Source organism: Gobio gobio (assembly GCF_949357685.1).
Source record: "Gobio gobio genome assembly, chromosome: 17".
In the NCBI taxonomy this organism is placed as follows: domain Eukaryota; kingdom Metazoa; phylum Chordata; class Actinopteri; order Cypriniformes; family Gobionidae; genus Gobio; species Gobio gobio.
This window is the reverse complement of record NC_137110.1, coordinates 5,305,416-5,377,504: the sequence shown is the minus strand read 5'-3', so window position 1 is coordinate 5,377,504 and position 72,089 is coordinate 5,305,416. Positions and strand designations below refer to the sequence as shown.

General features: G+C 37.6%; 2 protein-coding genes across 2 annotated transcripts; one reads left to right on the top strand and one right to left on the bottom strand.

Moving 5' to 3' along the window:
- The first annotated feature begins 1,634 nt into the window (after positions 1-1,634).
- On the top strand, positions 1,635-7,944 carry abraa (actin binding Rho activating protein a). The gene is made up of 2 exons (XM_079840964.1): positions 1,635-2,601; positions 5,689-7,944. The coding sequence occupies exons 1-2, from the start codon at positions 2,005-2,007 to the stop codon at positions 6,124-6,126; spliced, it is 1,035 nt and encodes a 344-aa protein (XP_079697090.1). The 5' UTR covers positions 1,635-2,004; the 3' UTR covers positions 6,127-7,944.
- Positions 7,945-13,097: 5,153 nt separating this feature from the next.
- On the bottom strand, positions 13,098-69,622 carry rims4 (regulating synaptic membrane exocytosis 4). Its single transcript, XM_079841647.1, has 6 exons — positions 68,950-69,622; positions 38,572-38,710; positions 22,891-23,003; positions 19,301-19,402; positions 18,842-18,981; positions 13,098-13,716 (listed from the first exon to the last, which is right to left on the bottom strand). The coding sequence occupies exons 1-6, from the start codon at positions 69,044-69,046 to the stop codon at positions 13,498-13,500; spliced, it is 810 nt and encodes a 269-aa protein (XP_079697773.1). The 5' UTR covers positions 69,047-69,622; the 3' UTR covers positions 13,098-13,497.
- Positions 69,623-72,089: the final 2,467 nt, after the last annotated feature.

The following is a 72,089-nucleotide window of genomic DNA, read 5'->3' as shown; positions in this document are numbered from 1 at the left end:
AACAGTTTTAAGATTGAAGGTTTTAAGTTTTGGATGGATGGATGGATGGATGGATGGATGGATGGATGGATGGATGGATGGATGGATGGATGGATGGATGGATGGATGGATGGATGGATGGATGGATGGATGGATGGATGGATGGATGGATGGATGGATGGATGGATGGATGGATAGATAGATAGATAGATAGATAGATAGATAGATAGATAGATAGATAGATAGATAGATAGATAGATAGATAGATAGATAGATAGATAGATAGATAGATAGATATCGAAGTGCTGATTGGCTCACAAATAGAACCAAGTTGGACTTTGTAGATAGAACCTTTTTTTCTAAATAAAAAGTCCCAAAATGCATCCATCCATCTTTTTCACACTGAGGACAATTGAGGGACTCAAACACAACTATTACAAAAGGATGAAACATTGACTGATGCTCCAGAAGGAAACACAACGCATTAAGAGCCGGGAGTGAAAACTTTGAACAGGATGAAAATGTCCACATTGTTCTTATTTTGTTTAAATATTTTTTTTTTTAAATGATTTAGTACTGCCCTTCAGAAGCAACAGAAGATACTTACATGTTTCCCGGAAGACAAATTATTACAATTTATCTTGATCTTCAAATTCAAAAAGTTTTCACCCCCGGCTCTTAATGCATCGTGTTTCCTTCTGGAGCATCAGTCAATGTTTCATCCTTTTGTAATAGTTGTGTTTGAGTCCCTCAATCGTCCTCGGTGTGACAAGATGGATCTCCAAATCATACAGTCACTGCTGGAAAGGATTCAATTATGCAAAAGATGCTGAAAAACTGAAGGATTTGCAGGACCTGGAGGATTTTTCTGAAGAACGTTGGGCAGTTTAACTGCTCAGGACAAACAAGAGACTCAACCATCACAAAACACCAAAAACAGCCGTGGATCATCCAGAGAACGACACACAGTATTAAGAATCAAGGGTTTATACACTTTTGAACGGGGTCATTTGTATAAATTCAGCTATTTTATTGTCTTGTAGACTATGTTAACATATTTTATGTAAAATATATAATTCAGGCCATTACTAAATAAAAAAAAACATGCATTTTGTATGATCCCTCTTTTGTTAAAATCACATTTTCTCAGATTCTGCAAGAGGTGTGGAAACTTTTAAGCAAGACTTGGAAGTGTTTCTCCTCCCATTTAAACAATTGAGAAGCTTGTTTATTTTACTATCCTAACTATATGATTATATGTGTGTTATTATTTAAAATGAGCTCTCCGTGACCTTATCAGAACAGATCTGCGGTCCATTTTTTTGGGTCGGAGCACAGCAGTTATGAGCCACTATTATTCCTGCAGTAATCTAGTTGTTTAATGGTTAACCTTATGAAAATGTCCCGCAGATGAATACTCCTAATCACCATTTTATCAGCCAAGCAGTATAAATGAAACAGAGGATGTGCAAATCCAAGGCTCATCCTAAGTTTTCCCTCAGCACGACTCCTGCTTAAAATAGCTTGGCTTGCGGTTTGAGAACAGGCCTGTGTATCAATCAACAGAAGCGCGCACATGCACAATTCAACACCCGGTCTGCAAAAATAGATCATCACACCGAGTGCTGGCACGTTGTACAAAAATATTCCATGGCAGTGGAGAAGAGCATGCATTTGAAGCCGTTTCATCAGGATCTATAGATGTCTTTGAGCAGTTTTAGTGTTTGGGGTGCTTCTAAAACAAGAGACACACTCATGTGGGATGTCATGAGTGATTTTTGCATGGTTGCACGGTTGGACAGAAGTGTTTTTAGTTGGTCATAACCTGGCCACCTGTTATTCCACTGGGGAAATTCCACTAGCATGTTTGGGGTCATGGTGATCACCATGTGTATGTCACACCTCCCACCTCAGACTTCCTCTTCCCATTCATATAAAAGACCCTGGCGACCGGCAGCAGTGCCCAAACGGATTATAAACCTTGAGATTTGAACTTCGACAGCTTGCCAAGTCAGTCAAACAACCATGAGTACGGCTGCCGTTCAGCAAAACCAGCCTTTCAGCAGAGCCGTCAGAAAGATCAAGGTGGCTTCGACGGTGAACAGCCTGGCCAAAAGCTGGCAAAGCTGGGCGAATAAAAACACCGACAAGCAGGACACGATCCCAAGCGGCTGGATGCCCGACACCATCATTGAGGACGAGAAAGAAAAGCAGAAGAAGAAGAGTGAGATGAAACTCTTGGTCACACCTCGTGTGGTATCGGTGAATAGCGAAGACGGTGGGGACGACCAGATCAAGACCGTAACCGTGACTAAAGGCATCACGCCAAATTGTAACGAATACGAAAAAGACCTAGTGAACAGCCTCAAGGAGAAGATCAACACCAATCAGCTGACCTCAGAGGACACCAAAAACTTCCTTGGCAATGAATCTCCCACCAGGAGACGTTACTGTGGCTGGAAAGCTGGAACTAAGGCGTCCGGACGGAAAGAGGAAAAGACAATGGGATCCCGAAGTAGCAGTTTAGACACAGAGGACAGTGGTCTTGGGGAGGAAGCGTCTCTGAGCGACAACAGTGATCAGAATGAGAACGAACCCAAGAAACACTACAACAGACACAAGGTACGGTTATCTGTTTGGTTTATGGCATATGTTGACTGATTTGTTATTGGCAAGCAAAGTCTATTTTCACTAACTCCGCCCACAAGTGGTTAGATATTTTAGTTTTAGCACAAATAACATATTACTTGATACTTGATATTGTTATACTTAGAGCATCTACCTGTAACAATCGCATGACAAAGAGAATGAACTACAATAATCTTTAATCAAGAATACATTGAAAACGCAACCACATACAAACAATAACCGACATAGGACTAAACTGAACCAAGAGTATATAAGGGAGAATCAGGAAATAAATAAGATATGGCTGATGATAATTAATTGCAGAAACAAAACCAAGGAAACCGAAACAGAACAAAATGTAAAAATAAGGGTCGATAACCGTAACACTACCGTATTTTCAAGAAAATAAGTCACAGCTAAAGTTGCACTGGTTCAAAATTGCATTTTTTAGAGAAAAATCTGTCACATTTTATTATTACATTCGAAAATAATGTAAAATACCGTACAAACATTTTAAATGCTTTAAGCATGTATTTTAGTTGCCCTTACATTATATTTGATTCCATATTGAGATTCATATAAAAAAATGAAGTTCGTTCACAATTAGGTCAATAGCATGCATTTAGGAATCATTTTATAACAGTCCCAATGAAGTTCCTTGAAACGTGCAGCATTATTTAATGTGTTGACGTAATTTCCACTGAAACAGGAAGACAGGGTGGGACATATCAAGCAGCTCCTCCCCTTTTTTTCGGTTCGCGTCCCACTAACGTGAAACCAGACTTAATTCGCCCCAATGGAAAGCATATTTACACTGTCTGGATCGTTCCCTATCCCCTATATAGTGCACTATGTGCCATTCACCATGTAGAAAATAGTAAATGTGTGAATAAATGAGCTATTTTAGCCGCAGCTTCAGCATCTATTTATAATGTAGGGGGCGGGGCTTCAGATTCTAGAACGCATTTGATTGAACAGAAAATCAGTCATCAAAATCACTGATCCATATTAGTGGAAGTGAGAGACTGTGCTTATATCTTCTAAATACGAATTTTGTCATTGTTTTGGGGAGCACACTAGCTTATAGATAACAGTCAGTAAGGCTAACATATTCATACTTAAAGCAAAAAAAAAATTCAATTTTGATTTCATGGCGACTTTAAGTATAAGTGTGTACTGAACCAAACTAAAGTACTAGTTGTAATATTCTTTTGGACAGCCACAAGACACCAAAACATTACTTTGGTTATCACTTAAAAGTTTGATTTCACTAAAATTAAAACAATCATTTAAATGCGGTTGACGCAATTTTCCATTTTGTCAAATAAGATTTTCTTGGTTAAAAAGATATGAATCACTGAAAAAGTGTTAACATTATTTGAAACTACAGATTTATCCTGTAAATAATATTCACAGTCTATATATACTGTCATTGCAGCACAATGTTCCATCATAAACTCAAAAGCTGCAATGGAATATATGTAAATAAAAACAGTGATGGATCTTTTACATCTGACCTTCAAAACACAGCATGCTTACCCCCAACTTGATGAGTGAGATCCATCACAGCTGTGTCACCGTGGTATTTGATTCACCATCTTGCGTTTCACAAGACGCATTTGCACCGGTTCAAATGGCGCCCTTGTGAAATAAGTGGCCCTTGAAGATATCATGGCAAATATGTAGCAGTAATGCTCAGGCATGTCACACTGCAGTGTTATGTGACTGTCTGGTGACAAGCCAGGTGTCTACACCTCAAACAAGACCTGAATAATAGATTATTGTCAACAGATGAGTTTTAAAGGCAACAAGAAATCAGTATGTACTAGGGGTGGGTGATCTTCCCAAAATTTCACATCACGATCTTATAACAAACAATCACAATCCACGATCTGAATCACAATCTTCCCAATTTTGAGATGTACTATGGAGAAGATCCAGACTGGAACACACAGACTTCTCTATTTCCACAATTTAGAACAATCTTGCATTAAAGGCACAATATGTAAGATTTTTAGATTAAAATATCCAAAAAAACAGAACAATGTTATTTATTGTGTTGACTTGTGTACTTGCATTCTCGCAAATGTTTCCAAGAATATTTAAATCCAGAGAAATAACCAATTTTAACCAGGATACGGACCGTGTGTCTCATTAGCAATCGCTCCAGTGCCTCGTTCAGCTCCACCTGCTTCATACTACAGTAACGCTAATAAATCTTTAAAAGATGAGCTCATTGATGAATATGATTTCTGCCCGAGTCCGGTCGGATTCTTTTCCACCGGCTGTAGAGGTGAAGACAACAACTCCCTTGATTCCACAAGGCTTCATCAAGCTACGCCTTTGTTTTGAATAAGTGACCTCTAGTGGTGAAAATTACACATTGTGCCTTTAAACAGTAAACTTTAATACACTGCATAGTCTTCTCTGTATGAATTAAATATACATTGATTCTTAATAAAACTACTAAAGTTATTCAGTCAAGAGCAGTGAGTGATTTTGTCTTTTTTAACATTAATGACACAGACAGCATTAGGCTTTAAGACCGAATGCATGGATCTAATACAATGACACACATCTGATTTCTTTCCCAACTGTTTATTTGCTTAATAACTGACTGTCTTTATGTAAATACTCGCCTGAAACCCCAAGTGTTCGTCTGTGTTCTGCTCCATTTGGCATATTTATATAATGAAAAAAGTTTGGGATTCTGCTTTGAATTAATAACTTAAAATAATCTCTGCGTTTGCGTTCCCCGAGAAACTTTTGTGTACCCCCATTGAGAAACTTTGCACATTTTTAAAAGTTTAAAAGTAAAAACTTTCTCGGGGGAACGCAAAACATTTGTGAGAGAACGCAAAGGCATTGACATAATTTTCCCGCTCATCTCATGAATTGTTTTCTCCATAAAAATCTGTTTATTAAAGATTAGAAGCTTTTATTATTTATCATTTAATTTTCAGTGTTGACTTTTATTATCCAAACTCGTCCATTTTTTTTATTTTGCAGCACCTCTTTTTTTTGTATATAACATAAAATTGATGTGGTTCTCAATAACATTGCCATTTCTGCTGTTTTCAGATTAAAATATCCACGATGAATGACCTGAAGAGCAGATGGCAGCAGTTCGCTCAAGAACACATCGCGGGTCAGAAGCTCAACCCTTTCAGTGAGGAGTTTGACTTTGAGCACGCCATGGCTATTCGACTCCAAAAGGGCGACGCAGGATATGGCCGGCCCAAAGAGGGATCCAAAACAGCCCAGCGTGCCGATCGAGCCCAGAAACACATCCATCGTGAGATGGACGAGATGTGCTTTATCATTCGCGACATGGGCCAACGCGATGAAGAGGGGCGTATCTGCATCTCCTTCGGCCGCCTGTTTGACCGCTACGTTAAAATCTCTGATAAAGTCGTGGGGATTTTGTTGCGCTGTCGCAAACACAAGATGGTGGACTTTGAGGGCGAGATGCTCTGGAAGGGCCAGGATGATGACATCATAATCACGTTACTGGTTTAATGTTCTGGAAAGCTGCTATGCTAAAATAGATCTAACCATAGCAGTGTCAGGGGTGTAACTTATTTTTTTCAGTAGCTAAGTTTTCAAAATAATGTAGATTTTCCACTAAAAACAAGTAATGGTTCCACTTAAACAAAAGGTTACATTGCTGCTTTTTATGTATTGCAAAAGCTGCGCAAATCCCCCCCAAAAAAGGTTTTAATGCTATTTATTTTTGCCAGAAACATTTTTAAAGGATAGCTTGAGTTGAGTGTATTGAACTACATTAAGGGCACTTTCACACCTGAAAGTCCACACCAAGGTCCGAACTGTTCATGTTCATGTTTTGATACATTTTATACATTCGGTTAGTTTTGGTTTGGTTTCACATTGCAATTATGTGAGCGCACTAAAGAACTTTACATGACACACTTGCGTCCTGTCGTCTTCATCTATGTGGGCGGCATCTGGACATTGATTGGTTTGTAAACAAACGGCGTCTGACGTCAGCGTCTTTGACAAGATGAATGAACGGACGCATATCGTTGTCACTAGTGAACAGTGCACATTGCTTGACTATTTCTTTTCGAATTCTTTCATTTAAAAGTGGACATTTCAAGCTTTCTATACACATATTTCTCATGTCTGTGAGGCTGAGTTTGGGTTTATTTATGAGACGTGTTCAAGAGCAATGCAATTGATCGCTAACGGCGCCTCCATGTCACGATTACTGTCTGCTATAGACTATTTGCTTCTTATTTATTAAATCCAGGCAATTGGCTGATGAAACATTGATTAAAATTAAGATACAATTTATACAAAACTAAATTCACTTTAAAGAAAGGCTTTCTACAAAACTTAATGAAGTGGTTAAAATCATTTCTGACCTTCTGTCTTCTGACATACTGCACATCTTTGCACTTTTCATAATCAATATAGCCGAGATGAAATTTAAAAATAACATTATAATATTTAAACATAAGCAGGAACTTCCTGTAAATGGTCTGAAAGTCCGAACCATACAGAAAATGCTTTCACGCTAAATAAACGAACAGAACCTTTGTTCAGTTTGATCCGGAGCGAGACTACCTCTTATCGTCGGACCAAATTTGGTCTGGACCGTGGTCCGGGGGAGGTTTCACACCTCTAATTTTGACTCGGATCAAACTGAAAAGTCCGAAAATCCGGACCAAACAAGGTAGGTGTGAAAGGGCCCTTAGAAGCTATCTGATTTCAAATTAGCCTCTATTACACTATTTATAATTTTATTTGGCAGGATGAAATAGTAGAACCTTGAGAGCGTGTCTGATGAACTCTCTGAGAGGAACATGTGCTCTTCTGGTTTAGTTTTAGTGGTGAGGAGCATGAGCGTCATTTTTGAGATGGTGAAAGGGCGACTCCTCGCTCACAGTTTACACGAGGGAGCGGATGCTTCTCATGTCTGTCTCCTCACGCATCAAACATCAGGCGTCCTCTGAATGCTGAATCATGCCTTGATATCATGTTTTGGAAATAATCTCATGTTTCAGACTTTTACTTCAAAGACAAATCATGCTGGCCCTGTGAGAGCAGAGTTAGGGTTTCTTTTATGTTTTTGCACAATTATTGATTCCTCGGAATAATTTGTTCGTTTGCGTCTATTTTCAAGCATTAGCTGTTGTTTTGTTTGTCACTTATTTTAATAACCTCTTTCAAAATGAAAGCATGATTGTCTTCTTACAGAAGGATTTGTTATAAATATTTGAATGTGTAGTATAAAAAATTATTTATTTGATGTTGAAATTATTCTTCTGTCAATTAAGGATGAAATAAAACCACAAAAATACAACATTGCCTTATAAGAGGATGTCTCACTTTTTTCATTATTTGTAGGTTGTATAGGCTTAATAGATTAATATATTAATAGATTGTAAATACATTATATGTTAATATATTAATATGCTATATTAATAAATAAATATTATATTAATAAATAAGATTTTTATTTGATATATATTTAAATAAAAAATCTTATTTATTAATATGTTACATTAATAAATAGGATATATAATGTAAATTATATATATATACACATTATATATCCTATTTATTAAACTAATATATTAATAAATAATATATAATATAATATATAATAACAATAATAATCATTGTTATAATAATAATTGTATACAATACAATAATAATGATTATTATTTTTATTATAAAATTGCAAAAACATATTTTAGGTTTAGGGTTGAGTTGAGATGTGCGTGCGTGTGTGTGTGCGTGTGCATGTGTGTGTTTCAGGTAAACCCTACATTATGGGGACCCCCTTATATTATGTCCCCACAATGATGGCAATTTCCAAAATATTTGTCTGGACATTTTTGAGGAAAACGGCTTATAAATCATATAAGTAATGTTTTTTGAAAATGTAAAAATGCATAGTTTTCTGTGATGGGTATAGGTTTAGGGTTAGGGGATAGAATATACAGTTTGTACGGTTTAACAATCTATATTTTGATGGAAAGTCCCCATAAAACATGAAAACCCATGTGTGTGTGTGTGTGTGGGATGTGTTTAAACGGACCTGAATCCTTTGTAATTACATCAAACAGGGACAAGATTATTCATCTGTCCCTTTGTTAGTGACAAACAGTGGCTGTACACACACACACACACACACACACACACACACACACACACACACACACACACACACACACACACACACACACACACACACACACACACACACACACACACACACACACACACACACACACACACACACACAGAGAGAGAGAGATAGAATGAAACTCAGCTGTATCCCCTAAATACCAACATCCAGCTCAATTCTCAAATCAAGAGTGCTTGATCTCATTTCCCTTGATCTAACTCTTAAAAAGCCATTTCTTCTCCTGATAAAGACTTGAGTGAAACAGACAGACTGAGTAACTATAACACTCCGGCAGTCAGAAATATCTGATTCTCTCTGACGTGCTCAATAAGCTCCTCTTATATGTCAGTTGTCAAAGGTTATCAGATGTGTGAGCTTCAGTCATCAGCCGCACACATGTTTTGTAAATCAGAGTGAGCTATTTATTCTTTATAACCATTTGCAACAGAACAATACACTAAATTGTGCATTAATGAACAGTGACATTATTTTACGAATTCAAATTCATTATTTTACATATAATAAATAATAAGGAATTAAACAAGTATCTCCACAAAGAAAAAAATATCACAGCATCCAATTTAGGAGTATGTCGATTATTTTGCCATATCAACTTCAAGTAGGCTATATTTGATATGGGGAATCGTTAATTAGTAACAAAAATGTGAGGTGAAAAATGCGATGACGAAAGGCCATGACTATTTACCAGATTGAAATCAAATTAATTACAAAAAGAAAGAGAAAGACAGAAAATTAGAATGACATTCTTGCATGCTCGTTCCTCCGCCGTACAATTGGACTGTGTTAAGACCTCTGGTTTACAAGTTAAGGCTTTACAAAAACTATTCCTATGAAATGGAGATAATTCATTTTTTATACTCTATAAATCACATTATTTTAAACATCTGGAGTGTATTTGCAGTTTAAAAGCTATTATGTAAATATATCCAATCCATTTGACAGTATCAGCAAGACCGTCATGCTGATACACACTGTGTTGCTTAGCCAAGGTATTACAGCCTAAAAAACTAAATTTCAATATTGACATCCTTTGATGATTTATTTGTTGTTTTGCCCACTAAATCCAAGGTGTCTATTTACAATAAACAGACCAATAAAATGGAACATGTAGTTTTTTTAGACATTGACTTCTATGACCAATGAACGTATGCTATATTAAATGGATGTATATCGATATATATGGTATGTTTTATATTAAAAGGTACACTGTGTAACTTTTTTGTTGTTCAAAAATGACCAAATTTGAACAATGAGTCATCATGAATGTGTCTTCCAGACAAGTCCTGAAAAAGTGAAGCCAAAGCGTCTCAATCGCCCCCAGGTGGCCGGATGCAGTATAGCTCATAAACCACGCCCTCTCCATGCAATCGCCAAACTAAACAATCACATTACACCTCACTCCAAAGATGTTTCTGTCATTTTAGGTAGTTTTTATCACGTTGATGTAAGTTCAAGTGTTCGTTTGTTTTAAAAAAATAAGTTTTAGTTAGTTATTTCATGTTATAAAAACGGGGGTGTGACGTCATGATTGACAGCTGAGATTGACGGCTTCTCTGAGGGAAATGGTCACGGAGGCACCAACGGACATTTTTCGGGATCTTTGGCTGGAGATTTGATCTTTAACTTTAATATCTACATTTCCAAAACTGATTATTTACACAGACATAACAGTTCTGCAGTAAACGAGAGTGTGGGCGGGGCCTTGATAACGGCTAGATGTCTCGTCCGCGCTGCTGGCCAAAGGAAGTCGACGTCCGCACCTGGCGGCCATCTTGTCACAGTCACCTCGCTCACTCATAACATTGTGTTTTAATGGTGCATGTACTTTTTAAATAACCATAACTTGCTCAATTTTCTACCGATTTGCAAACAGTTTGGTTTGTTATAAACGTCAGAGATGTAGTTATGACACTGTATACTAATTATTCATAATTTGTTCAAGCATCCAGAATTTTAGCCACGTTAATAATGTTGGTAAGAATCCAAACCATTTGTAAATCCGTCAAGATTTCAGCGAGATAAGCGTATTTGTGTTCAGGTCACTCACCTTTCATCGGGTAAGTTACCACAGAGCCGCCAGAAAAGATTGACTGTGACAAGATGGCCGCCGGTGATGACGTTAGAGACTACGCCGTAAGACATCTAACCTGTATGTATATCCAAAACTGGCTTGGCTTTTCGGAGATGGCGAGAACTGAGGGGTTTGAAATGTTGTAAAAGCGACGCTGAGATGGCGTTTTTATTACTCAACAGGTGAGTATGGTATTTTAATGCCATATGTGAGGGTGACCATATTTTGCTTACCGAAAACCAGGACACTCGGCCCGGCAATGAGACACTCAAATGATACTCTAAGTTTACTCAACGATTCCTTTTTAATTTTAATACATTTAAAGTATGCCCCCTCTGTATGGATAGAAAATTGTTATATTAGGGCCAGGACAGGACTTGAAAACAGGACATGTCCTGGGAAAACAGGACGTTTGGTCACCCTACCATATATAGCTCGAGTCTCTAGCAGAGTTCATAAAGAATTATATATTGTGAAAGGTAATTTCATTATGGTTTTTGTAGTGCTGTGCTGGAAGTACCATGTCTATATTAATGGGTAAAGCTATAGTAACATCTTCAGCTAGTCAGATTTTCCATCTAAAATGGTTATATATCTCTTAAATCTAGAACATTATATGAACAGTAGGATTAACATATTCATCCGCGCAGAGCCGAAGCACAACCAAAACAATGTTCTTCCACAAAATGCATGCATGCCGCCCAAAAGTAACATAGTGTACCTTTTAATATACAGTGCTAATCACTACATTGCTCATTCATTTCTTTTAGCCCATCAACACATCTGAAATGCACATATTTTTGGCACTAAATTCTTGAGGATCTGAGACATTCAGTGCTTCGTCTAAAACTGAGTATCTACTACATTGCTACATGGATACAGAAGTTTCTAATGCAATGCAGAGACTATCTGGCTTTACTCCCTGTAACAAATAAAGTGAGCAAAAATTGATTTAGTTATTGCTTTTTAAAGACAATGAACATTTAATTCTTCAAAAAGAATGTGGCAGTGCTTTTATATGGCCTTAACAACATGATTATGTTGAGGGTGTTTGAGGTATGTTTTTTCAGCGTTAATTGAAATAATCACTCCCGAGATTCAATCTTTTTAAAAAATCCTTTTGTCAAGGGGTGATAAATCGCGTTTTCTCTTCTCAAAAAGCATATTTTTTTATGCTGGACATAAAAAATCGACTGTTTTCTTCCATTTAGTTGTCTGTGCTAGCATCTAGGCCTATCATTTCAGGACATATGAAAAGAAGCTATCAGTATTATTTATTAATAAAGATGGCACACAGTATATCTGTGCAGTGTAACAGTATTTGTTTGATCATTCGCTGCTACATGTTTGCTCGACTGCCAGCGAAAACACTCTATAATCCAATTCCATGCAAAATCTCATTAGATCGTGGCAAACTAAGATGCCTTTCATGCGTATGCTACTATCTAATGCTACAACCTTATCATTGCTACTAAAGATTCTGCATCCTGAAGTCACAAATAATATAACGAAGAAAATTAACTTTGGCTTATGCCAAATCAGTGGTTGCTTGTAAGACATTTAAGAGTCTAAAGTGCAAAAATGAAAGTATATTTTTATAATTGGTGATAGACTGATAAATATCTATTGATGCCCTGCGTCCGATCAGCCGATTTACAGAAGTGGTCATTCCACATAGTGTCAGTTTTACTTTGTTGATATATAGCATACATGTTCTTTTTCACATATTAGTAATTTTGTGTATTGTCATTATGTATCTGCTTTCTATCTCTCTGCTCTCTAGATATCAGCCATAAAAACCTCTTGGCCACTACCGGAGTTATAACTGTAAGTATATAATTTTGATTCCATAAGCACTCTAGAATCCTATTTTACTCAAGTGTCTCACACCTATAAAAATTTACAGTGACATGTCACTGTTACCTCAATTGTGGAAAATTAGCATCTCTCTTTTTAATTTTGTGTCTGCCTAGATTATTGATTTCATAAAGCATCTAGTCACTGAATATAGACACAAATAAAGCCACTTGCTGGCAACATTGGCACTGTTGAGTAATGAGAAAGACGAAAAAGAAGAGGTACGGACAGAAAAAGGTCCGTGTGCGAACCAAATCATGAAGCACAAACATTGACTCTTTTCAAACTACACACTAAGACGTGTATCTATTCCTGTATTGTTAATTACGCAAGATAGTGAATGCAAACCCGCACTTTTTTTTTTTTACCGATACATTCTTCTTTCTATTGGATGTCATATTGCACAAACCCATCCGTTTATAGAAATCAATCCGTTGCAGCGCCCACAAACATTGGCCTGTTTTCTGGAAATCAATTCTAATTCGAGGACATTTCCTCTGAAAGACATACGGACCATCACAAGCTAATGTGTTGAAAGCTAAAGTAAAGCCCAGACGCTTGGTCTGCGTTCTTTGTCTGTCCTGAAGTCTTTTTCTCGGAGGCTGGAAAAGAGCATTTCCTCTGTGGTCGATTCTGGAATATTCCAGAAGGTCTATTTGTTCGGGAGAAAATTCTAGAACATTCCAGAGGGTTCCAGTGCCGCAGTCATGCATAACCAGCACTCGTGGGACGGGGGCCGTGAGGGCCCTTCCAGAGAAAAATAAATCTAGTTGAGGTGTTAGTCTTAGGAGCGTTCACAGCACGGCCCCACGGTGCTCTCCAGAGAGAGCTGTGACGAGTGTCGAATCAGCGGCGCCATTGTGGGATCCACCATAGAAGAGGTGGGGAAAAGCTTGTACCAGCCAATCACCATGTTTGTCAAATCCAGCTCCTCCAATAGGATGCGTGCCACGCCCATGAAGCATTTGCGATCCATCCGGCCGTAGTTTCCCCAAACAATGACCTGTTCATGAGAGATGGAAGTATTAGTTATCATATGGAACAATCAACCGTACAGTACTTATATAAGTTTCATAATTCTAGATTTTTAATTGATCATACTTCATAATGATGTTTTGTTTGTTCCATTTAATCTGGGTAAATATCACAATTTGAACTGTATTTAATCCTCAACTCATTAATTAATAATTCTCCATTTTGATAATTTCATGTTCCATTAATCTAGGTGAATAATATCACTATTTAAAATGTATTTAATCCTCATAATTCATAAATTCATAATTCTCCATTTTGAATTATTCATGATTCATAATAATTTCTTGTTCCATTAATAAGGGTGAATAATATCACTATTTGAAATGTATTTAATCCTCATAATTCATAAATTCATAATTCTCCATTTTCAATTAATCATGATTCATAATTAATTTCTTGTTCCATTAATCTGGGTGAATAATATCACTATTTGAAATGTATTTAATCCTCAATTCATAAATTCATAATTATCCATTTTCAATGAATCATGATTCATAATAATTTCTTGTTCCATTAATAAGGGTGAATAATATCACTATTTGAAATGTATTTAATCCTCATAATTCATAAATTCATAATTCTCCATTTTGAATTATTCATGATTCATAATAATTTATTGTTAGTTCCATTAATCTGGGTGAATAATCTCCCAATTTGAAAAGGATTTAATCCTCATAATTAATAAATTCATAATTCTCAATTTTGAATTAATCATGATTCATGATGTGTTTTGTTTTGTTACATTAATCTGGGTGAATCTCACCATTTGAAAAATAAGGATTATATACAAATGCATACGTCTGTTTTGAATTTATCATGATTCATAATGATAATGATGACTATCACTATTTGAAATGTATTTAATCCTCAATTCATTAATTCATAATGATTTTTTCATATTTTAATTCATAAACATTAATCCGGCGTGAATCTCACAATTGGAAATGTATATAATCTTTGTAGTTCATAAATCTGAAATGTGTATATAATCCTCATCATTCATAATTCTCAATTTAAAATGTAATCATAATGAAATTCGTTAGTTCCATATATCACTATTTGAAATGTATTTAATCCTCATAATTCATAAATTCATAATTCTCCATTTTGAATTATGCATGATTCATAATAATTTCTTGTTAGTTCCATTCAACTGAGTAAATCTCACAATTTGAAATGTATAATATCCTTATAATTCATAAATTCATAATTCTCAATTTTGAATTAATCAGGATTCATAAAGGTTTTTTTTTAGTTTGTTCCATTAATCTGAGTACATCTCACAATTTGAAAAATGAGGATTATATACAAATTCATACGTGATTCATAATGAAAATGGTGACTAATACTATCACTATTTGAAATGTATTTAATCCTCAATTCATTAATTCATGAGTTTTTGTTTGTTCCATTAATCTGGGCGATAATATATAATCTTTGTAATTCATAAATCTGAAATGTGTATATAATCCTCATAATTCATAATTATCCATTTTGAATGAATCATGATTCATGATTTTGTTGTTTATTTCATTAGTCTGACTGAATCTCACAATTTGAAATGTACATTATCTTTGTCATTCCTAAATTCATCATATTTTGTTAGTTTCATTAATCTTATGTCCAGATCACCCCAAAATTAAAAGTAATTATACTTAGCATATTTTAGGAGCATTAAGATTTTTATGAAAATGTTAATAACTAAATCTAATGTGAATTCTCATCACATTCTCATTACTGTATTTTATACCACATTACCTAAGAATTACTGTAATACAATGTTTTTACATTTAAATCAGCCTTTACCACTTAAATAGTACATCATGTTTATTACAGTGATGAGAAATTGCTTTATTTTCATGAAAATAATGCCACATTGCAAACGTTTCTTAAAATAGGCTACATTTTCTTTAAGCAAAACACGATTTCTTTGTTATTTCTTGTGATTTTTGTGATGTAATGTAATATAATGCGGACATGTTTTTGATTCATCCATCTTCAGTAGCACAAAACCGAATAATTGAATTCCCAAATATGATAATGAATGTGTGAACATTTTTGAAGAATAATCTCAAAAAAAGGAAGCAAGTGGCCTCCATCAATCTGAATGTTCCCTTAGATTAATGACATAATAATGGAGGACGCTGCACATCAGTGAATAAACACATGCAAAGATGTTTTTCCCTCCCTGAACATCCCGCGGTCTGTTCTAACCTTTAGTGTTTGCTGTGGCAGGCTTTCATAATTGTTGTCCTTAGATAAATGTATAATTAGGAGAGATATGAAATGTTTTCCCCTGTTCCTTCTCCACTGCTAAGAATAAAGCATTCACTTCATAGCTTTTTCTTTGCCAGTTCACAAGAGATGGAGAGAATGTATAAGAAATGATCGTTCATCACATCACCAACAGAGAAATTATACCAAATTGGAAAAGACGTGGGTAAACTTTGCTGTTAATTAAAGCCTATAATCACGGTTTTCTTTGACATTTAAAAAAAAACAATCAGACAGATGCATTTAAAGTGCTTGACAGCCCAATGTTCAATGCATTAAGAAAATCAAGTATTCTAGGGTTAGTTTGCTGGTTTAATGCTGCAGTTCTTTAAGGTACTGTAAGTAGCAATTCTTAGGGCCCTATTTGAATGATCTGAGCTCATGGGGGCACTTGGGGCGTGTCTTAATCCACTTTTTCTAGTTTAATGATGAAAAAACTGCCTGCATGCCAGGTGCATGATCCAAAAGGGTTGTCCCTAGTCTCTTAATGAGTCATGGGTGTGTTTTTGGCATAACGTGCAATAAACCAATCAGAGTCTCATCTCCCATTCCTTTAAAAGCCATAGCGCTTGCACCATGACTAGGGATGGGTGTCGAGAACCGGTTCCATGTTAGAACCGGTTCCAAATTCCCCAGAACCGGCAATTCGATAAGAAATGCGCATTTCGATTCTGCTTATCGGTTACTGTGTGCGCATTTTATTGTGATTTTTAACTGCTGCACACACATGTGCGCTGTTTCCTGTGCTGCAGACACACACACACACACACATGCGCGCAGAACGGCTTCTCATAGTGAATGAATAGTGCGTGATAATGAACCGAGTTCTCTTCCTCGTCTTTTTGCAAAGCAAGTGAATGGACAAATACACACAACAATGTCAAAAAACACAGTCGGTTATGTGGTTGACGGGAGATTTTCTTGATGCCGTCTCTATGATAACGTTAAGCAAACAACAAAAGATGCGAAAATTCACTTACTGTTCTAGACAGAATAACTTTTAACTAAATTTGTAATGTATAGCCTATATTTTATCAATAAAGTGCTGTGTTATTTTACTTTAGATTAGATTCTGTACCTATGTTTATTCCTGTGTTCAATTGTATTTATTTGTTGCGATTTGCTAATTTGTTTATTTGTTCTTTTTTAATTACTGAGTGTTTACTTGTCTTTTAATAATGCTTGACATTTATATTGGGCTTTTTTTTTTCTTTTTCTTTTTTGCTATGGTATTTTTAAACCATAGGCAAAAGTTGCTAGCCTGTTGATTTTTGTTCATGGTATTCAGCTACAATTAAATGTTTTGCAATATTGGCCAAAATATAAAAGATAATAATAAATGTGTTTTTTACTCTTTTGGAATCAAAATTAGGAATCTATAAGAATCGGAATCGATAAGCAGAATTGGAATCGGTAAAATTCAAACGATACCCAACCCTAACCATGACGGATTCACTCTTTATATGGACGAATTTGCAAGTGGAAAGACTGAACGCTTCTCCAGAGAGGAATCCTTTTATTTTTAATGTTTGAAAATGTGTGTGTGCTGCTGCGCGTCCCTGTGTGTGTAATAAGCTGAGTGTATGTGCGCTGTGCATATTACTAACCAGTGTTGTGAGTAACGCATTACAAAAGTAATGCATTACAGTAACATATTACTTTTTGCTCTAACGCAGTAGTGTAAGGCATTACTAATCAATTTTCAGTAATATTTTACTCGGTACATGAAGATGGCAGAAGAAGACTGTACATTCGCGAGATGGATTACTTCGAGTTTGTCAGAGATAAGGACAAGAAGAACGTAATAGTCCAATGCAACCTTTGTCTAAAACTACAGACAAACTATCGACTTCGCGAAATAGCACTAGCAATTAAAAAAAACATCTCTTGCACTTTGTGCATGACGGTTTTGTGTTGAGAACCTCTCGAATTTAAAGAGAATAAAATAATGACAACAATATAAAGAACAGATGTGCATCTTGTCATGGCATTCGAGTTTAGTTCTGTTGTGTCTAATATGAATAGACCCAAGCTATTCCCAGATATTGCCAGATAATCACTTTACCTCTACCATACTTTTAACAGACTTGGATCGTTTGGGATTCATCCTTTCTTGCATTGTCTTGAGCCTTCACTTTGCCAATTATATGCTATATTGTTAGTAGGATAGCCCACAGTCATTATTATATCACCTTCTACTGGATTTAAAATGCTCTAGTAACCTACATTTTGTCATTTTTAAAATGTTAAGTTCTACTTCTGTAGTTATTTTGGTGAAAGTAACTCAAAAGTAATACAGTAATAATGTAACACATTACAATTCTGAGACAGTAATATTGTAAGGTAACAAATTACTTTTAAATAACCGTAACAAGTAATCTATAATGTATTACAGTTTGGAAGTAACTTGCACAACACTGTTACTAACGCCCTTTAAATAACACCATAAATACAGCGCTATTGACTTTAGAGCAGGTTTGTGTTGGTCAATGGCGCAGTCGTTTTCAGTTCCTCAAACTAGCAACGTGCCAACAATGCACCTGAACACACCTGGTTTTCAGACCATCGCCCATGGGTGAACAGATGGGCACGAGTGCATTTGCTCTTTAAACAACGTGGCACTGGATGTGAAAATGATAACTGTGTTGGGCTGAAACTAGCAAAAACCCCTTACGTCGCGTCTGGTGTATGATAGGGCCCTTAGAGTTTGAGATTTGAACATCCTTTAAATGTTAGCACTTTTGTAAAAACCCCTATGTGGTCAGTTTTGCACAAGCAACCCTAATTCATCCTTCAGAAAAGGTAGAAATCTAGTTTACCTGTGCAACCTTTCCCTGCGGGCTCTCTGAAAAAACCAGGACTTGATTGTAAAGGGGATCTAGCGATTTCCGAACAGACTTTGTCTTCTTTTTGGCAATGCAGATGCCATTTTCCAGAAGGTACACTTTAATGTAGGCCGCTGAAAAGGAGGAAGGAAACAAAAAATATAAGAGTTCAGACTGTATCCTTGAAAATGACAATCAATTTGAATAGCCAGAAGAGCCACCAATTTAGACTCTCTTCAATTTCCCTTCATTTTTCAAAGCACACACTCGCCTCTGGATAATGAAAGCCCACATAAGGAGAGAACAATCACAGATTGGATCTAAGAGAAGCTTGTGTATTTGTGAACCAATCTATAAACATTTTCAGTGAGTTCTGTCCTCTGGCTAAATGAATCTAATCGTTCTATCAGGCTCATCCCTCAGTACGTCAGGTTCTATCTGATGAAGAATCACCTGGAGGGCCCTTAGATCCCGGCTTCATGATGAGTCCTCGAGCCTGAATGATCTCCACCTCCAGCTGCCCGTTCCTCTCCATCAGACCGATCTCAACATCTCCTGCAAAACATCAAGACGCACATTAAAGAGTGTGACGTGGGTGAATACAAGTGACTATTACTTCCTTTTTCAATAGCATTGTGTTGATCTTAGCCATTTTTTAAAATATATTTTACTTACAAATTACAAAAAAATGGTAATTTTTGTATTTTTTTTTTAAAGCTATTTCATTGATTATAAACGTATAGTTCCAGTCCTGAATGCTGACTGGTCGATACAGCAGTTTGGCTTATTGGCTGCTATAGAGTAACATAGATGCAAACGCACACCCACCCAAAGAACAAGTGTTGTTTTTATTTACACTACTTGGTAATCATAATTATTTGATTTCTATCGTTTTATTTCACATTTGAGAATGAATAAGCACTGGTTAGCATTCAATCTTGAAATTACATTCTGCACCGGTGAAATAACTTTTCAATTACCTAATTTCAGATTTTGCTTCTTTACTTATATAAAGGTTTTGTCCGAGGTTTATTGAATTTTTTTTTTACAATAGAATTTTTTTTAGAAGCATCAAGTTGGAAAAACATGTTTATTTTGATACATACTGATTTCCAATTATTTAATGGAATATTTTGTTAAACAGCCTTTTAACAAGCAGCTCTGACAATTACCAGCTACTTGAGCTTTTAAAAAGATGTACTAGCCACTCAGCATTTTCACTGGCCACAATTTTGACATCGATACCATGGGGAAAAACTGCCATGTGAATATTTTTTATATTATCTCATAATTTGTCAGCAGGAATATTAGGCTGCTGTCACTTTAAGACCTGACGCACGGATCCATTACACTGTTACACATGCGTTTTCTTTCTCAACTGTTTACATTCACTTACAACAGAACTGACTGTGTTTACGTGAATACTCGACCCATTCTCACTCCCACGGCGTCAAAAATGTGAAGCATGGCCAAGTGCCTTTCGTGTCACAATGAAGACGCTAAAGGCACCCCTAGGCGTCACTATATCGACGCGCACTGGGTACTCCATAGATTTCAGTTGTTTGCCCAATGCGTCAGATCAAGACACGTTTAATTCTTTGCATTTGTAAAAGCAGACATGATTTTATGTTACTTTGTAGGCTACTTTTATATTTTGGATCAACTAACCCCACTCCTACCCACTCCTCAACAATATAAAACACGTAACAGGCAAATAAAAGTACAGTCACAGCCACAGGTATTTATTGTAAAAACTGACCAAAACAGTATAAAAGTATTAACTCATGTTGCATTCCAGTCTTCTGAAGTCATACGATATCTTTATGTAAAGAACAGAGTTGATCTTAATGTTTTAATCGCTGAAATGATGAGCCCGCCACTCATGAACGCAACGCTCTCATTCAAATAATGCACCGACTATTTAACATGACATGATCGGTCACAAGACACACGAGAGCCAATGACATTTTACAATCAAAGCTGACGTAATGACGCAATTGGTCACGAGACATACAAGAGCCAATGCAATTTCTCTATGAAATCTGACGTAACATTTCTTTGGGCGCAATTTTTGTGCATGGTCTTCGGCAAACGGAGACGCTGATCGCTTTTGGGGATTTTCTTCACACCAATCAATCGTCTGGCCTCGGAACACTTGGAATATTTGTACTTTTTGAATAAATTGTGCATAAGGTCGTATCTGCCTGTTATATCCTGTGTTTTATATCATATAACACACAAATGGGTAGGTTTTGGGATGGGATGGGGTTGGGTTACATGTTCAAATGTGTCTAACATCTCATTAGGGGTGTCGAAATTAATCGTTTCTTCGATGTATTGCGATGCAGGCGAGGACAATTCGGTATCGGTTCAGTAATAGACCATAACCGATTCTAATGTACTGATTCTTTTCTGCCGTCATTTGTCACGTACGTGTGTTGTCGCGGTGGCATACAATGGCAGAGGGAGGCGAGACGTGAGTGAGAGTAATTAAAATGCTCCAACAACTTTAAAAGACGACATCTGGGCACATTTCGACTTTTATGAACAACCTGGTAAGCATGACCTGGAGAACACACGAGTAAATCATTGTGTGTAAATCAAAGCTATCTGATTTATCAAAACGATTTCATTTACATTTGGTCACATAAATGTATCTCCGCAAAACATATATAAATCCAATATTCAATTCCCGCACTATATGCAGATCTATTGGAGTTCACGTCACCGAAAACAACAGATATGAGTTGAAATTATTGATCATCATTTGATATCAAAGACCGCAATAGGAGAGCGCGCGGCAAAAGCACTGGTCAGATCATTGAGTTTCTTTACTTTTAATGAATATGATTATATGTTGAGCACCTGCAATTTTAATTTCGGTAGTTTGTGTGTTTGATTGATGAAGAGATACAGCTGCTCGTCTGCAGCAATGTGCTTCAGTAGCGCTGTCATATCTGGTCAATAGCCCATAACACGCTCACACGTTCATTTTTTTTAGCATTGTTGCGAGGAGTCAAATTTACGTATGTGGTTTCAACAACCAGATGCATTTAGACTTTAGTTTTGACTGTATTGAGCGCAGACCACCTCCTGAAGTGGCTTTTTAGTATTTTCTATTTGTTCCTAACGCTCCTGTTGTCTTCTGTGCCCAGACATGAGTTTTGTTTGATACATTCAAGAAGCGTGTTTTCTTTGAGCAGGTAAAATTAAAGGTTCAGTTCATATAACTGACTGACAAAATTGTATGAGGATGCAGTGCATTGTGATATCGAATTGAACCGAATCGATGGCATGATAATCGTAATTGAACCGAACCGTGAGACCAGTGTAGGTTCACATCCCTATACATGTCATAATGGCAAAATCATGACCCGCATTTTGACATTATTTTGTGTGTATTTGACTGTTTAAACGCAATAATCAGCGATAAAGAACTCCATTTAGCACTGAGAGGCGGCTTTATGTGCGCGCGCTTTGAGTGTGAACTCAAAATCTGGGGGATTGAGTAAAATAATGCGTAATATACAGCAAAATTCAAGCCCTGTAACTAGCATTGTAAGCAGTAATAACTATTCATCCGGAGCAAATGAAACGAGTGAGTGAGGGGAGGCGGGTTTGTGTGTAACACACTGTCGGAGAGATGAGAGAGCGAGTGTCTATTCTGTGGAAAAGGAGTATTGGAAGCGTTTCAGATATTTCTGTATCAATTATGATTTGAAAAAATCTATGTTTTTTACAACACTATATTGCACTTATTATTTCAGATGTTTTTTTAAAAGACTACAATTGAAAAATGTATATATTGTATATAAAATTCAACAAGCCATAGTGTCTAGAAGGAGTGACTGTGTTACACACCACTGCTGAAATACACACACATTTGGCAGGTGTTAATGTCAAGTAATATATGTCTGTGTGTGTATTAGGATAATACATCAGTTTTATTATCATCTTAACAAAAGAACACATTTTAGCCTATTCACCTGTAGTACATTAAGATGTGAGGTAGCATCAGTTGTCTGATGTATAAGTGCACTCACCCAATGAAGTTGTAGCTAGCGTCTGTCTCCCCACAAACTGAGCCGGTCCCATGCCATCCAGAAAGTCACTAAACTGAGCATCTGATGCCAAACACATTCCACTGTAGTTCAGACTAAAGGAAGAAAACAGGGCAGTGTTACTGTGAGCGTTTGCATTCGCTGTGTTTTGTCAGCCACATATTTTGCTGGACAGAATATATTTACACCGATCATAACATTATGACCACCTTCCTAATACTGTGTTGGTCCCCCTTTTGCTGCTAAAACAGCCCTGACTCATCGAGGCATGGCCTCCACTAGACCCCTGAAGGTGTGCTGTGGTATCTGGCACCAAGATGTTAGCAGCAGATCATTTAAGTCCTGTAAGTTGCGAGGTGGATTGGTCCTGTTTGTTCAGCACATCCCACAGATGCTCAATTGGATTGAGATCTGGGGAATTAGGAGGCCAAGTCAACACCTTGCTCAAATCCTTACGCTTGCCCTTTTTTCCTGCTTCTAACACATCAACTTTGAGGACAAAATGTTCACTTGCGGCCTAATATATCCCACCCACCTAACAGGTGAAGAGATAATCAGTGTAATTCACTTCAACTGTCATAATGTTATGCCTGATCAGTGTGTGTGTATTTAATATATAGTTCAGTGCAGACGTTTTTCAGTGCTTTGAGTACATATATTTCACTTTATTGACAGCCTAAATTAAGCATGTAGAACTACTTTCTGTCATTTGGTTAATTAACACGAGTTCATTTCCAGTCAATTTGTTCATTTTATATTCCGCTTGCACTCTCTTTTTAAAGTCAAAAATATCTGGCTTTCAGAATTTAACAAATTGTTCCATTTTACAGATTGATGCTGTCCGCCATCTGTGTTGCTTGTGATGGCTTTGAAGATGCTAATGAAATTTTCACATTAGATGAACATGTATGTCGGACATTAAGAGTTTTGATTTTATTCTGTGATGGCTGGACCGATAATGGCATGGCTCTGTGATTGGACGGGATCGGTGTATGGAAGGCACTTCTCTTTTATGTAATGAAGATGGACAGCCTTTAAGCCTGATGGTGAAGCTCTGTTTTGATAGTGCAGAGTGCTCCACTGGAGCAAAGCCAACACAGACACACATAATCACACTGCTTTCCTGCTCCTATTTGAGATGTATGCGGCCAAAGATTCATTATTAACAGTATATGTGTTTCTCGGAGATGAGCCCGATGCTCCATGTCATATTCACCCCTGTGACCCCTTGAAATAGGAGGCCTGGCCTTTATCTAATAGCACAAGAGTGACTGGCCACTTTTTCATCAGCGTTGGTTTCCGGAAATGTTTTTCTGATTACTTTTACCCCCCCAATATTCTTCAATAAATAATTCTAGGCCTTAAAAAAACCAACAAGCTCCAATACTAATCACAATATCATTAACTGAATAACATTTAAAGCAAAAATACAAAGGTATAGCACAACTCTAGTGTTTACTTGATGTATTTTATGACTGAATGAACTAGTCTTAAATATACAATTTAAAGTATGTATGTACTGTATATATATACAGTACAAGTTCGTTCTGGTTCTCGAATCTGATTGGCTGAGAGCCACCATTTGTATTGAGTGTCATAATTTTACAAATACTACTGTTAATGTGTCATGGAATGTTTTTTAGGTGAGAATGTAGTTATTTAGACCTCAGATATGCGACTTAGATATGCGACTTACATAGCACATATTTGACAATTTGTTTAGACGTTTTCAGAGATTGAGCTCATGTACCCGCGAGCACAGCTTCATCTCGGCCAGTCCGTCGGGAATTTGCCACTGGCTCTTATGTGCATAGTTTAAACACAAGATATTATTCATTTTGGGTATATCAAGTGGGCAATCTTTGGTCTTATTAATCTGTTAGACCTACTTTTTCCAGTGCAAATCCATTTGGATATGGGACAAAGTTTCATAACTTTATATTTAACTGACATTCCTGTACTAGCGTTGCTTTTGTACTTTTGACTGAACTGTTTGCTTGTTTATTTCCGATTGTACAAACTACTTATACTTTTATAATGGTTAATACTGTTTATTTAAATATTATTTTTCAATTTATAATTTTTTATATAAATAACATGCCGTGTTTGTATTGAGAAAGGGTCCGTTAGTGATTGTGATTTTTGACTTCAGTGAAAGTTACATTATTACACCATTAGATGGCAGTTTAATAAGTCAATAACAAAGACTTTTATATTGAAAGGGCGAAACAAGGTTGTAGGGCTGAAACGATTCCTAGAGTTACTCGAATTCAAAAAATCATCGAGGCAAATCATTTAATCAAAATCACTTACACAAGACATTTTTTATGTAAGGACTCTTGAGTATGTGCGGATTGCGGTTCTATCCGCGGGTCTATGGGCTTACGTTTCTGGCACATTTCTGCGCGTGCAAGATCATATTTTGAGCGTGCAAAAGGGCATTTCGCACGCGCGTGAACTGAGTTTTACTTAGAAATGTAAAATAATAAAGTATTAAGAGCGAACGAAAATCAATTTTGCATTTAAAATACATTTATTTGGATGTGCGCAGACGTTCTCTTTCTATGTGCAACGTGCACACGTCATTTTTTTTTTTTTTTTACTAACATTTACTAAAATTAATATCAAATCGTATTGTTACATTGTACTATGTTTACCTTTTTTAAAGTAATTTGAAATTGATTTTTATTTATTTATTTATTTATATAGTTGTATTTCTAAAGTGACATTATAGAATTAGTATTTAAAAAAATAATATTAATTATTCATAATTAAATATATGAATACATGATATATATTTGAAGTATACTGTCAAAAAATTTACCTGATTGTCTCATTTATGAAATGATTCTCAACCTCTCATTTTCTTTTTTTCCTCTTAGGTTAAAATGGACTTAATTTCAGTTATCTGTTCTACACAAGTAAAGAAGCTCATATTTGCTTATCGTAGCTTTTTCATATTTTTTCAGCGAACAGAAGGCAGCCACTTGTGCTTGGATCAGATTAATTAGGTCCAATTTTTTGTAACAAGATCCATTTTAGATACAAAAACAGATGGTGGTGGAAAAAGTGTTTCCTACTGCAAGAAAAAAGGGCACTTGGGCCAAAGAGGAGAAAGGGGGGCTTATTTGAGCCAAACATAACCACCCTGCTCTGTTGACATGAGGTATTTTTACATTCTGTGTGAAGATGTAATACCACATAGAAGTTGAAATGGGGCAAATTTGATGTGGCTATTGTTGTTATTTTATGTGACTTCTCACTAAAACTGAGCCATTTGTAAGTTGATTGAAAACACTTTTCTTTTTATATAAACTGTCTGACACAACAACATTGGCTCAACCAATGGTGCGAGTTTGGGGCGGGACTATCTGTTTTGACCAACCAATGGCAGATGGGATGAGTGTTCAGGAAACCTAAATAGTCATTATTTTTTAGTTGACACACCTTTCATCTGTATTTATATTAATTAAAAACATATGTAAATGTAAAAAGCTATCCTGATCCAATATCACATTCTCCTTCAAGTCTCCTTTCTCCATTCCTCTGTGTTTGTTCTCAATAATCCTCCACACTAATGTGGACGGATTCATAATTAATTTTCTTTCTGCGGTTTGACCTCGATTCTCTCCGGCGCCCCTCCACCCATTCCCAGCTCTGTCTCTTTCGCTTGCCATCTCCGCACAGGTCTATTTTTAAAATGCTTTTGGGAGGGTCCAGACGATCCTGATGCCTAATACTCAGACGGGGCATCCCAAGAGACGCCAATTTCATCTGCTCTTCGTTCTCTTGCTCATTTTTCACTCTATCCTGTCTCTTTGTCCCACGTCAATATCTAGTTCATCATTCAGTCTCTCGTCTGGTGTTTCTATCCACTTGTCTCTCTGTTCTTCAAGGAATAGTCATCATTTACTCCCCCTGATGGAGATCCAGAACCTTTTGGAACACACACTGAGAATTTTTGAAGAATCTTTAGATTATCTTCATATAACCACACCAGCATAGAAGAATCATAAAAGTATTCCAAACACTTATTTTCACTATAATTATATTTAATATCAATGTCTTTATTTTGGTCTAATTTTCCAATTCAAATATGAACAAATAATTTTACTTGAAGCAACACTTTTTAACTAAAAAAAATTCAGACAAAATACACTTAAAGGTGCACTATGTAACATTTTTCAGTAAAATGTCCAAAAACCACTAGGCCAGTGTTATATATTTTGTTCAGTTGAGTACTTACAATATCCCAAATGTTTCCAACTATTTGTAAATCGTGAGAAAATTGCTATTTTAACCAAGGAACCGGGACGTGTGAGGGCGTGGCCTGTTAATGATGACATATCTGCGTAACCCTCGGTTTCCGGTTTTATTTAGACACTTTACTCTCACTGCAGTGTGAACAAGTGTCATAGCAGCCGCCAAGCGAACGCACAGAGTAACGTCATAACATCATCAACACACTCAGATGTGTCTAATATGATAAACAGAGCTGTGTTACCTCATACTCATGACCGGAAAAGCGAAAATGGCGCCGGCGACTGTGTCATAATAAAAGTCCCGCTGCTCGTGAGGCGTGTGTTGCGTTCGTCTTATTAACAATCGCTCCTGCGGCCTTGCTCAGCTCCACAACACTCGCTCCTGCTCTGCTTCATACTACATTAACGTTAATAATCACATCCATCAACATGATTTCTGCCCGAGTCCTATCCCGATTCTTTCCCACCGCTGTGAGGTGAAGACCACATGTCCCAAGATTCTGCGCTCAAACGTGCCTTCATCAAACTACACCTTTGTTTTGAATAGGCGACCTCTAGTTGATGGAAAAATGACATAGTGCAGCTTTAAACAAGACTTTATATTTTATGCAATGTTGCTTGTTTTAAATATTGATTGATATACACTATGATTAAAAAATGTTGGGGTCAGTAAGATTTTATTTATTTATTTTAAAAAAATTACTTTTAAAGAAATGTATAAAATTACTTTTATTCTGTAAGGATGTATTAAATTGATCAAAAGTGACAGTACAATTAGTTATAATCTTCATATAACCACACTACCATAGAATAATCATAACAGTATTACAAACACTTCTTTTCACTATAATATTAAATTAAAAATAAGTCTTTTTTTGTCTAATTTTCCCATTATAATATGAACAAATAATTGTACTTGTAACTAAACTGCAATTGCAGACAAAATACACTTAAACAAGACTTAATATTTTATGCAATGATGCTTGTTTTAAATATTGATTGATATACACTGATTTTAAACATTAAACATTTAAATTTTTACGTTAACTTTGAAGAAATGTACACTGTAAAAAATGTCAGGTCTCCAATTTAAAATTTTCTAGTGACTGGTCCCATCTAAATTGGCCAAACTTAATTTCTGTGAATTGATACAATTTCATTCACAGAAATTCAATTTGGCCAACTAAAAAATTTAGATGTGACCAGTTACTAGAAAATTTTAAATTGGAGACCTGACATTTTTTACAGTGTATACAGTTACTTTTATTCCGTAATTACATATTAAATTGATCAAAAGTGATGTATTATGTTTGAACTCTATTTATCAAAGAACTTAGATTTAAATTGTAAAATTTCACAATATATTACCGTTTTTACTGTATTTTTGATCTAATAAATGCAGCCTTGACACGTCTTTTAAAAACATTAAATCCAAACTTTGAACACTTTCTGAACAATAAGACAAAAAGGCCTAATTAAAAAAACTCATTAAGAAGCCATATGATAACAGATCAAAAGTGTTAAAGTGCATCATAGCCTCCAGAACAACTAAGCTAAAGAAGCACCATTTATTATACCATTTTTGTCATATTTTATTGCTGATTGAAAATGTGTTATTAAAACAATCAAGTTTTAACACTCAAGTAGACAGGAGCTGTACTTTTATGTGAAATGGCAGAAAGATGGCAGCCAAGTGTGCTGACAATACTTTTTTTTGTGGTGTTTCTTTTCTTTTTAGAAACAAAACAAATTGACATAAATTTGTGGAACAGGCTGCCTGAAGATTCTTCAAAATGTCATCTTGAGTTTGGGACGACATGAGGGTGAGTAAATAATGACAGAATGTTCATTTTTGGACAAACTATTCCTTTCACCCTCTCCTCTCCTCTCTCTCTCTCTCATCATTCTATCTTGCAAAACAGAGAGTCATTATTACTCACTGGGCCCTGTGTGCACTGGCGTCAGCAGCAGCCATCAGTAAACACACATACATTACTACAAACGCCCCAGAGAGTGACAAATACACCTATCACCGCTCCACATATTACACGCCGCATTCTTGATGTCACTCGAATAAACATTTGTCTGTGTTATGTGTTAATCATGGCGTCTCAGCGCACCGCTTTCAATTGCTTTATATATCACTGTCTCCATGCTGTTCTTCTGGCGTTCACTGCATGCAAACTTTTTAAACAGATGCTCCATTCGTGCATGCAGGAGTATGCACAAGAGTTAGTGTCTTCTGGAAGAAGGTGAAAGGTATGTAGGGAATGTGTACGCATCTAAAATAGTGCGCTTATCTTTAAATGTGGTGATTAGTTATAGTTACTGCTCTCAGTTTAGCTCGTTCTGTTTACCTGCTTTTTGAGAATTTATCAAATGTAGAGCTCGACATCACAGTTAATTATACAGTGGCCCCAAAAAGAATTTGGACACTTAAAGGTGCAGTAAGCGATTTCTGAGAAACACTTGATATTTAAAAATCAACCCTTCATTGCTCCGCCCCCAAAAATTAACATACAGTACAGAAGAGTACAAACACTCTAAAAAAAAAAGGTTCTATATGGCACCAAAAATGGTTCTTGGCTCGTAATCATAGGGGAACCTTTTTTAGTGCCATAAAGCACCAATTTTGGTGCTTCAGTGGTTCTTCAGAGGTTCTTCAGAGGTGCTATATAGCACCTTAGTCAAAGAACCGGTGAAGAACCACTGAAGCACCAAAATTGGTGCTATATAGCACTAAAAAAGGTTCCCCTATGATTACGAACCAAGAACCATTAGAACCGTTTTTTTTAGAGTGTACAAGCAAAAAGTAGTTGGCTGTTAGTCGCCAGCAGCTCCAGTTGACACTCAAAGCTGTCGTGTTACTATAGCTAATGTAACCAGTCCTACTCGACCCGTTCTAAGCAAGATTCGAACCAGCGTCTCCGGCATGGGAGGCAAGCAGCTAACAAGGACACTAAAGGGCGCAGTCTCTAGCGTCAGTCACTAGTGAGACCAGGGGAGTGAGGTTTACACGCACAGCTCTTACTAGCTTGCCTCTGTTACACTAACATTAACAACAGCATATCTTGGTTCTGTGAAACCTAACAAAACTAATGTTACTCACGTACGAAGCAGAAACAACGCAACCTCTTCTCTTCAGGCCTTCCCACTTGGGTCTCTCTAGCTCTGGAAAGCTTTTCTAATATTAATCTTGCCTGATCATGACCCTTTTCCCATTGATATTTCTCTGACCTTTTCTCTTTTGTTATGTCTCAGCCATCTCTTTTTCTACAGTCTTCAAAATGTCCTTTTTGCTCACTCTCTCTCCTCCCCCATCACGAGTGGACACACCCCCTAGTGCTGATTGGCTCACTCTCTCTCCTCCCCCATCACGAGTGGACACACCCCCTTCTGCTTATTGGCTCACTCTCTCTCCTCCCCCATCATGAGTGGACACGCCCCCTACTGCTGATTGGCTCACTCTCTCTTCCCCATCACGAGTGTACACTTCTCCTTCTGCTGATTGGCTCACTCTCTCCTCCTCCATCACGAGTGGACACGCCCCCTACTGCTGATTGGCTCATTTTCTCTCCTCCCCCATCATGAGTGGACACGCCCCCTATTGCTGATTGGCTCACTCTCTCTGCTGCTGATTGGCTCATTTTGTGGACACGCCCCCTATTGCTGATTGGCTCTCTCTCTCCTCCCCCATCATGAATGGACACACCCCCTACTGCTGATTGGCTCACTCTCTCTCTCCTCCCCCATCATGAATGGACACGCCCCTACTGCTGATTGGCTCACTCTCTCTTTCCTCCCCCATCATGAATGGACACACCCCCTACTGCTGATTGGCTCACTCTCTCTCTCCTCCCCCATCATGAATGGACACGCCCCCTACTGCTGATTGGCTCACTCTCTCTTCCCCATCACGAGTGTACACTTCTCCTTCTGCTGATTGGCTCACTCTCTCCTCCTCCATCATGAGTGGACACGCCCCCTACTGCTGATTGGCTCATTTTCTCTCCTCCCCCATCATGAGTGGACACGCCCCCTATTACTGATTGGCTCACTCTCTCTGCTGCTGATTGGCTCATTTTGTGGACACGCCCCCTATTGCTGATTGGCTCACTCTCTCCTCCCCCCATCATGAGTGGACACACCCCCTTCTGCTGATTGGCTCACTCTCTCCTCCCCCATCATGAGTGGACATGCTCGCTACTGCTGATTGGCTCTCTCTCTCCTCCCCCATCATGAATGGACACACCCCCTACTGCTGATTGGCTCACTCTCTCTCTCCTCCCCCATCATGAATGGACACGCCCCTACTGCTGATTGGCTCACTCTCTCTCTCCTCCCCCATCATGAATGGACACACCCCCTACTGCTGATTGGCTCACTCTCTCTCTCCTCCCCCATCATGAATGGACACGCCCCCTACTGCTGATTGGCTCACTCTCTCTCTCCTCCCCCATCATGAATGGACACGCCCCCTACTGCTGATTGGCTCACTCTCTCTCTCCTCCCCCATCATGAATGGACACGCCCCTACTGCTGATAAGTGTGTTGTGCTGCTCGGTCCGATCCATTTTCAACAGCGTTTTTCAGAAATCGCTTCCTGCACCTTTTAAGTCACGCTTAATGTAGGAATGTCATTGCATATGAAATATCCAACCTTAGCACAGTTTTCAAGCGAAACCATAAATGATCAAACAATATACTGTTCATAATTAAGTATTATTGGTTATCAAACGTCAAACCTGTGGTAACTGGGTTTGGTGGTGACCGAATAGGATGTATTAAAAATGATTTTTATTCAGGACATCTAATATGATCATATTTTTGGTCCAAGCACCATGAGCAGTTCTGCTTTTGGAGTTATAATTAGAGCGCTTTCTGCTTTCTAGGGCATTTTGACAGGTCCATTATATAAATGTCACTCATGTGACCTCTTTCAAACTTTCTGCTCCCCAAAAGATCACTTAACAGATGAATGTGGGAGTTCAGGCAAGAAATTATGATCTTTGTAAATGTAATGTGCTTTAATTTAGATTCATACTATTTGTGTTTGAATCACATATGAAAGACTGTAATGATAACTGTGCTTCCACATCTGTATAACAGCTGCAGCCAGATTATGGAAAACTGTATCTGTATCAATGTACTATAAGCAAGTTACGTTTAATTTACAGGAGAACAACTGGTAAGAAATAATGCTCTAATGTTTAAAAAAAAATAATAATTTCACTTTACTGTTGCAAATTCTTACAAAAATGTTCATCCTACAGCGTTTACAGTCTCACATCAATCCACTTCCACATCAATTAATATACATCTCAGTACAATAAGCACCACTTAATTAAAAATAAATAAATGCATGACTGCAGTGGATCAATTTAGTCCTTTCTATTTTTCATAGCTTTAGACGGTAGACTCTTCATAATGTTTTATAACTTTTTATATCATGTTTTATAACATTTAAAGTGTTTAAGGGCCCAACTTTATCTAGGTAAGTTACAAACAATATCTAATGGAAACCGCATAAAATAGACACTAGTGACTAAATATTACAGAAACTTCCACAGAAGTCTATCCGAAAATACCATTGCATCAAATCAGCCTTTTTGTGTGGTTTTCCATCACTGTTGTTTGTCAGACCTCAGACTGACAGTGAATGTTTATGTAAAATATGTTTACTCCGTTATGTATTCATGAGATGCATACGATACAATGTAATATGGTAAAATATCCTCAGCGATGGCAGCCAAAACTGTAATCCCCATACTCCATAAACTGCGCAGTAATCCAGCAGAATTGGGCTGTGTTTTGCTCCCATGATGGAGCTGCACAGGAAGAGCGTTCAACTTCCTTATGTAAGATTTGCGGGGAGTTTTTGTCTGTTTATGAATTTCTAATAGAGCACTGGGTATTGGACACAGAGTTTTAGGGGAAATTTATGCAGAATCGACCGTCGGTTGAGCACAACATATTGCTATAATTATGTAACTGAACATGCTGTTCTGAAACTATCCGAGCACATTTCAGACGTTTGGTGTCATAAATGAGTGGTTCTATTTTTATTGTTTTGCAATAATGTCTTACTTTTTTGGTGCGTCTTCTCTACACTAAAAACAAATTTCACTCAAATTGCTAGTAAATTTCACAGATAATTACAAAGAATTAACACATATAATTAAATGTGACATTTTGATGTAGAATAGATTAAAATCTTTGATTTAAAAAAGCTCTACAGAGCCTCTAAAGAGACATGGTGGTGGAAAAAAATATGAGATGGGAGGAAAAGTAAGTCGTCAATTAGGGCTGCTCGCTTATCGCAAAAAACATGATAATGATTATTTTGCTCAATATTGAAATCACGATTATTTAACACTATTATAGGTGGGTGACATGATCAAATTCTTATTTGATCATCTGACCATGGTTTCTCCCATGTTTTTTTTTTTTCTCCATTCTGTCACCTGATGGAGTATTGTTTCCTTGCCACCGTCGCCTTTGGCTTGCTCCATTAAGGACACTAAATATTCAACTATATTACTGATCAGCTCATTTCAATTATCATAAAGTCATAATTAAGAGAGAAAATGTTGAAAATAGGATTTTAAATGTCTTCGTTATTAGATAAAAAGGCAAAAATTTGATTTTAAAAGTCATAATAGTGAGATAAAATGTTAAAAAAAAATGATTTTTAAAAGTCATTATTAGATAGAATGTTGAAAGTATGACCTGCTAAGTCATATTTATAAGATAAAATGTTGAAAATATGATTTTAAAAGTCATTATTAGATAAAAAGTCGAAAATATGACATGCTAAGTCATAATTAAGAGATAAAATGTTGAAAATGTGATTTTAAAAGTCCTCATTATTAGATAAAAAGTCAAAAAATGACATGCTAAGTCATTGTGAGATGAACAGTTGAAATTAAGACTTAATTAGGATAAAAATTCAAAATTTTGATTAAAAGTCCTAATTATGCGATAAAAAGCTTATACAAATGCGATAAAAATTATGACCAAAACACAAACTAAGACATTTAAGAGAATTCATGCTTATTTTTTTTAAATGCGCTTTTAATTTTTTTATTCACACTTATAATAATACATTTTACATTATTGTTTTCATTTTGTGCAATATGTTTTTACATGCGTTTTTACATTTTGAAATCAGTTTTAAAATAACAGAAAATAATCTGTTTAATATCAAGCACGTCCCGCAGTTTAGCAACAGTAGACTGCATTTTACAACACTCACTTATTCGGCTGATTTGGGTGTCAGGTTTGGGCTTTTGGGGTGGAAGGAAGGTGTGCGAGACAGAATGCGGCAGTGGTAAAATAATCGTTTCACGTCAATGATCTTGTTTTCATAATTGTTACTAGCCGAAAATCAATTACAATTAATCACACGGCCCTTTGCGTCCACTCACAAAGAACACAAAAGTTTGAGTGTACGCAAGAACATTGACTTAATATTTTTTCTCCCATCTCATATTTTCTTCCACCTCGATGTCCCCTTAGGGGCTCTGTAATAATCAGTTTGTTCAATGAAATATAATGACAAAACTTTAAAACTCTTACTAAGCTTTTAACTCATCTAGACAGCAAAGCATATCTTTCTAAACTAGCCCAAACCTGCAAATATCTTCTCCATGTATGTATCCAAACTTTCTGGCTCATTTGAACTGAAGTTAAACAGCTTTTGTCCTCCACAGAGCTAATTTAAGACTACATCACGCAAAACCCCAACCCTGTGGCTTTGATGTGACACACCAGACGGTGTCCAGATCTGAAATGAGTTTACAGTACGTCTGCACAGAATTCTGGATTTCATTCAGAAATGGAGCCAGCAGAGAAAAGGTTTATTACTGAGAAGGGGGTTTATGTTGGTTATGTAACTTATGGGAATACCGCAAACACTTTTTATTTATTGCTCTATATAAGATATAAGCACAATCTCCTGACAGCAATGACACTTTTAATGCTTTTCTTGTGTTATTGGATGAGCATCCCTGTGATGCACAAACTTTTGATTCCTATATTACACTGACTCCAATCCAGGGGCATTTAGTTGGGTTCAGAGGGTGTGTGTAATGATTCTGATTTTGCTTTGTTAAACTGATCAAGTAGAAACTTATTATATAGTAACTCGTGTTTTTTTTTGTTGCTGGAAAGAAAGAAAAAGGAAGGATTTAGATGAAGTATGTAGCTGAATATATACAAAGACTGTGTGCAGAGGTAGATTTGTGCTTTTTCTTTATTCATCTCACCTGCACTTTTCCACAATTTAATACAACAGTCCTTCCTAATTTTATCCCATCAAATGTATCAGCCAATCAAACAGTCTGTTTTTTACCCTCAGTGTTATTCAGGGCTGCCCCCTAATAGTCGACTAACTGTTAGTCGACTAGAAAATGCTTGGTCGACGCTTGGTTTTATTAGTCGGTTGGTCGCAAAAAAAAAAAAAACTCAAGAGGAAGTGGCGAAATCGCACAGGCTGTGACGGACAGATAGTTAACGGAATTCCAAACATTCGCCCATCATTCATCGACCTCAAATATGGCTTATCACTTGAAGCATGTAAGTAGTTGCAACTATACAAGACCGCTCGCTCTAATGTTAACCTAGATAAATGTGCACAATTATTAGGCGCTGGGACGAGCGAGAGCCGTGAGAGAGCGAAGCGAGGCCGGTGAGTGATTGATGATGAGTGCCAGCTGCGCATCGCACCGATCTCGGATCTCTCACGGAGGAGCTCGGATGTATAAAAGGAGGGGTGAAGACCATGAAGGACGAGAGAGGACCAGGCCTGGGGTCCGTTCTTCGTACCTCGCTTAATACATCTGAGATGATTTGACAGATCCCAGATCTTTAAATCGTGATAATTGATCTCTGGCTAATTTGGTTCTTCAAACGAATTTGCGGATTGGATTAAAATATCTGGATTAAGTTATCTAAGATTACTGCGCGTTCTTGTGTTCCCTGAAGAGGGCAGATGCATCGATACTCGAAACCACGATCAGCAATGCAGCGATTGGCTGGCGTCAAGACAACGTAATGACATCATAGAATTAAAAAAGCCACCTGGCAAAAAACTTGCACAAAAAACCCCCCATGAATTTCTAGACTGTTTGGGAAACAGCCAAACGACCAAACCAACATAAAAGTTATAATAGATAAATGCTTTTTTAAAACATTATTCCCAATTATTTATATTCACGATTTTATAGTTTTTGTACACCCTTTACATTTTTATTTCAATGTTGTAATTAGCAATTCATTTAATTTTTTTAAATTACATTTGAAGCAGATTTGTTACGTGACAGCATTAATTAACGTTTCTTAAGGTCAAGATCAAATTATCTGCATCTCTTGCGCTACATCAAGCCACGCCCATAATATCCGTCATCACTCAAATTAATGCACGGCTCAGATTGACGTTACAGCATATGTGTAAACCTCCAATACAATTATAAAGTAATTATTCCATCACAAATAAATCGCTCAATCAAGTGGCTGTGTCTATACTATTATACACAACATTATAATATTATTTTCAAATACGTTTTTGTCACGCCACACATAAGTACACTCCTAAAAATAAAGGCTCTCTATGGTTCCCTGAAGAACCTTTAACATCCATATGCATTGCACAAAAGGTTCTTTACAGTGGAAAAGGATTCTTAAGGGTTATTAAAATGCTCTTTACACAAAAAAAATATATATTTTAAGAACCGTTCAACGGTTCTTCAGGGAACCAAAAATGGTTCTTCTATGCAGAGGTGGACAGTAACTAAGTACATTTACTTGAGTACTGTACTTAAGTACTCTTTTTGAGTATCTGTACTTTCCTTGAGTAGTATTTTTTCTGGAAACTTTTACTTTTACTTCACTACATTTGAAAGACAAATATCGTACTTTTTACTCCACTACATTTCTATCAAGGCCCTCGAAGTAGAAAGTCGTAGCCGCTTTGAAAGACAATGGATGATTTGTTTTCTTCTTTAAAACGTAATTTGTTTTTGTTTGTTTTTTTGCAGACAGCCTAACAGTAATCACTCTTGTAGGATCACATAAAGTTAAATGATTTCCAAGTATTTTTTGAACACTAACCAATTGATGGCAAAATAGAAGACAGCAGTTCCCAGACGCAGTGCACGCCATGGTCATACTTAAAAGTTAAAATTCAGAAGAGCAGACGTGGATAAGTCTGAAAAAGTGCGACGACACGAAAGTGCACACAGAAAGCTGCCTCTCAGACGCCAGACCACAAGTACTGAATTTTTGTCTATTGAATCTACTAAAATTGTATTAAAGTTAATTAAAACTAGACTAAAACTAAAACAATTCAGATGCCTAAAATGTTATAGTCAAAAGACTATGACTAAAACTAAATCACAATTTGCGGTCAAAATTAACACTGGTAGGCTATTAAGTATGGTCGGTCAAATGATTTTTATATATTTACCCGCCAAGTTGCCATAGCCTTGTGGATACAGCGCTAACGCATAGCTAACGTTCAACAATGATGTTAGTTGCAAACGTAGTTGGGCTAATAATGTTAACTAAAGTCCTTTCAGAAATGTGTTTTACATAATCCTGTCAAATAAACACAATGTAGAAACCTTTCTTTTCTAGTATGATTTTGACTTTGATAAGAGCTTTGTAACTTTTAAACAAGTATTTAAATGAGTTCAAGGTATGCTAGCATGTCAGATGGAGCATGACTGGCTTAAACCACCATGATGGAACATTGTGCATTCATACAACAATGCAACAATAATAAAATAATGCGTTTACTTTTACTTTTGATACTTAAGTACTTTTAAAAGCAAGTACTTCTGTACTTTTACTTAAGTAAAAATCTATCTTTACAACTTTCACTTGTAATGGAGTAATATTTGACCAGTAGTACTTTTACTTTTACTCAAGTAATGGAGTTGTGTACTTTGTCCACCTCTGCTTCTATGGCATCGCAGCATGCATTTATTTCGATGACACTACTTCATCTTATTTAAGTTTATAGCTATGCTTTTAGGTTCAGTTTGGTGTAAATTAACTAGTATTTATATGTAAATACATCTGTGAGTAATTGTTTATAATATAGACATGTAGTAGCTTTATTTTCTGTATAGAGAAGCAACGGTTGCACTCTTAGAAAAGAAGGTTCAATGGGGTTCTTGACTCAATTTTAAGGAACGCTTTTTGACAGAAAGGTTAGAAATGTCTTAAATGATTGCAACGTTTTTTTCTTGCGAGAAGGCATGTTTACGAGCTGCTTAATTTATACAAATGTAAAACCCCTAAAAGTTTCCATATAGATCTGTTTATTCTAAGAGTTTGTGCATATGTGCTGTTGGTTGTGTTTGGTTTTACTGAAGGTGCATTGATTTATAATACTCACTTTCCCTCTGATCCGTAGCTGTTCATGCTGTCCTCGATGGACTCGTGGCTCGCCTGCCGGACGGTGCGGCTGGGCATCTCTACGGCCAGCCCCGTCTCTGTACTCCTCTGAATGCTCTTTAACCTACGGCCCTCTGGGTCTGAAACAAACACAGAAAGGGAACTTTCAAATCACTTTCGAAGCGTCAAGTTACTTTCAAATCAGTGATGCTCTATTTTGTTCATTTCCGTAGACATATAAACTTTTATCCCAGTGATTTAATATGATAATATTTGTAACAAAGAAATAATGATAGCGTGTGGCTGAAAAGACTGTTTGTGAAGCAGTTTCATACCTAAACATGACAACTTCTCTCTCTGAGTCAGATTTAAATGTGATCGTACCCGTCAAAGTTTTCGAATCGTCATTTAGGAATAAGATCGTGTGGCGTTTGAATCGAGATCACAAACTTTTAACGATGAATCGTGCAGCTCTAATATGTATTGTTAGGGTTTTTTCCTTGGCAAGCTCCACAAATGATTGTGAAGTATCTCTGATATTCTTGTATTTCCGTCTGAGCAGCAAGTTATATCAAATCCTCTCCATATCATACATTGTGATAACATTGCCGCCAGGTAGAGCACTGGTTGTATTAAAAATAAATCCTTTGGAAAATATAATCTTCTTGTATAATTCAAGTATGTAGTGGTGCCTTATTGAACTCCGATGGCTTAGAGAACAGATTCACAAAGCCTGAACTTTTCCTAGTAAAGGTGAAGGGGATCAGCCACAGACTGATCGCTTTACTAGCCCATGGCCTCATGAATATAGTTCTATTCAGAGAATGATTTTCAGAGTCATTTCAAAGCTGGATGTCATTTCATAATGTAGTTTTTTCATGTAGGATACTTCATATAAATCAACATACAACACAACCCATTTTACTTCCATACACTAACTAACGAGTAGGGTGTTCAATGAGGTTGAATCCCTCAAGAGAGGGATTTTTGAGGTCCAAATTTAATTTTATACATAAATATACATATACACACTACTGCTAAAACATTTGAGGCGGTACAATTTTGTAAGGGCTGGGTATTGACACATTTCACGATTCGATTTGATTTCCATTCACAAGTTTTTCGATTCGATATTGATTATTTTGGATATTATATCAGATACAGTATGACATTTTCTCTATTAGCCTATATATTCATTATATTCTACTTAAAGGGGTACTTCACCGCTGGAAAGATCATTGTGTAATTAAATTGGGTCATTTATGTAGTAGAAAGGTGAAATTATTTTAGAAATTGGTGCCTTCTAGACTGAGAAAAGACAGAAAATGTATTTTTGGCTCATATGGATGAAAGACAACAACTCCAGAATGCACTTGCTAGTTTGGGCTCTGTTGTTAACCTTTAATATTATAGTAATGTGTACTTAAGTAAAGGCTCCCTATATAGTCTACAGCATTATCTTTAAGAAACTTTTAGTTATAATTTAATTCATTTAACCTCTTAACTGTCACCCCCCTTTTTGAGAATAGTCATGAAAATGTCTAATCTTAAAAAAGTCATAGGCTAAGTCATAAAAAATCTAAACTTAAAGGGCTGTAATTCAACAATGCTTTGGAATATATACCCAAGTTTGGTCTTGTTTTAGAGAAGACACTGCAGATTATTGCGGAAGTGAAAGCATTTCAAAATATGGAAGTTATGGAAGTTTAAATTTACTGTAAATGAAAAATACTGTACTAAATATTTTTTTATATCAAATATATATATTTTACAAAAAATGTTTACTCTAAAATGACTATCAAATCAAAGCCATATGTCTAACCAAGTTGTGTTCCAAATTTGAAGTTGATATCACAAAAATTAAAGTCCCCATGAGATTTTGTTTTAGGCGTTGTACCACAAATAGCCACCGGGTATCACACATTCCATTGATCGTTTTTAAAAAAAATGCATTTTCCTGTATATTTCTGTCCAAATATCACAAAATAGTCACCAAATATGGAACCTTGAGACTCCGACCTTTCCGACGAAATGTGTTTTGTCAAGATTAGAAAATATTTTGATTATAAAGTAGTTAAAATACATTTTGTAATATGAAACATGAAAACCACCCACTAGGGGGAGGTGCCCGGTAGAAGAATTTAGAGTACCGTTTCCATGGTAACACAACGTCTGATTTCGAAACCGTTTTCACAGGATGAATTTAGAGTTCGTAAGCTTTCAAATGATACCTAATTTATGATGATTACTAAAATATATGATACGCCAGCGGGACGGTGACAGTTAAGGGTTAAGGACAGACACAATTTTTTTTTTTCAGTAAACCACTGTTTAATAAAAATAAGCATTTTTGTAAAACTGCTGTACCGAACCGTGACCTCAAAACCGAGGGACGGATACCGAACCGTCTGTTTTGTGTACCGTTACACCCCTAATATTTAATATAATATATTTTAAATGTAATTCATGAATTTTCAGCATCATTACTCCAGCCTTCAGTGTCACATGATCCTTCAGAAATCATTCTAATATGATGATCTGCTGCTCAAAAAACATTTATGATTATGATCATTCAAGATTCTTTAATGACTAGAAAGTTCAAAAGAACAGCATTTATTTGAAATGGATTATTAGAATAGATAATTAGATGATGTTTTTAAAATGTAACAGAAATTAAGATAAATATAAATATAGTCATCACTGAAAACAAGTTATCCATGGAAATGTGTCTGTTCTCTCTGTAGTGATGGGAATCCAGCCATTTTCACAGCTTTCTCCTGGCCGTGAAGCACATGACCTAGTTAGGCGGTTCCTAAAAATACAGTCCTCTTTTTGTCCTGTGTTTCTGGTGCGGTTGGCACATGCTAACTAGCATGTCATCGTAACCTTCCCAAACAGAACATTGTGTATCAGGAAATGCACTAGAAAAGCCAGGGTTGCTATGGGAGACAAGAACAGTGTGCTTCAATGGATTTCTCACTATCTCTTTCTCTTTTGCATTTTTTGTTTAGTGAACATGCTTGAAATAATTATTTATTTTTCTTTTCACCCCAAAAAAAGTCACATTTCAGGAAGTCTGTGGGCAAAACGTTTATTTTTAGATGTGCATTGTGCACACAATCCTTGGGTCTTCAGTGTGGCCTCCAGGAGGTGAGATGTTCTGATTGGCTGTTAACATGCTGCTATGTGGTTGCTAGGGAGTTGTTTGGTGGTTTCCAGGGCGGTTGCTAGGGCGTTGTTAAGTGGTTTCTAGGATGTTCAGGGATTTGTTTGCTAGTGTACAGGGAGTTCGCATTGGTTGCTGGGGAGTTGTTTGGTGGTTGCTAGGGCATTGTTAAGTGGTTTCTAGGATGTTGTGGGTGGTTGCTAGGGATTTGTTTGTTGGTGCCCAGGGAGTCTTGAGTGGTTGCTAAGGAGTTGTTTGGTGGTTTCTAGGATGTTCAGGGATTTGTTTGTTGGTGCCCATGGAGTTCTAAGTGGTTGCTAGGGAGTTGTTTGATGGTTTCCAGGGCGTTGCTATGGCATTAAGTGGTTTCTAGAATGTTCTGGGTGGTTGCTAGGCATTTGTTTGTTGGTATCTAGGGAATTCTTAGTGGTTGCTAGGGAGTTGTTTGGTGGTTTCCAGGGCGGTTGATGGGGCATATTTACGTGGCTTCTAGAATGTTCTGGGTGGTTTCTAGGAGGTTGCAAGGGATTTGTTTGTCGGTATCGAGGGAGTTCTAAGTGGTTAATAGCGAGTTGTTTGATGGTTTCCAGGGCAGTTGCTAGGGCATTGTTAAGTGGCTTCTTGGATGTTCTGGGTGGTTGCTAGGGATTTCTTTGTCAGTGTCGAGGGAGTTCTAAGTGGTTGCTAGGAGTTGTTTTTATGGTTTCCAGGGCTGTTACTAGGGCATTGTTAAGTGGCTTCTAGGATGTTCTGGGTGGTTGCTAGGGATTTGTTTGTCAGTGTCGAGGGAGTTCTAAGTGGTTGCTAGGGAGTTGTTTGATGGTTTCCAGGGCGGTTGCTAGGGCATTGTTAAGTGGTTTCTAGGATGTTCTGGGTGGTTGCTAGGAGGTTGCTAGGGATTTGTTTGTCGGTGACCAGGGAGTTCCAAGTGATTGCTAGGGTGTTGTTTGTTGGTTTCCAGGGCGGTTGCTAGGGCATTGTTAAGTGGCTTCTAGGATGTTCTGGGTGGTTGCTAGGGATTTGTTTGTCAGTGTCGAGGGAGTTCTAAGTGGTTGCTTGGGAGTTGTTTGATGGTTTCCAGGGCGGTTGCTAGGGCATTTTTCAAGTGGTTTCTAGGATGTTCTGGGTGGTTGCTAGGAGGTTGCTAGGGATTTGTTTGTCGGTGACGAGGGAGTTCCAAGTGATTGCTAGGGAGTTGTTTGGTAATTATGAACAATAATTAATTGGTTCTAAAAACACTCCGTTTTGACAAGAATCATATCTTGTGTAAGTGTGATGTTTCCGATCCCTGGACATCTCTCACCAGCGCCTGCAGCCACACGTATGTCAGCGACAACAGATAAAGCATCTCATTTTATCAGTATGGCCAACACTCATTAATCAAAGTGACATTCATGAATTTACTGCAAACAAGAAAGAAATAAGAGGCTTTTCTAACAAGCCCTTTTAGTTGCTATCTCATCTAGCTTGTGGTTTATGACCCATGCTTGTCAGCTGTCAGAGCGTTCAGATTTATAATTTGATTAAAAGAACAAAGAGGCTTATTGAATACCGATTATCAGACTCAAGACCACATCTTCAGTAAAGCCCTACTGTTAAAGCAGAGTGATATGTGAATATAAATGCATAATTTGCTTAATTAAAGGAACACTCCACCTTTTTAGAAAATAGGCTCATTAAGTCCCCTAGAGTTAAACAGTTGAGTTTTACCGTTTTTTAATCCATTCAGGCGATCTCCGTGTCTGGCGGGAGCACTTTTAGCATAGCTTAGCATACATCATTGAATCTGATTAGACCGTTAGCATCTCGCTCAAAAAAATGACCAAAGAGTTTTGATATTTTTCCAATTTAAAACTAGCCTAGAAATCTAGACGGACCCAAGTGGCAGCAAATCGAATTTGCCGCGAGTGTAGTCTAGCATGTTCAACTTTGAGTAAAACGCAGCGCTCATCACTGTCACTTTTCGTCCAATCAGAGTAGAGGAGGGGCGGGATAAATAAAACCCCAACCAACCACTACATTGCTTTCTGCTTGTACATCATCAACAGATGAAAACATATATATACGTATAATAACGGAACAAAATCATTTAAAACAAGAGCCAGAGCAAATACTTTACACTGTATCTGCATTTTTATATAGAATCAATACAGAAACAGAAACTATCTGTGAAATGAGATACTAGTAACACTTTATTCCATATCATAACAAGCAAAGAGTCTCAACTGAAAAAAAACATTGATTGTCATGTAAATGAGCATGTCAGTTTGTCCATGCTATCGATCATGCCATTACCTCTCTTTACCACAGCCTGTCTTAATTACCTGTGAACTCTGTGATAAATCAGTAGCACTAGAGGCCCATTGATCTGCAGTGATGTTGACAGATGCCTGGTTGGAGGCTATAACCTCTGCGCTTTCTAATCACATGCTAAATCTAACGCCACTACTGTTCTTGAAGAAAAGAGGGATATCCAGACCTTCCTTCCTTTCTTTCCAACCAAAGCACAGTTATTTTATACAACTTCTTAATGGAGGTGGTTGAGTCTCGCAAAGTTTGTCAGTTATGTCTTATTTTGTTCTTATTATCGTAATGCAAAGACATTACATATTAATTCTATTTTTTTTTAATAAGTGGTTGCTAGGGAGTTGTTTGGTGGTTTCCAGGGAGTTCTAAGTGGTTGCTAGGGAGTTGTTTGGTGGTGTCCAGGGAGTTCCAAGTGGTTGCTAGGGAGTTGTTTAGTGGTTTCCAGGGAGTTCTAAGTGGTTGCTAGGGAGTTATTTGGTGGTTTCCTGGGCGGTTGCCAGGGCATTGTTAAGTGGTTTCCAAGATGTTCTGGGTAGTTGCTAGGAGGTTTCTAGGGATTTGTTTGTTGTTGTCCAGGGAGTTCTAAGTGGTTGCTAGGGAGTTGTTTTGTGGTTTCCTGGGCAGTTGCCAGGGCATTGTCAAGTGGTTTCTATGATGTTCTGGGTAGTTGCTAGGAATTTGTTTGTTGGTGTCCAGGGAGTTTCAAGAAGTTGCTAGAGAGTTGTTTGTTGTTTTCCAGGGCAGTTGCTAGGGCATTATTAAGTCGTTTCTGGAATGGTCTGGGTAGTTGCTAGGAGGTTGCCAGGAATTTTTTTGTTGGTGTCCAGGGAGTTCAAAGTGGTTGCTAGTGAGTTCTTTTGTGGTTTCTAGGGCGGTTGCTAGGGCATTAAATGGTTTCTAGGATGTTCTTGGTGGTTGCTAGGGATTTGTTTGTTGGTGTCCAGGGAGTTTCAAGAAGTTGCTAGAGAGTTGTTTGTTGTTTTCCAGGACAGTTGCTAGGGCATTATTAAGTCGTTTCTGGAATGGTCTGGGTAGTTGCTAGGAGGTTGCCAGGAATTTTTTTGTTGGTGTCCAGGGAGTTCAAAGTGGTTGCTAGTGAGTTCTTTTGTGGTTTCTAGGGCGGTTGCTAGGGCATTAAATGGTTTCTAGGATGTTCTTGGTGGTTGCTAGGGATTTGTTTGTTGGTGTCCAGGGAGTTTCAAGGGGTTGCTAGAGAGTTGTTTGTTGTTTTCCAGGGCGGTTGCTAGGGCATTGTCAAGTCGTTTCTGGAATGGTCTGGGTTGTTGCTAGGAGGTTGTTAGGAATTTGTTTGTTTGAGTCCAGGGAGTTCAAAGTTGTTGCTAGGGAGTTATTTTGTGGTTTCTAGGGCGGTTGCTAGGGCATTAAGTGGTTTCAAGGATGTTCTGGGTGGTTGTTAGGGATTTGTTTGTTGGTGTCATAAAATAATAAAATAAAATAAATTTACATTATATTTCCAGGACATAATTTTTATTCATAGTTTTTATGTTCAATTCCCTGTCAGCTCATTTATATGTGTTGTATTGCCTTAGTTGTATAACATATTTAATTGTATTCCAGAACCAGATTTGAGAATAATTGGAGTTACAAAAATCTCAAAACTAGAACTTCCAGATGCATTATGAGAATACAAAATATTTGTCTACTAACTAGCATTTGTCTATACAAAATGCAAAACAATGAATCAAATTAAAATAAATAAAAAGGCTCCCTTTTGATGATAATGTATTTATTTTTTATTTTTTATTACATGAATGTGTTAAAATCCCCAAATACAGAAGTATTTAGCATGTGGTATGGTATGAGGGCCCATCTGTTTAATCGCAGTGGAGGGTCGGATCATACACAGATGCGTCAGTCTCGGCCAAAAATTATGCCAAATATTTACTCATATGCTGCATAATTCAGCTCTGACGTTTCCGTACTGGCTAAAAGAGAAGTGAGCTTCAGGAGTCAGGAGACAGTGAACGCAAGAGCTTTGATCCGAGCTATAAATGGATGCAAGGGGGGGAAATGACCTCAGAAGGTCATTTATCAGAAGCAATATATATGAGGGTTATATTAATATACCTGAGATATTTCTGGGGTTTTATGAGTTTGATTTGTCATGCTGGAGCTTCAGTAGCTGCAGACCAGACACAAAAGTCATTAAATTGAAACATTTGTCTTGTGTTTTATCATTTGAGTATTTTATCATTGTTGATGGTTTAAATTTATATTAATATAATTTACATATTTTCATTATTTGATTATGAACTGAAAAATAATGTATGCTTCCCAGTATGCCTTATAAGACTGGATGGGGTGATTAAATGTTGAAATGAAGTGCTAATATTAGTGTTTTTGGGCAAGATGATAATGTGTTCTCTCATTTGAAGTTCAGTTTTGTTGGGTTTGGAGGTTAACACTGTGGTGAAGCGGCCACTTGTGTTCAGTGTGAGGATGTATAGAATAATAATTATTACAATTGTAGTTTATTTAATTATGTAAGATTTGTGCTAATGAAGTTATTGGTGTACATTGCGTAAAAACACTGCTAACAATAGTTCAGCAAAAAAAGTAAAAACAATATGTTTTTGCTCAGGTCTTTCAAGTAAATTTGGAATTAAAAATTGAATTAAGTAAACTCTACTTAACTAAGTTAAGTAAAATTAACAAAGAAAATAAGTAACTGTAACTTTGCCAGTAAAAGGTTGAGTATTTTCTACATAATTGAAGTTTCCTTTGCAATACTTTTTACTCAAACAATATAAGACTGATTTAAACCACACTTTTAAAGTGTATGCTGTACTTAGAAACATCAAAGTTAATAATATAATAGATCTAAATAATAGAAATAACATGGCACCTGAACACAGACCTCAATATTTGTCACACAATACACAATGACGGTAACACTCAATGGATCGTTTTTGAGTATGAACCATAGACTGTAAAAACAAATATGGACGAATATCACCCATAGGATTCTGAAGAGCAGTTTTGAAGGGTAAAGTAGGGTCGAGCTGGCCGTCGCCATCTTGTCAGCGCGTCACTCCCGGATAACAGAAAATGGGCAAAGAGGCGGGATATGGGCGGAGCTAAGGTGTCCTGATGACTATCAGACAGCAGACTAACCATTGGTAATTTTCTAAAAAAAAAATATTAAACCTAAATTGCTCATCTTGCGCTGCTCTGCGACACCACAGATTGCGTAATCACGTGGGAAAGGTCTCGCTAGACGTAGAAGTCCCGCCCCCGTGTTTACAAAGCATTAGTGCGAAGACTAATACAAACATACTTTAGCAAAAAAAGGTCGCCTGATTTTGAAGATGAAGTGTTTTTTGGTAAAGGGAGTTTGTATTTAAAGGGATAGTTAACCCAAAAATGAAAATTAGCCCATAATTTACTCACCCTCAAGTCATCCTAGGTGTATATGACATTCTTCTTTCAGACGAATAAAATCTGAGTTATATTACAAAAGTCCAGGCTAATCCAAGCATTAGAATTTGATTCATAGTTGCTCTGTTTTTGAAGTCCATAAAAAGTGCATCTGCCCATCATATAACTGCTCATAACTGCATCATATCCACGCGGGGTGTTAATAAAGGCCTTCTGAAGCGAATCGATGCGTTTGTGTAAGAAAAATATCCATATTTAAAACTTTATCAAGTAAACTTTCGGCCGACCGCATTCCCTGTTCAATTTATGGAAGAATTGTTGAAAGTTCCCCTGCCGATCGAAAGACTAACGCGACCAGGTCCGCTCGTCATGACGTCACGAACACATCTTGAGTTTCACTTTCAACATTCAACACTTTTCCACGGAAGGCAGAGGCCGAAAGTTTACTTTATAAAGTTTTAAATATCCAATTTCATTTTTGGGTGAACTATCCCTTTAAGCCGCGTTTCCACCGCAGGAACTTTGGGCTGGTACTCTGTGTTTTGACCGCAGGGTCTAAATGAAGTTCAGGGTTAATATTTCCTCCTCCGAACGGCCCTGCTCATGAGGCAGTACTTTATCAAAGTTCAGGAACTTTCGGGGGTGGGACTTGTGCGCTGATCATGCTGATTGGTTGAGCTCACGCAGCATTTTATTAACCGGCATTTTTAAAAGTCTTTTGCGAGGTTTGTTCTGCGTTCAGTAAATATCAGTCTTGCTCTTTCTGTCTGATGGCGAGCGTTCGTCTCAGCAATCGCACGGTCAATGTCTGTAATAGCTGATAATAACATGCGTTGTCTTATTTTAAATCTAGCTTTATGAGCTTTCAGAATATGCTTTAGTATCAGTGCTCGTCTCTTTTGCACCGTTTTTTTAATAACATCTTTAGTAAACCAATACATAACCAGCAAAAGCAGCGCTGCTTGAATCTCCTCCACTTGTTATTGTTGCAGACAGTAATGATTCCTGTCCGTCTGTGACTGGAGGAGCAGTCGTGCTCAGTCCTACATCGACTAATTTGCCTAATCTTCGCGGTACTTTAGACCGCAGTGGAAACGCAGACAGCAGCAGGTCTGGGGGCAAAAAAGTTCCTGTAAAAAAAGTTCCTGGTACAAATTGTTCTGGGTAATTTCGGTGGAAACGGGGCTTTAGTCTTCGCACATTCGCTTGGGGCGGTACTTCCGCCTACGTCTAGATGACCTTTCCGACGTGATTGCGCAATCCGTGGCACATCTCAGAGCAGCGCAAGATGAGCAATTTAGGTTAAAAAGTATATAAATGTTTATTTATTTTTGAAAATGGCCGATGGTTTGTCTAGATCAGACCCTATTCCTCTTCTGGGATTGTTCAGAGCATCTGAAGCCCTTCCTTTGAAACTGCATTGATTTGGACCTTCAGCCATTGGTCCCCATTGAAGTCCATTATGTGGAGAAAAGGCCTGGAATGTTTTCCTCAAAAAAACTTATTTTCTTTTCGACTGAAGAAAGAAATAAGTCGGATATGTCTTTAGTGAACATATACAGAGTTGAATGAGAAATCGGGTGTTACAATGAATTTGGTCCGTGCAGCTCTTAAAGGGCCGGAGCTCATATTCTGTGTGAAGCTGGGCAGGAACAATGCCGGACAAGTGAGTTTTTAGGGTTTTTAACCCTAAAACAATGATAAAACAAAGAATAGTAAGTTCTGTCATATTATTCAATTACTTTTACAGTTTTTTGCCATGGTATCGATTCAGTATCGGTATTGAGGTATTTTAGTCTGGTATCGTATCGAAGTCATAATTTTGGTATCGTGATAACACTATTCTATATAAAAAGTATTTGCTGATATTCTCTTTTGTTTTGTTTTGTTGGTTTACAAATGTGTACCTTTTTAAATTTTTACTCTTTTAGTTTTACATTTTGTCATGGGCTTGTTTACATTTAAACTTTTTTATAGCACACAACTGAAGGCCAACGTCGCAAGTTAAATTAAATGTTTTTAAGTAAAATTGTTGAAAATTATTGTGATAAATTAGTCGATAGATTAATCGATATAAAAAATAGTCGTTAATGGCAGCCCTACTTTAAAGTGAACTAATCCTTTTAATAAATAATTAAACTAAGTAACATAATGGCTATGTTTATGCAGCTGGCCACAGGAAGTGACAGGAAGCCGGACTCAAACTCATATTGTCTGCATGAGCACCACTATATGTCACAGCTCAGACTTAATTACCTTCCAGGACAGCGTGTTCAGTCAAAATGTGGGCCACCGGATGCTGTTTCAGATACTTCAGTCAGTCATAATAATGTGTGGGTGGCAATATCTGAGCAAGTGAGTGTCGACATTGTGTGAAGCTTCAAACGGTCTCGTTCTGCATAGACTTAATGCTACCGAACACACGTACCACGCTGTGATTTACTACACAAGTCAACTGATGTGCTGCTGAACGCTTCTGCCAAGTGCTGGATTAAAAACCAACGCATGTTTGCTTAGGGCTTTCAATTATGATCCTCATTTGTAACATGGGCGCGCACCTGTTATTCCATTATTCCATCATTATGCAGATGTAATTGTCATTATAATATTATATTGACTCTGAGGTTATTCTGCTGGTACATTATGTAATTGTTTTTATTTTGTTTCCATTGATCTGTGATGGTGAACCTGTCGAGAACTACTGGATCATATTTCATTCCAAACATCAAAGTTATGTTTTATATCATATTCAAATCATTTATATAGTAAGTTATATTTTGCATAAATAAAATTAAATGTAAAAATACTGTATAGATTCTAATTAGATTTAATCTTCAGGATAATAGTCACCACGTCAAGAAAATAATGTCAGAAGGCAAAAAAAGGTATTTCTTTATTTTATTTTTGGCCTTTTTGTTAACTTTTTAGCATCTGTTGCATTTTTATTTTATTATTGTAATATATTTGTAATGTCAATTTTAGTTAAATTTGTGTGATTTTGCCATTTTTATTAGCTTTTGTTGTAGTTTAAAAAAATTAGCTTTTATTGTTTTTGTATTGTTTTATATTATTCTTATTTCCAGATAATAATTTTAGTGCTTATTTCAGTGTATTAGGCCTAACCCAAGGCAACATTTCTAATTTTCATTTAGTTTAAGTTTTATTTTATTTCTGATTTATTTCAGTTAACAGAATTTTTTAAATAATTTTAATGATAATAACCCTGCACTGGACCTCATTATTTCATAATCATTATTTCACCCTGGGATTAACAGAAAAAAAGTGATAAAATATAAGTTATGTTTTATATTATATTTGCATTATTTTATATTGTTATAATTTGCATAAAAATAAAAACAGTAATTCAAATTAGATATTCAGAATAATAGTCATAATGTAAAATCAATCTTTATTTTATTTTGGGCTTTTTTGTTACCTTTTTAGCATTTTTGTTGCATCATTTTATTTTTATTAATATATTATTTTGAAATCGATTTTCTTTTTATATTTTTATTTTATGTAATTTTTCCATTTTATTAGTTTTTTGTTGTTGTTTAAAAAAAATATATTGCTATTTAAGTTTATTAAATTTTTCTATTGTTTTATATTTTTATTTCTTATTTCAGTTTTAGTTTTTATGTATTTCCAGATATAATTAGTCATATTGTCAAGAAAATAATGTCACAATGTAAAAAAGAAAAAGTGCAGTGAATTATTTTTGGCCTTTTTTGTTAGCATCCATTGCATTATTTTATTTTTTATTTTTAGTACTATTTTGAAATAGATTTTATTTTTGTTTGAATGTAAATTTTAGTAAAATCTTTTGGTCATTTTGTTATGTGATTTTTACATAGGTTTAATTTATTTTTATTTAAGTTTTAGTTTTCATTTATTTCTGAAAACAAAGTCTAAATAGGCTTTAATTCCCTTTTCCCTTTTTATATTGAGGTGAAATGTGGCCTGGACCCGTTTTGGTGAGGTTCACCCACACCCATAATGACTATTGATGATCACAGTTAAAGTCCATAACATGATCCTCACTTCCCGACTGTAGAGGACATGACAGCAGGTGAATCTGAGCGTTTGTGCTCCGCCATCTGTTCCTGCTCCCGCGCGTCACTATCGCTCTGCGGCTGCACATGCCAACACAAAGAGTGCAGAGCAAACGCACCTGCGCTACATCAGAGGTCACAAGACAGATCAATCCCTCAAACTATCATCTCTGAGCGCAAGGCACATTAATCAAATCATAAAAACACTATTTCACTCAGAGAATGAAGGGTAAACATATTCAGTCTTATTTATTTATTCGCTCGATTTAAAGCTGAAGTGTGTGGTGGTGTTTTTTTTATTTATATTTTTCTCTTTTCATTTAAATTTTAGTAATTTTGTTGCAGTTTTGTAATTTTTAATAGCTTTTGTTTTTCAAAATGTCTATATAATATTTTATTAATTTTTTTTTCAGTTTTAGTTATTTTAGCACATCATTATAATTGAAAATTTTATTTCATTGATGATTTCAGTTTTTTTTTTTTGTATACTACAATAACCCTGTTTCTGCTAAACTGATTCAAAATATTATAAAACTATTATAAAATTATCTCAATGATGCTAAAATAACACAGGATTAATTATACCTTCAAGTATAAGCCTTGCTAAAGTATATTTATTTTATATTTCGTAAAAGCCATTTTCGTGTACGATCTTAAAATGTCGACCCTTTTTTATTGTAAAATTTGATCTTTGCAGAAATATCAGCATTAAATGATTTTATGTAGCACCTTTTATGCATGTAATCAAACTAATTTAACTCAATGCAATTACCATTTAAACACATTATTTATCTGATAAGAGTCTACACTCTAAAAAAGGCAATTGAATTGTTTTAACCCAGTGAATGGGTCGTTTTAAACCAGCGGTTGATTTAAATGTTTATTTTAGCCCAGCATTTTTTAAAGTGTGCAGTATTAAAACCTTTTGAAAATAGATAAAGCATCTGATTATATGCTGAAAATATTTAATTTGATATATTTATGTATATTGATGTGAAAGCTCACATTTCAGAATTACACTCTAAAAAATGCTGGGTTAAAAATAACCCAAGTTGGGTTGAAAATGGACTAACTCAGCAATTGGGACGTTTTAACCTAGCGGTTGGGTTAAATGTTTGCTTAAAACAACCCATTGCTGGGTTAGTCCATTTTAACCCAACTTGGGTTGTTTTTAACCCAGCATTTTTTAAAGTGTACAGTATTAAAACATTTTAAAAATAGAAAAAGCATCTGATTATATGCTGAAAATATTTAATTTGATATATTTATGTATATTGATGTGTAAGCTCACATTTCAGAATTACACTCTAAGAAATGCTGGGTTAAAAATAACCCAAGTTGGGTTGAAAATAACCCAAGTTGGGTTGAAAATGGACTAACCCAGCAATTGGGTCGTTTTAACCCAGCGGTTGGGTTAAATGTTTGCTTAAAACAACCCAATTGCTGGGTTAGTCCATTTTTAACCCAGCATTTTTTAGAGTGTACAGTATTAAAACCTTTTAAAAAATAGAAAAAGCATCTGATTATATGCTGAAAATATTTAATTTGATATATTTATGTATATTGATGTGTAAGCTCACATTTCAGAATTACACTCTTAGAAATGCTGGGTTAAAAATAACCCAAGTTGGGTTGAAAATGGACTAACCCAGCAATTGGGTTGTTTTAACACAGTGAATGGGTCATTTTAACCCAGCGGTTGGGTTAAATGTCTGCTTAAAACAACCCAATTGCTGGGTCAGTCAATTTTCAACCCAACTTGGGTTATTTTTAACCCAGCATTTTTTAGAGTGTAGAGAAAATAATATTTTGTATAAGAGATGCTTCTAACAGGAACAATGAATGATGATTATGAGTCAGAATATGCATCAGTGTGAAACTAAATTTGATTATCTGATTGGACAGACTGTTGTCTTCACATTGGCATCATGTGATAGATTTCTCGCCCTGGCTGACTTTTTCCTCTTTTCCACTTGGGAAAAAAAACAACAGATTGCTTTCTCACCTGTGCATGATGTCTGGGAATCGAACGGCACTTCAGCAGCCATTGATTTAAGATCACTACACAGACACCGATGTGAATCCACTGCACACTTATCACACTGACATTTCCTAAATAATTGAACTTGTGCAATGGAAACAGAAATGCAATCTCTACCATAAAAAAATGGTTGCGTGACATTTTCAAAAGAGCGTAACATTTGATAAAGTGATGCCACTTCAGATTGTCTTTAACCAGACCTATTGAATGATCCCTGATATATTTTTAGCCGGCTTTTTCTAAAGAAATGCGAGTCTTTATCATGCAAAACGTATCACCTTGATGCGATGATGTTTACAGTGTTTTTTTGGTGCTTTGCTAAGTGTATGCTAGAGTGATTCTCTTTGGCTCAAGTCAAGCCGCCCTAACACAAGTCTGTGATATTTTGGTTTCTGGCTCCTTCAATGCAACTCTATAGTAAACTTGCCAGAAAATAAGCTGGAACGCTGCTAATAACACCTCTCCTCAAAGGATGGGTATTTTTTATAAACACTTTTTGTTACTGGTTGAAACACTCTTCACATCCTGATAGCAATCAATAATGGTGTAAATAGATTTATGATGGGAGTGATGGGGTCCATTGAGTTTGAAGCTCAAAAAAGTGCATCCATCCATTATAAAAGTACTCCACACGGCTCCGGGGGGTTAATAAAGGCCATCTGAAGGTTTTGGAAAAATAAATAAAAAATCCATATTTTAGGGCTGAAACGATTACCGGCTTCATGATAAACCACGTTAAAAATGTACTGATGGTTACTAATATCGTTTAAGATTTAATTATCATTAAAACCGCGTTTGATTATCATGATTTTGAAAACTTGCGCTAATGGCAGAAGGCAGTGACAGCACTCGGGGGATTGTTCACTTCTAAAAGGACCAAATCTGAGGTGTGGTTATATTTTGGCTTTTACAAAAGTCCTGAGGGAAACTTAATGGAAGATGGTCACCCAGTCTGCAGAACATGCCAGAAGAGAGTCGCTGTAATAGGGGAAACACGTCAAATCTGTACGCAAGGCAAGTGGATTTTGACCTCAATACTAAAACACATGAAGCTTGAGCCGAAGATGAACGAACAAGTTCAGACAAGACTAGGGTGACATTTAAGGGATAATAATGTATATTCATTGTACACTTATTACACAGATTTTCTTAACCACATAAATAATTACGGGGACATATTGAATTGAGATTAGTTTTAAATCTTACATGTTCATAATCCATTTTGTACAGAGTACATAATCGTCCAGACAAGATGATCACAAGAAGTTATAGTAATAATTATAGTAGTATTAATAGCAAAGTCTTCTGATTTCATTTTCAATACAATCAAAAACAGAGACTGAAGATTTGAATGAAACGAGACGTGGATGTGCGCTGTTATAATGCTTCGCTATTGACGACGGCCATTATAAGGAAGGAAATGTCACAGAATAGAATTTTCCTTAAAGTACATAATTTTATTTGTTGTTTTTTTTTCAAATATAAAACTTAAAATGTTTTAAGTGCGTGCATCTGTTCTTTTTGGAAACTTTCATCTCATTTGAACAAAACCGTGAGAATATTGATAATCGTGATAATTTGGGTCACTATAATTGTGATATGAAATTTTCATACCGTTTTATTCCCTACCGTATTTAAAACTTTATAAAGTTAAATATCTAGCTTCCGCCTTACCGCCATCCGTATTCAACTTACGATAAACCTAATTGACCCGACGCGGGATGTAGTGTAAGCATTTTGAACTGCAAAAAGCGGTCTGGCGGTTGCTAGATATTTTACTTTATAAAGTTTTAAATATGGATTTTTTTTTTTTTTTTTTTTTACAAAACCCCATCGATTCTCTTCAGAAGGCCTTTATTTTCCCCCCAGAGCCTTTGAATTACTTTTTTTATAATGGATGGATGTAGGGCTGGGCGATAAAACGATAACGATATGTATCGCGATAGACACGTAATCGATATAAATAAAAAATGCATTCGATAAAACGTTCGCTTATTTATTTTTTTCTTCGTCAGAAGAAACCAGAGTTTACGAAGCAAGTTTGGTTGCATGAACAAAGGCACTCGCTCTCTGGTAACCTAGCAACGTAGGGAGTGACAGGCTAACAGCCAATCATGTAACTGTATCACGTTTGGTTACGCCATATCGTTGTCTCGAGTTGGATTAATTCTTCAGTAAACAGAACCGGCGTGGAGTAATAAGTGGAAAATGAGTACCACAGCGAGCGAGGAAATTGTTGATAAAACAGGAAAACAAGTCAGATCGCCAGTATGGCAGTTTTTTGGATTTTATAAGTCTGACCGTAGTCAGACCAATGTCGTCTGCAAAATATGCAAGACCGTCGTCCCGACCAAGACATGTGATAATACCACAAACTTGTTTTACCAGCCTTGTTTATACTTTCGTACACTCCGCTGACGTGCACCTCGTTCGTTTGGGGACGTGTTTATACTCGACTGGCCCGCCGTTGTGCTATTCTTGACTTTGGCTGAATCCGAAATTGCCCCCTAAACCCTCAATCACTATTCCCTACTTTAATACACTAATACAGTTCACTTGAAGGAGTGAAAACAAGTGAGCAAATTCGGAGCTACTGTGTGTACATCGGCTGTACACTCGTTATTGCGGTGCAAAGTGGGATAGAATGAGTGCACTCAATAACGTCCACTATCGTTTCGGACACTACAAATGGCCGTCCCCTATAATAGTGCCCTATTTAAGGGTATAGGGGGCGATTTTGGATTCAGCCTTTGAAACTATGGAGAGGTAATGTTACTCTGCATCAGTGCCTTATGACAAAACATCTAAACGCTAACAGTGACAAAGAAATAACAGGCTCTGCACCTTAATGTGAGTGATAACTGTTAAGTGTTCATTGTGATTTTAGACTTGTTTATATTTTAATTATTTGAGCGTTTTACATTGGTTGTGTTGCCATTTCTGCCTTTATAACTGAGGGGGATTATAATCAGAGGAAGGTTATGTTTAAAATAAAAATGTAAAATATTTTTCTCCTGGTTCTTATTTTAAATAGGTCATAAAAAATATCAATAATCACCGATATCGACAGATATGAAACCCTATCGCCCAGCCCTAAATGGATGCACTTTTATGAGCTCCAAACTCAATGGACCCCATTGCCATTATAGAGCTTGGAAGCGTCAGGATATTTATTAATATAACTCTGATTGTGTCCATCACAAAGAAGAAAGTCATAAAAAACACCTAGGTTGGCTTGAGGGTGAGTCATTTTCATTTTAAAGTGAACAACTCCTTTAATTTCACTGTGTCGTCTCCCCTTAATGTGGCATCTTTGAGCCAGCTTTGACATATGGGGGCTCGTGCGGGATCTGAACCCGGGACTACTTCCATCCAAAGCAAGAATCACATCCCTAGACATAATCCAGCAGCTACTATCATCTGCACGTTGTTTAAAGAGCACCTATTATGGCATTTAAAATGTTCCAAATATTGTTTTAGAAGTCCCCAACAACAGTTTTGCATGCATGCAATGACAAAAAAGACTTTAGTTTTCTTATAATATGCATTTATTTTTACCTGTTTTGACAGCGATTCTCCAATGATTCATTTATTGATTCACTTTTCAAAACCCCGCCTTTACGTGACGCTAATCTGCGGTGATTGGTCCGATGACCCAGTCAGTTGTGATTGGTATAGTCTGTGCAGATATTTTCGGAAACGGAACGCCCATCAAAGTCTTATAGTGACAGTAATTTGTTATATGTGTCAGGAGTTATGAATATGAAAACCGCGTCGGTACCGTTAGATTGTAAAATGAGCCTCAGCTGATCTCATTCATAAAAAAACTCCTCTATTCTCCTCACGAAGACTCGCGACAAATCAACATCCCTCAGGGCTTTCAAAAGTGTGCAGATGAGGAGACATATTGATAGATTCTCATATGTCTGTGTCAAATTTCTAAACAGAGGAGTATTTTTTATTCAATACTTCCTCAAAATGCGCAGATGTAGCCTAATCATGAGCGATTGAGTCTCTTATGTGTTGTTTTCAGTTCATACTGGCAGCCGGAGGGCGCTCTGAGCACATGTAGTCCATCTATGGTACAGACAGATGAAGAAGAACCATGTGCCATAATAGAAGTCCATAATAAAAGCTTCCTGAGATCGTGAAACATGCAAATAGAGACATTTGAAGACTAATAAACACACAATCGCGACGATGAATGGTTTGTCTTCAAGACACTTAGGGCCCTATTTTAACGATCTGAAACGCAAGTGTCAAAGCGCGAAGCGCAAGTAACTTTGTGGGCGGGTCTCGGCGCTGTTGCTATTTTCCCGGCGGGATAAATGGCTCTTGCGCCCGGCGCAAATCTAAAATGGGTTGGTCTGAAGTAGCTTCAATATTCATAGGTGTGGTTTGGGCGTAACGTGAATAAACCAATCAGAGCGTCATCCAACATTCTCTTTAAAAGCAGGTGCGCAAGTTCCATTATGGATTGCTATTATTATGGCGTATTTACCAGGCGCACGCCAGGAGCGGTTCACAGCCGAGGAGACTGATGTTCTTGTAAGAGCAGTGAAAGACAGAGAAGTGAAGTTGTAATGTTGTACATTATGGTAAAGGTGATTTCAAAGTCTTTTTTTTTTTTCAGTCTTTCAGTTTTTTCAGTTTTTCAGTCGATTTTTTTTCCTGGTTCTTGACGGACAAACCAATTTGTCAGATGTCCTTATATACATATATGTCTTGCCACTATTGGGCAAACAGGTCTTATCCTTAATTATTACAATTAGCCTGAATCATTTGTAAGCTAGATTTATGCCTATTTTTTCACATCTTCGTGGCACACCACAATGATTTCCGTCATCTCATGTGTTAATATTTTTTTAGTGTAACAATTTATGATTTGCAAAAATAACTGTTGCATCTGTGTAGATTACATGAGCAAAGTGTATGCGCGTTGTGCACGCTATACATTATGGTCAAGCATGCGCCCTTAAAATAGCATAATGAACAACGCGCAACGCGCCACTGACTTTAGACTAGGTTTTTTCTGGTCAGTGGCGCAATTGTTTAATGGAACAGCAAAATAGCACCAGGGATTGTTTGCGCCGGAACACGCCTCCTTTTTTGCGCTGAACCGCCCAGGTAGCGCAAGTTCATTCACTAGTTTAGCGACGTGCTTCTGTGGAGGGAAAAGCGCGCTTTGCGCGGGTGCAAAATAGGAATGACACATGCGTCGGTGTACAAAGTCAATTGCGCTGGGTGCAAGATAGGGCCCAATGTCTTCAAATGCTCATCCTTGGGCAGATGAAAAAAGTTTGCTTTTGAGTCGCACTTCAGAACACAGCGTCTCGTGGCCATGATGTTTTCTAGTTTTCACTGGCGTCTCGTCGCCATGATGTTTTCTAGTTTTCACTGGCGTCTTGGAGCGCAATAAGTGGGCGTATCGTATTCAAATAACTTGACAAGTTGACGTCATCTAGTCAGAGAAAAAGCTTCGGTCTTCTAACGATTCTTAAAAATGACTCAGAGTCGACTCTTACTTTTGAAAGAAAATAACTATATATACGGTGCAGTCATATTTCAAACTTTGCAGGATGTTTTTGTTCACTTAGATCTATGTTACACACTACATGAAAGGTAAATTTCTAAATTCCATGATAGGTGCTCTTTAAATAAAGTGCCATGAAGAGATTCATGTGCGCTCAAGTCACACCCAGTCACCAATCAAACCTACAAAACAAAAGAGGAAAACAAGCAGAACCACAACAGCGGGGTCATAACACTGATTTATGAATGAGCCGCTCGTTTTCACATCTTCCCTGTCCACTGACATTTGTTATGACATCCGCTTCGCACATTACAATGCTCGTGATAACTTTACAATGAGCAAATCCACTTCCCCAGCTAATTACTCGAAATATACAAAGCTACCGTGATAATGGAAGTTTGAAAGATGGCTGTGCGCTCGTTTGTGTGACTCTGATTTTATAATATAAATATCGTCGTCCATCATCCTTCACCTTTAAAACAACCCCAATTGCTGGGTTAGTCAATTTTTAACCCAACTTGGGTTGTTTTTAACCCAGCATTTTTTTTAAGTGTATTGTATTAAAACCTTTTAAAAATACAAAAAGCATCTGATTATATGCTGAAAATATTTAATTTGATATATGTATGTATATTGATGTGTAAGCTCACATTTCAGAATTACTCTCTAAAAAATGCTGGGTTAAAAATAACCCAAGTTGGGTTGAAAATGGACTAACCCAGCAATTGGGTCGTTTTAACCCAGCGGTTGGGTTAAATGTTTGCTTAAAACAACCCAATTGCTGGGTTAGTCCATTTTCAACCCAACTTGGGTTGTTTTTAACCCAGCATTTTTTAGAGTGTACAGTATTAAAACTTTTTAAAAATAGAAAAAGCATCTGATTATATGCTGAAAATATTTAATTTGATATATTTATGTATATTGATGTGTAAGCTCACATTTCAGAATTACACTCTAAGAAATGCTGGGTTGAAAATAACCCAAGTTGGGTTGAAAATGGACTAACCCAGCAATTGGATAATGGAAGTTCGAAAGATGGCTGTGCGCTCGTTTGTGTGACTCTGATTTTATAATATAAATATCGTCGCCCATCATCCTTCACCTGCTTTTTAAAAGCGACCCCACAGACATGCTGATAATCAATGTCACCATTAAATCCCATAAGCACGGACACACATGCACACATTGGAGACGGATGCTACGAGTATCAATCATCCTGACCTCCTTCTCTCTTTCCCTCTGTCCTTGATTCACTACGCTCTTATGCAACACAGAATGTGCGCTGCCGCCATATGACATCTCACTGATGGTGTGTGTGTGTGTGTTTGTTTGTGAGTTATTTTGAGCAGCAGCATCAATGCAGGACCTGTCAGTGTAGGAGGGTTAATAAGCCTCGAGACTTCAGAGCGTTCGCTTTCCTTCGGTGGAGATTTGTTCCTGTGCTGGTGGAAGGGGGAGCGAGACATGTTGTGCTTTGGGATTCTTAGTACACATTGCATCAAACAGCGCTAACAGCAAACAGGATATGAAAGATGAAGTCTGAATGCGCTGAGACAAGCGGTGGCAGGCGGTCGTTGGGTCTGATGCGCGTCGCAAAGGCTTCGGGCCCTTCTTGTCGACATGGCTGCAGAGCGAGTGTGTTATATAGGTGTTGAACCCCCATGTGTGGCTGTTAGATTAAATCTTAACACAGAATGAAGAAACAAGCATAGGGTGGAAGCAGACCGCACATAGAAACTTTGACTTTGAGTGGTTTAAGTTTGAGAGGACGCTAATCAAGAATATTCAATGCAAAATAAATGTAGCAGATTCAGTTTTTTCTCAAGTATTTTCATGATCACACTATGAAAAATCACCCAAAATGTCTTTTTTAGCCATTAGTTTGTATGTTACATTATCTTTTTTCCTTTCTTTTTTTTTTTTTTTTGCTTATGCAGGTTATTCTAGGTCATTTCTTCAAGATGTGTGCAGTTTGATGCTAAACATTTCTTTTTTACCCTCACTGAAAGCAAAACTGCTTCAAAGTCCACAAACCTGTAGGGTGACCCATATCAAAAATATTGATCACACATAACTTGAATTTTACCTTGAAAATCCCCCAAAATGCATCTTTTTATCTTTTATTTTCCAGTACAAAACAGCTAAAAATATTCATTTATTGATTAATTTATTACATTTTTTGCCTATGCTGGTTTTTCTGGATCATTCATTCAGGATGAATGTACAGTTTAATGCCATTTCCTGACCAGATGGGATGCAACAAAAGTTTCCAGCAAGTTTTTTTTTTTTTTTTACTCACTGAAAGTTTTTCGCTGCAAAGCAAAAATAACACATTTCATAATCATATTTTCACTTTTAGTTAGAACAGGTATTTTTTCAGTGTTTGGGTAGTTTTTGTGTTACCCAGATCCTGGGTCAGACGTATCAACCCAGTGTTTGGGTAGTTTTTGTGTTACTCAGATCCTGGGTCAGACGTAACAACCCAGTGTTTGGGTAGTTTTTGTGTTACCCAGATCCTGGGTCAGACGTATCAACCCAGTGTTTGGGTAGTTTTTGTGTTACTCAGATCCTGGGTCAGACGTAACAACCCAGTGTTTGGGTAGTTTTTGTGTTACCCAGATCCTGGGTCAGACGTAACAACCCAGTGTTTGGGTAGTTTTTGTGTTACCCAGATCCTGGGTCAGACGTAACAACCCAGTGTTTGGGTAGTTTTTGTGTTACTCAGATCCTGGGTCAGACGTATCAACCCAGTGTTTGGGTAGTTTTTGTGTTACCCAGATCCTGGGTCAGACGTAACAACCCAGTGTTTGGGTAGTTTTTGTGTTACCCAGATCCTGGGTCAGACGTAACAACCCAGTGTTTGGGTAGTTTTTGTGTTACCCAGATCCTGGGTCAGACGTATCAACCCAGTGTTTGGGTAGTTTTTGTGTTACTCAGATCCTGGGTCAGACGTAACAACCCAGTGTTTGGGTAGTGTTTGTGTTACCCAGATCCTGGGTCAGACGTATCAACCCAGTGTTTGGGTAGTTTTTGTGTTACTCAGATCCTGGGTCAGACGTAACAACCCAGTGTTTGGGTAGTTTTTGTGTTACCCAGATCCTGGGTCAGACGTAACAACCCAGTGTTTGGGTAGTTTTTGTGTTACCCAGATCCTGGGTCAGACGTAACAACCCAGTGTTTGGGTAGTTTTTGTGTTACTCAGATCCTGGGTCAGACGTATCAACCCAGTGTTTGGGTAGTTTTTGTGTTACCCAGATCCTGGGTCAGACGTAACAACCCAGTGTTTGGGTAGTTTTTGTGTTACTCAGATCCTGGGTCAGACGTATCAACCCAGTGTTTGGGTAGTTTTTGTGTTACCCAGATCCTGGGTCAGACGTAACAACCCAGTGTTTGGGTAATTTTTGTGTTACCCAGATCCTGGGTCAGACGTAACAACCCAGTGTTTGGGTAGTTTTTGTGTTACCAGATCCTGGGTCAGACGTATCAACCCAGTGTTTGGGTAGTTTTTGTGTTACCCAGATCCTGGGTCAGACGTAACAACCCAGTGTTTGGGTAATTTTTGTGTTACCCAGATCCTGGGTCAGACGTAACAACCCAGTGTTTGGGTAGTTTTTGTGTTACCAGATCCTGGGTCAGACGTATCAACCCAGTGTTTGGGTAGTTTTTGTGTTACTCAGATCCTGGGTCAGACGTATCAACCCAGTGTTTGGGTAGTTTTTGTGTTACCCAGATCCTGGGTCAGACGTAACAACCCAGTGTTTGGGTAATTTTTGTGTTACCCAGATCCTGGGTCAGACGTAACAACCCAGTGTTTGGGTAGTTTTTGTGTTACTCAGATCCTGGGTCAGACGTATCAACCCAGTGTTTGGGTAATTTTTGTGTTACTCAGATCCTGGGTCAGACGTAACAACCCAGTGTTTGGGTAATTTTTGTGTTACTCAGATCCTGGGTCAGACGTAACAACCCAGTGTTTGGGTAGTTTTTGTGTTACTCAGATCCTGGGTCAGACGTAACAATCCAGTGTTTGGGTAGTTTTTGTGTTACCCAGATCCTGGGTCAGACGTATCAACCCAGTGTTTGGGTAGTTTTTGTGTTACCCAGATCCTGGGTCAGACGTAACAACCCAGTGTTTGGGTAGTTTTTGTGTTACCCAGATCCTGGGTCAGACGTATCAACCCAGTGTTTGGGTAATTTTTGTGTTACCCAGATCCTGGGTCAGACGTAACAACCCAGTGTTTGGGTAGTTTTTGTGTTACCCAGATCCTGGGTCAGACGTATCAACCCAGTGTTTGGGTAGTTTTTGTGTTACTCAGATCCTGGATCAGACGTAACAATCCAGTGTTTGGGTAGTTTTTGTGTTACCCAGATCCTGGGTCAGACGTATCAACCCAGTGTTTGGGTAGTTTTTGTGTTACCCAGATCCTGGGTCAGACGTAACAACCCAGTGTTTGGGTAGTTTTTGTGTTACCCAGATCCTGGGTCAGACGTATCAACCCAGTGTTTGGGTAATTTTTGTGTTACCCAGATCCTGGGTCAGACGTAACAACCCAGTGTTTGGGTAGTTTTTGTGTTACCCAGATCCTGGGTCAGACGTATCAACCCAGTGTTTGGGTAATTTTTGTGTTACCCAGATCCTGGGTCAGACGTAACAACCCAGTGTTTGGGTAGTTTTTGTGTTACTCAGATCCTGGGTCAGACGTAACAACCCAGTGTTTGGGTAGTTTTTGTGTTACTCAGATCCTGGGTCAGACGTATCAACCCAGTGTTTGGGTAGTTTTTGTGTTACCCAGATCCTGGGTCAGACGTAACAACCCAGTGTTTGGGTAATTTTTGTGTTACCCAGATCCTGGGTCAGACGTAACAACCCAGTGTTTGGGTAGTTTTTGTGTTACCCAGATCCTGGGTCAGACGTAACAACCCAGTGTTTGGGTAGTTTTTGTGTTACCCAGATCCTGGGTCAGACGTATCAACCCAGTGTTTGGGTAGTTTTTGTGTTACTCAGATCCTGGGTCAGACGTAACAACCCAGTGTTTGGGTAGTGTTTGTGTTACCCAGATCCTGGGTCAGACGTATCAACCCAGTGTTTGGGTAGTTTTTGTGTTACTCAGATCCTGGGTCAGACGTAACAACCCAGTGTTTGGGTAGTTTTTGTGTTACCCAGATCCTGGGTCAGACGTAACAACCCAGTGTTTGGGTAGTTTTTGTGTTACCCAGATCCTGGGTCAGACGTAACAACCCAGTGTTTGGGTAGTTTTTGTGTTACTCAGATCCTGGGTCAGACGTATCAACCCAGTGTTTGGGTAGTTTTTGTGTTACCCAGATCCTGGGTCAGACGTAACAACCCAGTGTTTGGGTAGTTTTTGTGTTACTCAGATCCTGGGTCAGACGTATCAACCCAGTGTTTGGGTAGTTTTTGTGTTACCCAGATCCTGGGTCAGACGTAACAACCCAGTGTTTGGGTAATTTTTGTGTTACCCAGATCCTGGGTCAGACGTAACAACCCAGTGTTTGGGTAGTTTTTGTGTTACCAGATCCTGGGTCAGACGTATCAACCCAGTGTTTGGGTAGTTTTTGTGTTACCCAGATCCTGGGTCAGACGTAACAACCCAGTGTTTGGGTAATTTTTGTGTTACCCAGATCCTGGGTCAGACGTAACAACCCAGTGTTTGGGTAGTTTTTGTGTTACCAGATCCTGGGTCAGACGTATCAACCCAGTGTTTGGGTAGTTTTTGTGTTACTCAGATCCTGGGTCAGACGTATCAACCCAGTGTTTGGGTAGTTTTTGTGTTACCCAGATCCTGGGTCAGACGTAACAACCCAGTGTTTGGGTAATTTTTGTGTTACCCAGATCCTGGGTCAGACGTAACAACCCAGTGTTTGGGTAGTTTTTGTGTTACTCAGATCCTGGGTCAGACGTATCAACCCAGTGTTTGGGTAATTTTTGTGTTACTCAGATCCTGGGTCAGACGTAACAACCCAGTGTTTGGGTAATTTTTGTGTTACTCAGATCCTGGGTCAGACGTAACAACCCAGTGTTTGGGTAGTTTTTGTGTTACCCAGATCCTGGGTCAGACGTATCAACCCAGTGTTTGGGTAGTTTTTGTGTTACCCAGATCCTGGGTCAGACGTAACAACCCAGTGTTTGGGTAGTTTTTGTGTTACCCAGATCCTGGGTCAGACGTATCAACCCAGTGTTTGGGTAATTTTTGTGTTACCCAGATCCTGGGTCAGACGTAACAACCCAGTGTTTGGGTAGTTTTTGTGTTACCCAGATCCTGGGTCAGACGTATCAACCCAGTGTTTGGGTAATTTTTGTGTTACCCAGATCCTGGGTCAGACGTAACAACCCAGTGTTTGGGTAGTTTTTGTGTTACTCAGATCCTGGGTCAGACGTAACAACCCAGTGTTTGGGTAGTTTTTGTGTTACCAGATCCTGGGTCAAACATAACAACCCAGTGTTTTGGTAGATTTTGTGTTACTCAGATCCTGGGTCAGACGTAACAACCCAGTGTTTGGGTAGTTTTTGTGTTACCAGATCCTGGGTCAGACGTAACAACCCAGGGGCTGAGTTATTTATCACAGGCTTCTTGCGATCTATATAACGTATGCTATACTGTAAAATATGATTGAAAATGAGGAATTATCATGCAAGCCAGTGGTTGTGTCGAGTATTTTAAGGCTTTAAGTTAATTCGCAAACAGTAATTCATGTATAAAGTTAAAAAATAAATAGCTAGTATTATAGTAAAAATGAATCAACTATGCAGGGTTAAACAAAATTAACCCAACATGTGTTCTGTCCTATATTTACCCAACCCTTGGGTTGAAAACAACCCGAATTGGTTGTGTTTATTAGAGTAGGTGTCATCATCGTACGGTCTACATACATGTCGTGTTTATTAGATCAATGTCGTGCAGTGTGATGTGTAATGGTCTTCGAGGATTGATGAAAGCAGGCATTAGCTGCTCTAAAGTCACTGGAAAGCACGGCTTCATGGGGCTTATTGCTTTAGTCTACCTTGTGTTGTGCCTGGTTAGGACACGTGTTAGTTTGGGTACATAATGGTAGAACAAAGATGAGAACACAGCTGTCTTTTTAAAGAGGGAATTGTAGTCATTAACGGCTCATTATTTAAAAGATTTATTAGCCTGCATACTCGCCTCTCTAATAGCTTCAGTTTTATCTCTTTCTCTATGAATCGTGTTCATGTATTGCAATTTCACCCTTGAATTTCTAAAGAATCAGATCAGTTCCAGGTAACTTGAGATGTGAAAACAACACAACCAAAGGACCCTTCAGACACGGACTGACAAAGACATCATTAACTCCCCTCGTTCCTCTGATGAATGGATCCGTCCGAAACGCATTAATATCATGCGGTAGTTCCTTCTCTTTTTTTTCACTAGATAATTTTGCTTCTATATTTGTGGTCAGAAATGTCCCGGGGTTTGAGCAGTGAGTAATGGGTGTTATTACGGAATCACTGGCGAGTTCATTTGTTCTGCATTTTCTCCTCCTTTTGTCGAAAACTTTATAAACGACAGGTTTAAATGGTTGCAAACAGACCCAAATAGTAAGTCAAATATCAAGAAAACAGAACATTTGTTATTAAATCACCAGTGCATTTGCAGTCGTCTGACATTCAGCAGTAGGTGTTAAACTAAAGCACTTGCAATGTGTCGTTTGTGTTCCAGTAATTAGCATATTCATTACTGTGATTTGCATTGATTAAGTTGATTTATGCAAGTATGTATCAGCATAAAAAGGAGATGCGCTGAGCTGATTAGTTAAATGACAGGCCTATATAAGACAGCACCGGTCATATCCTTTGATGCATCTCAATTATCATGACATGTATGACTATATATCCAGAGTAAAGTGAACATTGAAGATGAGTGCATGTTACTTTGAGCTATAGACCAGAAAGTGTGGTTTGTTTGCGCACATGTTGAACGAAGAAGATGATCGGCTAGGCACAATCTCTTCCTGTCAATACTAGTCCCTCTCCTGCAGAGTAGTCTGTAATCAGGCCAAGGGTAGAGAGGGAAAGTGTGGGTGTGTGGACGTCTCGGATAGACGGTGGCTGTGTAAAAGGTTTTTTGGGTGAGTGAACAGCATAAAAGGAAACAAGGGTGATCAAGAAAGGAAGAGAGCACACAGGGGCAGCGAGAGAGATTTATAGCACGCCTAGACTAAAAGCACTTGGGAAATTATATGCAAGATTGCAACCCTAAAACACTCAGCAAGTAGCACACGGAGCAGTCGGGATATTTCTAATGAGCGCTAAATTAACGCCATGATGTCTGCTGATGGATTTGAGACAGACATTAACCTGCAATCAGACGTTCTTTGAAAAGAGCCACAGCCGTACCTAGAGAAGATCACAGCTATATTAGCATTTGAGCGTCAGCGCTGTGATTAAATGCCTTCATTAATAAAAAACCTCTGTCTGATGAGAAAGCCGCCCGAAGGAAGCATATGCATGTATTAACGATTTTTTTCCCCCCATTTCAGATTACAGATACGGATTTCAAACGCCACTCAAGTAAGCAACCACACCGTTTTCTTTATTGCATATGCAAAGTGAGCGCGTTGACACAGCCATACACCCAAACCACGCATGTGGACACATTTTACAAGAGTTTGGGGGCTTGCAAACACCACAAGACTGGCAAAGAGCATCATTTTTGTGTGAAACCAAACGCTGCACTAATGAGCCACAAAACCTCAGGATGACCATTATAATCCAGGATATATGGGTTCAAGACACCAAACCGGAGTAATCTGGGGTGTTGCTTAAATAGTTCTGCCATCATGTATTTGCCCTCGTGTCATTTCAACCCTGTTTGGCCTTATTTGTGACCCTGGACCACAAAACCAGTCATAAGGGTACATTTTTGCCATTTTTATACATCATCTGAAAGCTGAATAAATAAGCTTTCCATTAATGTATGGACAATATTTGGCCGAGATACGACTATTTGAAAATCTGAGGGTGCAAAAAAATCGAAATATTGAGAAAATCACCTTTAAAGTTGTCCAAATGACAATAGCAATGCATATTACTACTAATAATACATGTTTGTTTGACTTCATGGAACATGATCTTTACCTACACTGGGTCAAAAATAACCCAAGTTGGGTTGAAAATGGACTAACCCAGCAATTGGGTTGTTTTAACCCAGGGGTTGGGTTAAATGTTTGCTTAAAACAACCCAATCGCTGGGTCCATTTTCAACCCAACTTGGGTTATTTTTAACCCAGCATTTTTTAACGTGTAATATCTTAATGATTTTTGGCATAAATGAAAAATCGATAATTTTGACCCATGCAATTGTTGGCTATTGCCACAAATATACCCGTGCGACTTAAGACTAGTTTTGTGCTCCAACATTTGTTCTGTTGAACACACAGAAAAGATTTTTAAAAATGTTTTGTCTTGTCCATACAATGAAAGTCAATGGGGTCCAATGTTGAAACAGTTGAAACACTGCACTGCAAAAATAGCTTCTTATAATTCATACAGGCTTGAAATGACATAAGGATAAGTAAATTAGCATTTGTGCAACTATTGTACATTTTGGCGAATTGGTGGATAATTCATACAATTTCATTTGTGTGTTTTTGTACAATGTTTAGGGATGGACCTTCATGCCTTTTTCCATGAATCAAATTCATAAACAGCACTTTCTCATGAGATCATGTTGGAACTATCCCTCATAAAAGTCTTGTTTGAACCCATAACCCCTTTCAGATCTTGAACCACAAAGCCACGTTTTCTTAACCAGTAGCCAAACCGATAACCTCACAATCTCAACCCTAACCCTAACTTCCAGGTGTCACAGTTGGGAACAAGCAAACCCACATACACATCCACTCACCGCCATCGTCCTCATCGAAGGAGTTCATGCAGGGGAAGTAGATGGCCAGAGCCTCAAAGGACGCGGACAAGCTGATGCGACTCTGCGAGCGCTCCATGTAAAGGCCCGGCGTGGGCGCCGGCGCCGTGTCGGCCGGCTTGGGCAGGCGCGCCTGGGCATTCTTCACGCGGAGCACGGCACGCGGCGTCTTGGCTAACTTTCACCGGCCCCTTCGCCAGCCACGAAAAAGAGAGAAAAACAAACACCAGAGCCCCCTCGTACGTCCCTGTGGACCTGGTTTGGGTTCAAGAATCCTGTGAAGATATAACGTCCAGACTTCTTTTGCTGTCTGCAAAGTCCTGGTTTTGGTTTGCTTCTCTATCCAGGTCTTCAGGACAGAGATTTAGGATGGATGGAGTCTCATCTCAGAAGCTGATGTCTCAGAGCTGCTTCAGAGAACATGATCTGTTGCTTTTCTCTGTCTAGCTGATCCCTCACCGGGCTGTGCACTGGATGGATGGATGGATGGCATATAATGCCGTGTGTGTGTGTGTGTGTGTGTGAGAGAGAGAGGAGGACAAATGAAGAGAGAGAGAGAGAGAGAGAAGGAGAGATGGGAGTGAAGAGACAGACGGAGAGAGAGAGAGAGACAGACGGGGAGAAAAGGTTCTTACTATTCTAGCAGTCTGAGGCTGATTCACTTCATTCAGCGCTGAGCTCTTTGTGGAGACAAAAAGGGGGAGGAGACACCCAAGAGCTGTTGCTGGGATTCGGGATACTGGCCAATCACAGGCCGGATGTCAGGATGTGGGTGTGGCCACAGTCTACAGGCACAATAACTGTGAATTTCCTTCATCCCTTCACAGACATCGACCGCCTTGCTCTCTTTCGCTAACACGGTGGAGTGGAAATCTTGAAACATTTGGAAGCCGGTAGATTTCTGACATGGCGTGATTGTTTTTGCCTGATTCTGTCAAGAGTAAATCACATGCATTCACAAGAAACTGCAACAGTTGGCTAGTCTAACAGTCCAACACCACAAACAAAAATATAATAATAATAATAATTTTACAGGTCTAAATAATTTACTGAATGTTTTTCATGGACAATAATACATTTAAATATTAAATAACGTTAATAAAAAGCATTGACATCTGCTAGTTCTGTAAAAAAAATAAGTAAATAGATTAAATGAAATAACTGAGGAAAGACTTTCTAGAAAGTTTAGAAAGCTTATTTTTGCACTTAATTCTTTCTCACACACGTTATATAAACCCAGTTATGTTTTAACTACAACTTAATTTGTGTTATTAGAAATTAAGCTAATATAAAATATTAATGAAAAACTTGAATGAAAATGCTGTCTAAGAAAAGTCACTGAAATAAAATGACTAATTACTAAAGCTAAAATTGACGTAAAATAAATTAAAGCTAAATAGAAAAACAGAAAATAATAAAAATGTGCAAATATACACATAAAAGCTAATTCAAACTATTAACAAACAAACACTATAATAGTATATGAAAGCTTGTTTCCATCATGGAATAAAACAATTTAAAATATAATTGCAACTGTTTATCTCACAATTGGGAGTTTAGATCTTGCAATTCTGTCTTCTTTTCTCGGAATTGTGACATATAAACACAATTGCAAGCTTTTTTATTCAGTGGTGGAAACAAGCTCCCTTGTATAAATAAAATAACAATAAAATATAATGTTATTTCAGCCGGACTTCTTTTCTAAGTTTGAACGTGTGTGTTATGAGTTACTTCATGGGAACATCCTTTCCTAAGATCTTTGATATTAATACACATGTTCTAAACGGAACCAGATTGGGGTTCTTTGGCTTGTAACAATATCAGAGCCCTTTATATAAGATTCCATAAAGAATCATGCTTTAAAAGTGCAATGAAGAACCTTTCTTCAGTTACTTCAGCGATTAGCATTAAGCTTTGTATCAGTAGAAACCGGGTAGTATATTCGAATGATCTTGCTTCCCCCCCTCAAATCCCCCTGAGACGAGAGATTTATGTATTTTATGTCTGGAAAAAAGCCTTCGATGACACAAATATCGAGGCTTTTTTGGCCTGAGGCTAGAGACTACAGCCAGTAGATGGAGCTAGTTCTGCAAGTTTTCAACCTGCCCACAGGGGTGGGATCTCACTCACAGAATGTAAGACACTAACGGCCGCTTGGGTATTCATAACGGCGCGGTGCAGAGCAAAGCGAGTGTTCTCGATGAATTCCTTTGAAAGTTAAAGGAACACTCCACTTTTTTTGAAAATAGGCTCATTTTACAAGTCCCCTAGAGTTTTACCGTTTTTGAATCCATTCAGCCGATCTTTGTATCTGGCGGTAGCACTTTTAGCATAGCTTAGCATACATCATTGATTCTGATCAGTCCATTAGCATCTCATTCAAAAAATGACCAAAGACACTTTCAATATTTTTCCTATTTAAAACTTGACTCTTCTACAGTTACATCGTGTGCTAAGATCAACTGAAAATGAAAAGTTGCGATTTTCTACATGGCTAGGAGGAACTACGTTCTCATTTCTGCGTAATAGTCGCGGATCTTCACGGCCGTAACATGGCTGCAACGGCGCAATGATATTACAGCGCCTGAAAGTAGCCCAGCTAGGGAACTTTATTTACTAGGTCACATTGTTACCAACTAGGTAACAATGTGACCGGCACTAAGTTTCTTGTAGTTGCAGAGAAAGTTTCAGGCTTGCAGCCGACAAATTGTGTTGTGGATTTAGCTGTGTGATTAGCCATGGTTGTGTGTGTTGTAAAGGGCTGTGATAGTAAGTCGAAGGTGTAACTACCACCATGTTTCACAGAATACCAACGAATCATTGCGCCGCTGCAGCCATGGTACGGCCGCGAAGATCCGCGACTATTACGCAGAAATGAGAAAGTAGTTCCTCCTAGCCATATAGGTGTAGAAAATCACAACTTTTCATTTTCAGTTGGTCTTAGCACACGATGTAACTGTAGAAGAGTCAAGTTTTAAATAGGAAAAATATTGAAAGTGTCTTTGGTCATTTTTTGAATGAGATGCTAATGGACTGATCAGAATCAATGATGTATGCTAAGCTATGCTAAAAGTGCTACCGCCAGATACAAAGATCGGCTGAATGGATTCAAAAACGGTAAA

Bases quoted from the DNA above. Each gene is read 5' to 3' on its own strand.
- abraa (XM_079840964.1), top strand. From the start codon at position 2,005: ATGAGTACGGCTGCCGTTCAGCAAAACCAGCCTTTCAGCAGAGCCGTC. The intron at 2,602-5,688 runs GTACGGTTATCT...TGCTGTTTTCAG, and splicing joins AACACTACAACAGACACAAG to ATTAAAATATCCACGATGAA.
- rims4 (XM_079841647.1), bottom strand. From the start codon at position 69,046: ATGGAGCGCTCGCAGAGTCGCATCAGCTTGTCCGCGTCCTTTGAGGCT. The intron at 23,004-38,571 runs GTGAGTATTATA...TTCTTCCTTTAG, and splicing joins AGCTACGGATCAGAGGGAAA to TCTGAACTACAGTGGAATGT. The intron at 13,717-18,841 runs GTAAACTAGATT...TCTCATGAACAG, and splicing joins CGCAGGGAAAGGTTGCACAG to GTCATTGTTTGGGGAAACTA.